This window comes from Hordeum vulgare, chromosome 6H (genome assembly GCF_904849725.1).
Source record: "Hordeum vulgare subsp. vulgare chromosome 6H, MorexV3_pseudomolecules_assembly, whole genome shotgun sequence".
NCBI classification, from domain to species: Eukaryota; Viridiplantae; Streptophyta; class Magnoliopsida; order Poales; family Poaceae; genus Hordeum; species Hordeum vulgare.
The window spans coordinates 163258147-163330235 of NC_058523.1; positions in this window are offsets into that span (position 1 = coordinate 163258147).

Genomic DNA, 72089 nt, shown 5'->3' on the forward strand with positions numbered 1-72089 from the left:
GAGATGCAACACCATGTGCTTACTACTTTTACTTCATTAATTGCTAACGATTAGCTATAGTAGTAGTGATAGTAGTAGTTGGCGTGATGACTTCATGGAGACACGATGATGGAGATCATGATGATGGAGATCATGGTGTCACGCCGGTGAAAATGATGATCATCCGATGCCTGAAGATGGAGATCGAAAGAGCAAAGATGATAATGGCCATATCATGTCACTATATGATTGCATTGTGATGTTTATCATGTTTTGCATCTTAGTGCTTAGAACGACGGTAGCATAATAAGATGATCCCTCTTAAAATTTCGAGAACGTATTCCCCTAAGTGTGCACCGTTGCGAAGGATCGTTGTCTCGAAGCACCACGTGATGATCGGGTGTGATAGATTCTAACGTTCGCATACAACGGGTGTAAGCTAGATTTACACACGCGAAACACCTAGGTTGACTCGACGAGCTTAGCATGTACAGACATGACCTCGAATACAAGAGACCGAAAGGTCGAACATGAGTCATATGGTTGAATACGATCAGCATGAAGTTGATCACCATGGTGACTAGTCCGTCTCATGTGATGATCGGACACGGGTTAGTCAACATGGATCATGTATCACTTAGATGACTAGAGGGATGTCGATTTAAGTGGGAGTTCATATTTAATTTGATTAAATGAACTTAATTGTCATGAACTTAGTCTAAAAGTTGTATTTATAAATATTGTAGATGGCCAACGTCAACCTCAATTTCAACGCACTCCTAGAGAAAACAAGTTGAAAGATGATGATAGAAACTATGCGGACTGGGTTCGCAACTTGAAGCTCATCCTTGAAGCAGCTAAAAAGGCTTATGTTCTTGATGCGCCGCTAGGTGACCCTCCCGCTCCTGCAACAGCCCAGAACATTCTGAACGTCTGGCAAACACGGAGTGATGACTACTCTCTGGTTAGGTGTGGCATGTTATACAGTTTGGAAACGGGGCTCCAAAGGCGTTTTGAGCAACACAATGCATATGAGATGTTCCAAGAGCTTAAACTAGTTTTTCAAGCTCATGCCCGTGTCGAGAGATATGAAGTCTCCGACAAGTTCTTTAGTTGTAAGATGGAGGAGAACAGTTCTGTCAGTGAGCACATACTCAAGATGTCTGGGTTACACGGCCGTCTGACTTCACTTGGAGTCGAACTTCCGGATGATGCTATAATTGACAGAATCCTCCAGTCTCTCCCACCAAGCTACAAAGGTTTTGTGCTGAACTACACCATGCAAGGGATGGAGAAGACCATTCCCGAGTTGTACTTGATGCTCAAGTCTGCAGAAGTAGAAATCAAGAAAGAGCATCAAGTGTTGATGGTCAACAAGACCACTAGTTTCAAGAAGGGCAAGGGTAAGAAGAACTTCAAGAAAGACGGCAAAGCCGTTGCCGCGCCCGGTAAGCCAGATGCCGGGAAGAAGAAAAAGAACGGACCCAAGCCTGAGACTGAGTGCTTTTATTGCAAGGGAAAAGGTCACTGGAAGCGGAACTGCCCCAAATACTTAGCGGACAAGAAGGCCGGCAACGTTAAAGGTATATGTGATATACATGTTATTGATGTGTACCTTACCAGTGCTCGTAGTAGCTCCTGGGTATTTGATACCGGTGTTGTTGCTCACATTTGCAACTCAAAGCAGGAACTACGGAATAAGCGGAGACTGGCCAAGGATGAGGTGACGATGCGCGTCGGGAATGGCTCCAAGGTCGATGTGATCGCCGTTAGCACGCTACCTCTACATCTACCGTTGGGATTAGTTTTAAACCTTAATAATTGTTATTTAGTACCAGCTTTGAGCATGAATATTGTATTAGGGTCTTGCTTAATGCGAGACGGCTACTCATTTAAGTCAGAGAATAATGGTTGTTCTATTTATATGAGTGATATGTTTTATGGTCATGCTCCGCTGGTGAATGGTTTATTCTTGATGAATCTTGATTGTGATGTTACGCATATTCATAATGTGAGTACCAAAAGATGTAAAGTTGATAATGATAGTCCCACATACTTGTGGCACTGCCGCCTTGGTCATATCGGTGTTAAGCGCATGAAGAAGCTCCATACAGATGGACTATTAGAGTCTCTTGACTTTGAATCATTTGACACATGTGAACCGTGCCTCATGGGAAAGATGACTAAGACTCCATTCTCAGGAATAATGGAGAGAGCAACCGACTTATTGGAAATAATACATACTGATGTGTGTGGTCCAATGAACGTTGAAGCTCGCGGTGGCTACCGTTATGTTCTCACTCTCACCGATGATTTGAGTTGGTATGGGTATATCTACTTGATGAAGCACAAATCTGAGACGTTTGAAAAGTTCAAGGAATTTCAGAGTGAGGTTGAGAATCAACGTGACAGGAAAATTAAGTGTCTACGATCTGATCGTGGAGGAGAATATTTGAGTCACGAGTTTGGCACGCACCTAAGGAAGTGTGGAATTGTTTCACAACTGACGCCGCCTAGTACACCGCAACGCAAGGGAGTGTCTGAACGTCGTAATCGCACTTTATTAGATATGGTATGATCTATGATGTCTCTTACCGACTTACCGCTATCATTTTGGCGATACGCATTAGAAACTGCAGCATTCACTTTAAATAGGGCATCGTCTAAATCCGTTGAGACGACACCGTATGAACTATGGTTTGGCAAGAAATCTAAGTTGTTGTTTCTTAAAGTTTGGGGCTGCGATGCTTATGTGAAGAAACTTCAACCAGAAAAGCTCAAACCCAAAGCGGAGAAATGCGTATTCATAGGATACCCTAAGGAAACTATTGGGTATACCTTCTATCTTAGATCCGAAGGTAAAACCTTTGTTGCCAAGAACGGATCCTTTCTAGAGAAAGAGTTTCTCTCGAAAGAAGTAAGTGGGAGGAAGGTAGAACTTGATGAGGTAATTACACCCCCGCTCGAACAGGAAAGTAGCGCAGTGCGGGAAATTGTTCCTGTGGCGCCTGCACCAACAGAAGAGGAAGTTAATGATAATGATCATGAAGCTTCGGATCAAGTTACTACTGAACCGCGAAGGTGCACAAGGGCACGCTCCGCACTAGAGAGGTATGGCAACCCTGTGATGGAAATCATGTTGTTAGACAACGGTGAACCTTCGAACTATGAAGAAGCGATGGCGGGCCCGGATTCCAACAAATGGCTTGAAGCTATGAAATCCGAGATAGGATCCATGTATGAGAACAAAGTATGGACTTTGGTAGACTTGCCCGACGACCGGCGAGCCATAGAAAATAAATGGATCTTCAAGAAGAAGACTGATGCAAACGGTAATGTAACTGTTTATAAGGCTCGACTTGTCGCAAAGGGTTTTCGACAAATTCAAGGAATTGACTACGAAGAGACTTTCTCTCCCGTAGCGAAGCTAAAATCAGTCCGAATCATGTTAGCAATTGCCGCCTTCTATGATTATGAAATTTGGCAAATGGACGTCAAAACAACGTTCCTTAACGGGAACCTTAAGGAAGAGTTGTATATGATGCAACCAGAAGGTTTTGTCGACCCTAAGGGTGCTAACAAAGTGTGCAAGATCCAGCGCTCCATCTATGGGCTGGTGCAAGCATCTCGGAGTTGGAACATTCGCTTTAATGAGGTGATTAAAGCGTTTGGGTTGATACAGGTTTATGGAGAAGCCTGTTTGCACAAGAAAGTGAGTGGGAGCTCTGTAGCTTTCCTCATACTATATGTTTGACGGGGGATAATATAGAGATGTTGGAGAGCATAAAGGCCTATTTGAACAAGAGTTTTTCAATGAAGGACCTTGGAGAAGCTGCATACATATTAGGCATCAAGATCTATAGAGATAGATCGAGACGCCTCATAGGTCTTTCGCAAAGTACATACCTTGACAAGATATTGAAGAAGTTCAATATGGAAAACTCAAAGAAAGGGTTCTCGCTAGTTTTGCAAGGTATGAGATTGAGTAAGACTCAGTCGCCGACCATGGAAGCAGATAGAGAGAAGATGAGTACTATCCCCTACGCTTCAGCCATAGGCTCTCTTATGTATGCCATGCTGTGTACCAGACCTGATATAAACCTTGCCATAAGTTTGGTAGGGAGGTACCAAAGTGATCCCGGTATGGAACACTGGACAGCGGTCAAGAATATCCTTAAGTACCTGAAGAGGACTAAGGAAATGTTTCTGGTTTATGGAGGTGACGTAGAGCTCATCGTAAAGGGTTACGTACATGCTAGCTTCGACACAGATCCGGATGACTCTAAGTCACAGACCAGATACGTATATGTTTTGAATGGTGGGGTAGTGAGCTGGTGCAGCAGCAAGCAAGAAGTCGTGGCAGTGTCTACATGTGAAGTGGAGTACATAGGTGCTTCAGAAGCGGCTCATGAAGGAATTTGGATGAAGGAGCTCATCACCGACCTTGGAGTGGTTCAAGCGCGTCGGGTCCAATGACACTCTTCTGTGATAACACTGGGGCCATTGTCATTGCCAAGGAGCCCAGGTTTCACCGGAAGACCAAGCACATCAAACGCCCCTACAACTTCATCCAGGACCATGTCCAGAGTGGAGTAATAGATATTTGTAAAGTACACACGGATCTGAATATTGCAAACCCGTTGACTAAAACTCTTCCACGAACAATACATGATCAACACCATAATTCTATGGGTGTTCGATACATCACAATGTAACTAGATTATTGACTCTAGTGCAAGTGGGAGACTGTTGGAAATATGCCCTAGAGGCACTAATAAAATGGTTATTATCATATTTCCTTGTTCATGATAATCGTCTATTGTTCATGTTATAATTGTATTAACTGGAAACAGTAATACATGTGTGAATAAATAGATCACAAGGTGTCCCTAGCAAGCCTCTAGTTGGCTAGCTCGTTAGTTAATAGATGATCATGGTTTCCTGGTCATGGGCATTAGATGTCATTGATAACGGGATCACATCATTGGGAGAATGATGTGGTGGACAAGACCCAATCCTAAGCATAGCACTAGATCGTATTGTTCGTATGCTAAAGCTTTTCAAATGTCAAGTGTATTTTCCTTCGACCGTGAGATTGTGCAACTCCCCGATACCATAAGAGTGTTTGGGTGTATCAAACGTCACAACGTAACTGGGTGACTATAAAGGTGCACTACGGGTACCTCTGAATGTGTCTATTGGCTTGGTATGAATCGAGATCGGGATTTGTCACTCCGCGTGACGGAGAGGTATCTCTGGGCCCACTCGGTAGAACATCATCATGAGCTCAATGTGACTAAGAAGTTAGTCACACGATGACGTGCTACGGAACGAGTAAAGAGACTTACCGGTAACGAGATTGAACAAGGTATAGGTATACCGACGATCGAATCTCGGGCAAGTTCTATACCGACAAACAAAGGGAATTGTATATGGGATTGATTGAATCCTTGACATAGTGGTTCATCCGATGAGATCATCGTGGAGCAAGTGGGAGCCACCATGGGTATCCAGACCCCGCTGATGGTTATTGGTCGGAGAGGTGTCTCGGTCATGTCTGCCTGTCTCCCGAACCCGTAGGGTCTACACACTTAAGGTTCGATGACGCTAGGGTAGAGGGAATTGTTATACAAGGTTACCGAAAAAATTTCGGAGTCTCGGATGAGATCCCGGACGTCACGAGGAGCTCCGGAATGGTCCGGACGTAAATATTGATATATATGATGGATGGTTTTGGACATCGGAAATGTTTCGGGCATCACCGATAATGTACCGGGACCACCGGAAATGGTCCCGGGGGTCCACCAGCCCCAAGAGGTAGCATGGGCCAAAAGAGGGAGGGCAATCAGCCCAAAGTGGGCTGGTGCGCCTCCCATGAGGAGGCCCAAGGCGCAGGAGGTGGAGAGGGGGGGGGAAACCCTAGGCGCTGGTGGGCCTAAGGCCCACCTAGGGGTGCGCCACCCCCTCCCCCTGCCCTGGCTGCCGCACCTCCCATCTGGGGGGGCTACCGCGCCACCTAGGGTGCGAACCCTAGGGGTGGCACCCCTCCCCTCATCCTATGTATAGTGGGGGTTTTGGGGCTGTTTTGCACACAGTTTTCCCTCTCCCTCGGCGCAGCCCTGCCCCCCTTCTTCCTCCTCTCCCACAGTGCTTGGTGAAGCCCTCGCGGGAGATCTCGTCTCTCCATCGACACCACGCCATCGTGCTGCCGGAGATCTTCCCCAACCTCTCCCTCCTCCTTGCTGGATCAAGGTGCAGGAGACGTCACCGGGCTGCACGTGTGTTGAACGCGGAGGTGACGTGGTTCAACACTAGATCGGAATCACACCACGATCTGAATTGCCGCGAGTACGACTCCATCAATCGCGTTCTAGCAACGCTTCCGCTTAGCAATCTTAAAAGGTATGAAGATGCACTCACCCCTTTCTCGTTGCTGGTCTCTCCATAGGAAGATCTGAATATGGCGTACGAAAATTTTGAATTTATGCTACGTTACCCAACATGATATACCTTTCGTGTTTGATGAAGATTGTTAGGAAGCCTTCGAAGTTCTTAATAAAGATTTGATAACCGCCCCTATAGTCCAACCACCTGATTGGAATTTGCCTTTTGAAATCATGTGTGATGCTAGTAATTTTGTTGTTGGAGTTGTGTTAGGACAAAGGGTTGATAAAAAATTGAATGTTATACATAAAAACCCTTGATAGTGCTCAAAAGAATTATGCTACTACTGAAAAAGAATTTTTAGCAGTAGTGTTTGCTTGTGATAAGATTGTGCCTTACATTGTTGATTCCAAAGTCATCATTCATACTGATCATGCTGCTATTAAGTATCTTATGGAAAAGAAGGATGTCAAGCCAAGGCTTATCAGATGGGTCCTTCTTATTCAAGAATTTGATTTGCAGATTGTTGATAGAAAGGGAGCAGACAACCTTTCCAGGATGGAGGACATACCACATGATCCTATTCCGGTTAACGATAGCTTTCCTGATGAACAATTAGCTGTGTTGAGGGTACAATCTAATTCTAATCCATGGTTTGCAGATTATGCTAACTTTATTGTTGCAAAGTTTTTGCCTCCAGGTTTAACATTCCAGCAAAGGAATAAATTCTTCCAGGACTTGAGGTATTACTTCTGGGATGACCCACATCTTTTTAGAGAAGGTGCGGATGGGATCGTGAGGAGATGCATACCGGAGCATGAGCAGAAGGATATCTTGAGACAATGTCATGACAGTCCTTATGGAGGACATCATGCCGCTGAGAGGACCAGACACAACGTTCTCCAGTTAGGTTTTTATTGGCCTACTCTCTTTAAAGACGCTAGAAATTTAGTTTTATCTTGTGATAAGTGTCAGAGAGTTGGTAATATTAGTAGGAGAAATGAGATGCCTATAAATTATTCTGTAGCCATTGAGTCTTTTGATTGCTGGGGTTTTGATTTTATAGGTCCTTTTCCTCCTTCACACAAGTACACTCAGATCTTAGTGGCTATTGATTATGTGACCAAGTGGGTTGAAGCAATCCCCACTGAAAGTGCTGATCACAAGACATCTTTGAAAATGCTCAAGGATGTAATCTTCCCTAGGTTTGGTGTACCAAGGTACCTCATGACCGACGGAGGATCATATTTTACACATGGTGCTTTTAGAAAAGCTCTAGCCAAATATGATGCTAATCATAGAATTGCTTCTCCTTACCACCCTCAAACAAGTGGGCAAGTTGAGCTCGCAAATAGAGAGATCAAGTTGATCTTGCGAAAGACAGTGAACAGTTCTAGAAAGGACTGGTCCAAAACGTTAGGAGATGCTGATATGCCCCAAACGTATCTATCATTTCTGCATGTTGTTTTGCTACACTTTTATATCATTTTACACATATTGGACTAACCTACTAACTCAGTGCACCCAGTGCCAGTTTCTATCTGCTGATGTCTATTTTGCAGGGGCTTTTACCCAATTTTCCGAAGCTCGAAAAAATTCAGAAAAAATATAAAAAAATCAGCGAAACAGAAGCTTCGAGGTCACGAAGGAGGGCCAGAGGGGGCCAGGGGCCTCCCAGGCAGCCTACTGGCACGACCAGGCCCTAGGCCGTGTCAGGAGGTCGCCTAGGCAGACTTTCTGGAATCGCGAATTTCTCCATTGTTCCGCCGCCGCAGCGCTTCCGGGATTGGGAGCGTTAGGAGACCTCTTGCGGGCACCCTACCGAAGGGAGGATTGACCTCTGGGAGCTTCTCCACCGCCATGGGCGCTTCCCGAACGTGCCGTGAGTAGTCCTCCTTGGACCATGAGTCCGTGAACATTAGCTATGAGATGTCTTCTCTCCAATCTTGTGCTTCAATGGTTAGTCCTTGTGAGCTGCCCTACATGATCAAGGCATCTACGTAATTCTCTTGCTATTGCTATGCTCGGTTTGTTGGGATCCGATGGATTATGAGATTATGTTCAGATTGTTATGAGTTATATATCAGATTATCCTTTTATATTATGTTACTTAGTGATTCATGCATGTTCTCCGTTGCTATTTATTGCTTTGGCCAAGTACTAGATTGTAACTCCAAGAGGGAGTATTATGCATGATTGTGGGTTCATGCCCCTCGATGTCTAGCTTGAGTGACAGAAACATGAGACTAGGGGATGTGCTTGTTGCCACCAGGGAGAAAACAACGGTGCTTGTGACCACGGTTGCAAGGATTGTTTACCTTACGCATAGTTTGTTAATGCAGTCGTCCGTTGCTTTGAGTTTACACTTTGGGTGGGGCTCGCGATTTAATACCGGAGAGATGTTCTGGATATATATCTTAAGGTGGATGATTAGTAAATAGATGCTGGTGAATAAACGGTCTACTTGTCTTGGCATACTGCCCATTACTATTGAACCTCTAACTATCAAGGAGCATCATTAACATTGTGTTGCGATCATAATTCTGTCAATTGCCCAACTGTGATTTATTTACCCAAGCATAGTTGTTTATCATCTTTTGGGAGAGAGATATCACTAGTGAACATCATGTGACTCCGGTCCATATCCCCATCATTGTTTATACCTCCATCATTTACCGCTTTCATTTACTTTTCCGTTGCAATCACTACTACCTTCCCGCTTGTGTTTTGATCCTTTGCAAACTACAAGGCTGGAGAGATTGACAACCTCTCTGTACTAGCTGGGAGGAAAGTTATTTGTTGTGTGTGCAGGTCCACGTCTTCTGCTAGAGCTTGGGTGGAAGACACCTTGTTGTTGAGCCTAGGAGTCCTTCTGGTTCGATAAACCTTACAATCTCCGTGTAAGGGAAATTTGGTGCTGACTACATCTCCACCTTCCACTTGGGGTAACCAACGAGGAGCGAGAAGTATATCCATCAACTCGTCATCAATCAAAATTTCGGGTGCCGTTGCCGGGGACTCCAGTGTTCAAGATAGGGGAGTTGCACACTATCTTTTACCTTTGCTTTTTAGTCTTGTTAGTTTGCTTTTCAGTTTTTCCTTTAGAGTTTTATAACAAAAACCACAAAAAAATTAGTTACTTTGCTTTGTTTAGTTAGTATGCCTAAATCCTTTGCCTCTAGTGTTGCACCTGAAGGAGAGATTCTCACCTTCAAACTTAGGGTTGGAGAAAGTTTGAAAGATGCTTGGTATAGAATTAAAAATTCTCAAGATAGAGCCACCAAGAAGCAATCCACCACTATTTTGCTTAGAAATTTTTATGTTGGTATTACTTCTTGGCATAGGTTTGTTCTAGACACAACAATAGGATTTTCTTGGCATAGGAATTTCTTGGAAGCTCCCGTTGGGGAGGCTCTTAACGTTATGGAAAATCTTGTTGGAATCCCACCTATTGTTGACATAAAGGATGATATCACCTTATCTCATGTTATGAGTAAACTTTAGAAAATAGAGCTATAGATGCCAAGCATGAGTAAAATTAATGAAGTAGATTATAGGATTCAAGGGAACTTAAATAGACTTGATAGCTCCATGAACAAAATTAAAAAAATGAGACCCTTAAATCCCATGATGTGGATCCTTCTAGGATTGACAAGATCGAGGATATTTTTGAAACTTTAGGAACAACTCTATCCTCCATCAAGACTAAAAAGGTAGGAACCCCCGCAAGGAAGGGACCTAGGTTCGTTAATGTACCCAAGGTTCCTCAACCCAAAACAAGTATACCTATTGCTAAGGGTGTTGAAACTATGAAGACCTTGGAAGAGATACTTCTCTTAAATAGAATTAGAAATGAAATTCCAATTGGTCTCACTACCTTAGCTTTTGCTCCTAGAAGTGTTGCCACTAAGCCTCTCTTTGAAAGTCCTCTTAAGAATAATTGTATTGTTGAAGAGCTCTTTGATGATCTTGATGATGGTTCAATTGATACAACTTGATCTTCTTGCATAACGCCTAGCTCAAAGGCATAAAAGAAAGCACTAGTTGGGAGGCAACCTAATTTTTTACTTTATGTTTTAGTGGTCTTGATGCTTGTTACTACTGTAGCAACATCATTGTATCTTTATTTTTAAGCTTTGTGCCAAGTTATAGCCTCTGATTGCAAGAAAGTTCAAAAATTGTGACATGCTGTCCAGAAGAGATTTTGTCTGCTTGACGGAAAAATTCTCCAAACATCACTGGATCATCTTTTTGATCTGAATGTTTTTGACAGCATGCTATATATAATTACCTTTCTGGCATCTGTTATGAGTTTTTTTATTTGAGTTTTAGAAGTGCCCTGAATAAATTATTTACTACCTGCTATTCTGTTTTTCACAGATTCTGCCATGTTTTGTGTTTTCATTGTTTTGCAAATCCTAATCTAGCTTTTTATTTATAAAAATATTTTGGCAATCATGAGAAGGACTATATTTTCATGAAAATATTTATTTCCAGCAGGTAATGAATTATTTTATCGAGGGAACTAACCACTCTAATCAGCTTATGATGAGTTTCGTATGAAGGGAGTTTTCAAGTATGCGATGGTAGAGATGATGAAAGAAGATACAGGAGTGTCAAGCACTCAAGCTTGGGGATGCCCCCATGCACCCCAAGAAATATTCAAGGAGACTCAAAAATCTAAGCTTGGGTATGTCCCCGTGCATCCCCTTCTCTATCAACAATCATCAGTTCGTCCATCTCCATGCTATATTTTTATCACTTCATATGATATGTGCTATGCTTGGAGTGTCTCGCTCTTTACTTTTTAGTTTGTTTTAGTTTGCTTGTTGTTCAAACAAGTCAGAACCTAGCCTACCTTGTTTGGGAGAGAGACACACTCCATTCAACTCTAGAACACAACATAGGTTTTCATGCTTATTCTTTTTGTGTGTTCTTCATCTTTTCATACCTACTGTCATGCTGAGCTCTTAGTTTTCATGCTTATCTTTTTAAGAGCTTCTATTTAGGTTGATTTTGGAACTCTCTTGAGTTATCATTCTTATCTTCTTTAAGAGTTGGCTTGTTGCACTGTGTTGTGTGTCTTGCATGAGTAGGTAACTGAGGTTGCTATTTAAGTATAGTAGTAACCAGCAATAGTTTTAAGGTATTGATTTGAGTAATGTTTTTACTATTGGTGTCAAGAGCTTGAGCCTGTTAGTGATAGGTGTCAATTTTTCGAAAATCCGTGTTTTTTTTCAAAAACTAAAAATAAGTTGAGAACTTTAGCTACTAAATTGATCGCTAACCTCTGGAGGGGTTGGAATATATAGAGTACCCTCACGTTACCATGAGTCGAGGATGCACAATGATAACCAAACCCCCAAACACTCCTCCTCGGGGTACTTGTCTTTTTGTGAATCTCCTAACTAGATAGATAGTTACCGATAATAAGTGTATGAGTTCTTTGGACTAATGTGAGTATTCGATTGTTGGCACTTCCACCATCCATATTTTGCTAGCCTCCTCGGTACCGTGCATTGCCCTTTATCACATTGAGAGTTGGTGCAAACTTCACCGGTGCATCCAAACCCATGACATGATACGCTCTGTCATACATAAGCCTCATTATATCTTTCCTCAAAACAACCACCATACCTACCTATTAAGGCATTTCCATAGCCTTTCCGAGATACATTGCCATGCAACATCCACCATCTCATGACTTGATCTTCATGTCATACATGCTTTTGCTTGATCGTAGAGACGCATGATAGTTGGGCCTTGCCCAAATTACTGCTACATGACGCGCTAGTATCATTGCATATCATGCTACACTGGCAGAGGCATACATTTGCATACATCATGATAGTTTTCACTTGTATTTATGTTGAGTACTTCTTATAAAGTGTGATTATTTTTATTTTTATTCATGTAAAACATAGAGTGTTGCCCTGAAGAGAGGAAAATATCTCGAAGTGGACAAAACAAAAGATCCCAAAGAGGACAAATCAGAGACAAAAATAAAGAGCCAAAGAGGCCACAAAATAAAAAAAGAAAAAGAAAAAAAAGAAAAAAAGAGATAAGGGGGCAACACTACTATTCCTTTGAAATATCCACACTCATACTCCATTGCTATATTGGTACTACATAGAGATTATCATTCATGCATAACTATGTGGGGACCCTTACACTATAGAACTTGGTTTGCATATTCCAATGATGAGCCTCCTCAAATGAGCTCTAGGTCTTCAAGAGCAAAAAAGTTGGATCCAACCCCACTAGTTCCATTGGAGAGCTTACGTTAACTCATATGTGCATCTGTTACATGGCAATCCCTACTCCTCACATCATATCTATCATTTGGCTTTCTCTCGCCTATGGTTGTCCTCATTGATGTGAGGCATTCACACCTTTTTGTCTTCCTTCACCATCATTATTCTATTTTCCATCCTAAGTGCCAACATATCTTGCTTACGCTGATCCATTGCATGAGTGCTCAATGTGTGAGGTTTAGTAGATTGAGTTCTCAATTAAAAATATATTTTATGATCTCAACCCATCTCCCACTTCTTGCACGCAAACACGATTTGGAGACATTCAAGTCACGGACAATGAGAGATCTTGCACCTTTATGCTCTTACTTTGCTAAACTCAATACTAGATATAGACACTTGCTTGTTATTGTCTTGACTTGAATTGCATATCTCACTTGCTTTACTTTGAAGTTCTTATATGTGTGTTAGCATGTCACCACATAAATCATTGTGTTATCAATTATCTACTCGAGGACGAGCAGAAATTAAGCTTGGGATGTTGATACATCCCAAACGTATCTATAATTTCTGCTTGTTCCATGATCTTTTGGGTGACATTGTTATATGTTTTGATACACTTTTATATCATTTTACACATATTTGGGCTAACCGACTATCTCAGTGCACACAGTGCCAGTTTATGTCTGCTGATGTTTATTTTGCAGGGGATTTTACCCAATTTTCCGAAGCCCGAAAAAATCCAAAAAATATATATAAAAAATCAGCAAAATAGAAGCTTCGGGATCACCGAAGGAGGGCCAGAGGGAGGCGAGGGGCCTCCCAGGCGGCCTGCTGGCGCGACCAGCCCTAGGCCGCGCCAGGAGGTCGCCTGGGTGGGTCCCACCTCCTCCGGTGCCCTCCTTTGGCCTATATTTAGAGTCCCGAGAGGAAACCCTTGCAGACTTTCTAGAATCGCGAATTTCTCCATCGTTCCGCCGCTGCAGCGCTTCCGAGATCGGGAGCGTCAGGAGACCTCTTCCCGGCACCGTGCCGGAGGGAGGATTGACGTCCGGGAGCTTCTCCACCGCCATGGACGCTTCCCGGACGTGCCATGAGTAGTCCTCGTTGGACCATGAGTCCATGACCTGTAGCTATGTGTTGTCTTCTCTCCAATCTTGTGCTTCAATGGTTAGTCCTTGGGAGCTGACCTACATGATCAAGGCATCTATGTAATTCTCTTGCTATTGCTATGCTCGGTTTGTTGGGATCCGATGGATTGTGAGATTATGTTTAGATTGTTATGAGTTATATATTTGATTATCCTTTTATATTATGTTCCTTAGTGATTCATGCATGTTCTCCGTTGCGATTTATTGCTTTGGCCAAGTAGTAGATTGTAACTCCAAGAGGGAGCGTTATGCATGATTGTGGGTTCATGCCCCTCGATTTCTAGCTTGAGTAGCAGAAACATGAGACTAGGGGATGTGTTTGTTGCCACGAGGGAGAAACAACGGTGCTTGTGACCACGATTGCAAGGATTGTTTACCTTACACATAGTTCGTTAATGCAGTTGTCCGTTGCTTTGAGTTTACACTTTGGGTGGGGCTCGGAACTTAGTACCGGAGATATGTTCTGGATAGATATCTCAAGGTGGATGATTAGTAAGTATATGCTGATGAATAAACGGTCTACTTGTCTTGGCGTACTGCCCATTACCACTACTTGGGAAAACCCTAGTAGTAGCGCTGGATATATGCTTATCAGTAGCGCTGGGTCGAGCGCTACTGCTATCGCCTACAGCTAAACCCTAGTAGAAGCGCAGGTATGGGCAGCGCTACTGGTAAGTATTATTAGCAGTAGCGCTTCCCTGCCCAACACTACTGCTAATTATAGTAGTAGTGCTTGCCCATAGTAAGTGTTGCTGCTATGCAACACTACTGGTAAGTATTTACCAACGCTACTGCAAACTTTTACTGTTTTCACAGCTTTGCACCCTCTACATATTTTTGATGTATTTATACAGATTCTATACAATAGTTTCATCACATCATATTAAACATACACCATTCTCACATATCATAGACATACAATAGTCTCGTCATACCATCATCATCATCATCATCATTCAACACGAAATATCATCACATAATCTCGAAAATAGTGATAGATAAGTGCGATCATGTCATGTCTCGAATAAGTGCAACTGCATGGTCATGGCACACCCACAAGTTTCATCATCTCTACCTACAACATGATGTAGAAGAGAAGAGCGATCAGCATGAGGAAGAGCGCGACTATGTAGTACCGACGGTTCCGCCCCTGCTCATGATTTAGTGTCCATCTGAAGTAACTACTTTCTGCTTCGGCTCTGGTGTCAAACCCTCTGTGGGTAGCACCCGAGTACCTGCGCACGTGGGCCTGAGCAGCTGGCCAGTGGTCGCGGACTCCTGGAAGCCTCCCAACGTACGCGACGTAGTAGTCCTTCGCCATCTCCGATCTAGGTACCTGCATCGTGAGTTGTTGATTTGACCGATAATATGCAACATAATGTACTTACGAAAACAAAGAGGCATGATTAGCAAAATAAAAGCAACCAATAGTAAACATAAATGACGAAGTTCCTCATACCCAAACTAATTAACTAGAACGATGTACGCTAGTTGAGGACCACGATTTAGTTATATCACATAGTTTCGCCGTGCATAATTTCAAAGTTTTGCCATAGAAAGACAGTAGTGATAAGGCACGCTCGTTCAGGACCACGGTTTAGTTACATCACATTGTCATTGACAATCAGCCGTTCAGGTCCTCGTCCCAATCTTCATAATCAGGGAGGACGCACCCGAGATTCGTGAAAGCTACTGAGATGTTGTATCATCCATGCACCTCGTGCATCTGCAGTATCCATGGCACACCTATCGTCAGGTGTACCCGTAACCGAGATAGTCGTGCAGCACCGTCATCAGCATGACTCTCATATGGAAATACTGTCCTTTGCTGGCGTCCCATGTCCATGCCGGTGATTTCAATAACGTGTCTAGCTCCTCTTGCAGAAGCCCCATATACAGGTTAATACTATTTCCCGGTTGTTTCGGCCCTTGAATGAGCATGCACATGTGTATGTAGTTTGTCTTCATGCACTTCTATTGGGGGAGGTTGTACATCCATACAAACACGAGCCATGTGTTGTGGTTGGTGTTCTGGTTTCCAAACAGATTCATGCCATCGGTAGTCGCACCAAGCACAATGTTCCTTGGATCTTCTTTAGCAAATCCATATACGGTGTTGAATGCTCTCCACTAGCTACCATCTATGAGGTGTCTCAGCCTCGGATCACCTCCATCGTCGGGCTTCTTCCTTTCCGCGTGCCAGCGCATGAGCTTTGTTTCCTTAGGATATACGAAATACCGTTGCAGATGGAGAGTTATCAGAAAGTACCATACAACTTTCTGAGGAGCTTCCTTTCCTGCCTTCTTGTATCGAGAAGCATTGCACACTGGACAGTTGGTTTTTTCCGCGTGCTCCCCCCGATAAATGATGCAACCATTGATGCATGTGTGGTACCTAATGTGCGGCAAATCAAAAGGGCAAACGATTTTCTTGGCCTCCTCGACACTACTAGGACACAGGTTCCCCGCGGGAAGAACTTTATTATGTAGATACTTCAAATGCTCATCAATGCTTTTATCTGTCCATTTGTTTTTGGCCTCCGTCTTTAGAAGTTCGAGCATGAAACTCAAGCGGGTCACCTCGGGATGGCAACCATCATACAATGGAGTCCTCGAGTCCACTTCAAGTTGAGCCAGCTTTGCCTCCTCTCTAGAAGCAGCTCTCTCGCTAGTCGTAGTCTTGCGAAGGAGGTCTTGAATATGAGGGTCTTGCACGACTGACTTAGTAGTAAAAAGTGCCACGACCAAAAGGGTCAAAAAGGACTCCTTCCTTGCATCTTGCACACGGACATCTAATCCTAGTCTGATTATTTGCATGCATGTCCATCACCGCCGATTGCATGTACCGCTCCAGCTTCCATCCACTCACCTTCATGACCGACTGCACGGTACAACAAGCAAAAGGGATATAAAATAAATAATGCATGCATGCTTCAAAATCATATAAAATTTTGGACATATTGAGTTTGCTCGAAATTCACCGAAACGGAAATAAATCGACATTTCGGCAAAACATAAGCAACTCGATCGGAGGGCATGTCACACTCGCACAAATCTCTCCATATATATATATCACAAACACACATATTCTCATTCACACACATATTCCCATTCTGTAAGTGAACAACTTTTTACTCACCTATATATATATCTCCTGAGAGAGACCGGTCGAGTGAGATCATGAGAGAGACCGATCGAAAGAGCATGCGTGGATGGCTAAATAGCTAGCTACATCTAGTTGTTGGGGAGGAGAGGTGAATCTAGCTATCTAACTAATGGAGAGGGAGTTATGGTGGAGGGGGAATTAATATAATGTGGAGAGGAAGAGAGGTAGGACTAAGAGAGATGTGAGAGGAGTCATTTATGAAGGAGAGTTATGGTGGAGGGGGCATTAATGAGGAGATAAGAGAGGTAGGAGGAAGAGAGAAGAACATCAACAATGGTGTGGAGAGTGTGGAGAGGAGAGAGGAGGGGGATAGAGGTGAAAGTGGGGAGGGGAGGGGGTAAAAAGGTGGTAGTCGCAACTAGCAGTAGCGTTGGATAACAGAGAGCGCTGCTGCTATTCTAGTAGTAGTAGCGTTGCATACCAGCGAGCGCTACTACTAAGTGGGGCCAACTAGCAGCTTAGCACTAGCGCTGGATTTTGGGCAACGCTACTACTACAACCACCGTCGATGGCATCATCTGGTTCCACATAGTAGTAGCGCCTTTTTAATTCGCAGCGCTACTGCTAATGTATTAGTAGTAGAGCTTTACTGGATCAGCGCTGCTGCTAATTAGCAGCAACGTTTTCTTTTTTCCAGCGCTACTACTGAGGTCTTGCCTATAAGATTTTTCCTAGTAGTGTACTATTGAAGCTCTAACTATCAAGCAGCATAATTAGCATTGCGGTGCGATCATAATTCTGTCAATTGCCCAACTGTGATTTGTTTACCCAAGAATAGTTTTTTATCGTCTTTTGGGAGAGAGACATCACTAGTCAACATCATGTGACTGGTGTCCATATCACCATCATTGTTTACACCTCCCTCATTTACCGCTTTCATTTACTTTTCCATTGCAATCACTATTACCTTCCCACTTGTGTTTTGATCCTTTGCAAACTACTAGGCCGGAGAGATTGACAACCTCTCTATAATCGTTGGGAGCAAAGTTATTTGTTGTGTGTGAAGGTCCACGTCTTCTGCTAGCGGAGGGTGGAAGACACCTACTTGTTGAGCCTAGGAGTCCTTCTGGTTCGATAAACCTTACAGTCTCCGTGTCAGGGAAATCTGCTGCTGACTACATCTCCACCTTCCACTTGGGGTAACCAACGAGGGGCGAGATGTATATCCATCAACTCGTCATCAGATGCCTTGTGGGCATATAGAACTGCTTACAAAATTCCCATGGGAATGTCTCTGTATAATATGGTCTATGGCAAGGCATGCCATCTACCTTTGAGTTAGAGCACAAAGCTTTCTCGGCTATTAGAGAGCTTAATGCTGACCCAAAGCTTGCTCGTGAAAAGTGTGTCATGAACTTGACTTCTCTAGATGAGTGGAGAAGTGAAGCTTACGAGAGCGCAAAAATGTTCAAAAAAGGTAAATAAGTGGCATGAAAAAAGAATTTTGAAACGTGAATTTAATGTTGGTGATAAAGTTTTGTTGTATAGATCTCATTTCAAGTTTTCTCTAGGTAAATTACTTTCCAAGTGGGAAGGACCGTACCATATCGAAGAAGTCTACCGCTCCGGTGCAACCAAGATTAACAATTTTGAAGGCAGCAAACCACAAGTTGTGAATGGGCAAAGACTCAACCATTACATGGCAGGAGACCCCATCAATGTAAAGGTGGATGTGATACACATAGCTACTCATGAAGAACATATTGCAATACCGTGTCAGTCAGCAGAAGAAGCAGAATAAGAATAGGTATGTAATACGGTAAGGAAACTTCACGAACATCAATAAAAGTTCCATATTATGTGTTTTGCAAAATTAGGAAAATTCCGAGCCGAAGTGGAGCTAGAGGGGAGCTCCCGGGGCTCCAGACGCCTGGGCTACCACGAGTCCGTCTTTGACCCCACTTTTCTTGTTACTTTCCTTTCGATGCAGAAATGTTTTCTATATATTTTCCCGGATCGTCCCGGTTCTGTATCTTGTGATTTCGTGCGTTTTCTTTTGTCCTTTTTCTCCCATGCTAAGAACCTAGTGTTCGAGATCTCTTCTTGCGACTCAAGCGGGGAAGACTACACGAGTCGTCGTCTCCGTCGTGTCCAGCAAGATATCAACCAAGGGAAGGTCACCGGATGGGCTACTAATGAAGAAATTGTCGCAAGACAACCAGAGATGGAGCGCTCCGTGAGAGAGGGAGTTAAGATGGTCACCATCCAGCAAGAAGGAGATCCTTCATCACGAGGATCCAGCTCCAACCACCCGGTCTTCCTGGGGTTTATTAACCCTCAACATCTTTCTCAGAACCTTTCAGGAACTGTCCCTCCACTGGAAGCTCGACATTGTCATCTGCTATATCCGAAGCTCACAGAATCATTAACCAGTTATGTGAAGACTTTCGTGTGCTTAAGGTAAAGGTGGCCATATTGGAAGCTGAAAACCAAACACTTCGGTGCATAATAGCGGACTTGAAGAACAACAAGTAGGATGAAGAGTGAAACCTTCATGGGTAATGGCATCCCTTTAGCTTGTTCCAAGCTTGGGGGAGTGTCCGATATCTTTATCTTTAACTTTTATCTTTTATGGTCAAGTCTAGTGTGGTATCATGTCTAGGGAAGTTATCTTATGAAATAGGTGTTTGCATTGAGGTCTATCATTCCTTTGTGGAGAGTCTTGTATCCGTGAGTGTGCACTTGGTATTCTCTTCATGCAATCGACCTTATACGATGATTCTTATGTCACACCCTGTTTTAGCTATCATTTGTCTTTATTGTAAAATTCTGAGCTTGTTAAATTTTTTTCCAACCTAATGTTGTGAGTGCCATGATTGACATTGTATGCTTGTATGCTTGATCATGTGAGGTTTTAAAAACCCTAAATTCCTTTTTGGTATTTTACCGATTTCCAAAAACCTTTGATAACCATAGTAAAACCACCTTGAGTTGCACTGCATGTCCTTGATAGCAAGCAGTGCTACTACTCATATTTGGTAATCTGATTTTTACCTATCTTTATATTTCAAAACCACAAAAACAATTATTTTTGTGAGTATTTTCCTAATTAAATAACCTGTCCATTTCTAAGGTCAGAATTGGTATTCCAACATGGAAAAATACTTTTCTACTTTGAAAAAATATGATTTAATTTAGAGGTGATCAGAAGGACATATATTTTCCATACATAGGATTTTAAACCCCATTTTATATTATATTTATTGATTAAAACTATAAAGGCTATTTCTCTCTGATTTGGCATTTTGAGATATTTCCAAAGGAAATATTCTCAATAAATTCCTAGAAAATTCCAGTGATGTCCCAAAGCCTTGTTTGGTGTCCACATAAAGTTTCACCTTGATCAAAGGTGGATAAGGACCCCAAGTAACCCAAAAACCGTGTCTGTCCAGAATCAAGTTAGAGCAACTCTACATAGCAAAGTTTGTCCAATGAGGCTAAAACTTTGCAGGAGTGCCTAATACCTCAAATGAGGGTTCTAGACCAAAAATGGGATTTGTGGGACTTAGTTTGCCCACACTCCCTTTGGAAGGAACAGATCTGGTCATATTGGAGCGATTTCAAGTTTACAAAGCTAAACCTGTCCATTGGAGCTCAACTTTGGTGGAACTCTATGGTTTATCCCCAAAACCAAACCTGTTAAGTCTGAGCACCAGTGGTGGGGTGCAACCCCGTGTGACCACTGTCGAACACCTTCTGACAGATAGGAAAAAGCCACCTTAGCCACAGCTAAACGAAACTCCTCTGCTTCAAACTCTTAGATTAAGTACTCAGCACCTGTATCTAACCCCAGTCAACTGGCCCCTCACTGGTTCAGAGAGGAAAGGCCAAAACCCCCAATTTAGACCTCAGTTCATCACTGACAGCACCAGTATTTCTTGCCTCCTTTGACCAGCCGAAGCTCCCACTAAAACCAAATGGCTAGCCACACCCTCAGCAAGTGCCAGGACATGCTAGACACGTCCAAAGTGCCTCAGAGCGCACTAGCATGCCGTGGCATGCCAAAACTGCACTCTGGGCGCGCTACAAGGAGTCACCAAGGTGGGGGCGACGCCCTCGGCCAGTTCCAGCCTCCCCCGAGATGTCCAACCTCCCCCCGACAGCCCCTCTGCATCGGGAAAGCCTCAGGGCCCCTCCTCTCTCGCGCTAGAGCTCGCGTGACGCGTGCCCGCGCGCTCCAGATTCGGCCAAGCTTGCGCGGCCCCGAATGCATGGCTCTCCTCTCTCTCTCTCTTTGCAGCAGACGGTTCGGGCAGTCCAATACCACATCCCGAGACTGTGTTTTCAACCCCAACGTCTCTCGGCACCCCCATGCACGCCACGGTGAGTCACCGGCGCTCCCGAGTCTGCTCATCGTCGCGGGCCTATAAATAGCCCTCCCCCTCGCTCCAGCACCCCTCAGATAGCTTCGCCGCATCCACTAGCACCCCCTAGCCACCCCAGCAACCCAGCAGAGCCCCGGTGCTCGAGATCGACCGAGGCCCCTCCGCCTCGGAGCTCCGGTCGATCTCCGGCTACATGACGGCTCCTGCGCCCCTCGACCCACCAAACTGACCCCCTTGACCCCAGGGAGCTTGCCCCTAACTCGCCCGAGCTTTTCCGTGTCTCTAGCCACCCCCTCGACCACTTCCCGAAACCCCTACGGCACGGCCTCCTCGTCGCCGGCGAACCCCTGCCTCCCCGTCGTTGTTTCGACCACCAGCAGGTAGGCGACAGTCAGGCGGACCCATTCCCGTGTTCATTGGAGCTTGAGCACGTCAGCAGCCTCGTTGGTCTCCTCCTCCTCCTCTCTGGCTGGAGGTAGGAGACGACCCCGATAGGTGTGCCCCACCTGTCGGTGGCCCATCCTCCTCCCCCGCGCTGGCCTCGGTCGCTGACCGTAGGGCCCCACGCGCGAGGTTCAAACGTGACGGCGCGCGTGCCTGGGCATGCCGTCGGCTCGCCATGGGCCAGCCCAGCTCTGGTCCGAGCCAGGCCAGGAGCTGGCATGTTTTCTTTTTATTTTTAAAACCTGGATTTCTAAGATTTTTATAAAAACATTTAACCAGTGTAAAAATATAATTCTTCCACTGTTATTCTTCTAAAAATGTGTAGTATTTAATGATATGCTTAGATGAATTTTTCCAACAACTAATCTATTTTACAATATTAAAAAGGGCTAAAATGGAATAGTTTTGCTTCTCCTTGGTTGTTTTCAAAAATATTCCCTCAAGGAAAATTAAGACAAGTATTTTTAAAATGATATCTTAGACTTATCAGTAATAGGGAAATTTTTTAAAATGACTTTGTGGACTGTTTCTGTGTGAGCTATTGCTTATTTATTGTTTTATCGACGATACAAAACCCGTGTGACGAGGGAATCGGAGCGGAAGACCTCGAAGACCCCAGATACTTAGCTGACCAAGGCAAGCAGCCCTTTGACCATGACTGAGCATATGTTACTTTGCCTATTAAAATAGCAAGTATTCCCGTTGCATATGATCATAAGTGTCGGTAATCATTCGATATGATTTCACCGAAGGCTCCTCCGGAGCATTTGCATTGAGCTTGACTCTACCCCTTAGGGTCATGCTAATGCCATGTTGACAAGTAAAGATAGAAGAAGTATTATTCATGAGCATGATGTTGTCATAAAGCAAGAGTTTATGAAAATCCCGTCGGGTGCCACTAATGCCCGAGGGTGATGATGAGTTAGGTGGTCACTTTTGGTGAAGTGATGCACCCGGTATTTGTGTGAGTAAGGTTTCGGAAATGGGATTAGATTTATGATGTGTCGACCATCCCAACCTTACCAGTACGACCACGTTACCCCTTATGGGACGGGGCTATGTTAATTACTCTGGTCAGTGCTAGCAAAGAGCCACATTACTAGTGGCGGGAGTGATATGTGGTCACTCTTGTGATGGGGTCGTACCGGGTAGGATGACTATGCCATTATTATGAGTTCGAGTCACACCGTTGGTCCCCGCATGGTCGGTACTGTCCAGAGTTGGTGCTCGTAAGACATACGACATGTGGGCTGGGTACCAATCGAGTGGGCCTCTTTGTCTAGTATCGTGAGGGGAAAGGCATCGATCGGGTACTTACGTCGGGTATGTGATATACCGCGAGTCGTGGATGACACGGAAGTTTCCCGAATCTCGTGGGTCCAGCATACTACCTCTGCAGAGTGTAAACTATTCGAATAGTCGTGTCCACGGTCAAGAACAGTTGGGTAATCCTGCTTAAACTACGTCCTGATATTTCCGCATAAACCAAGTGTGCGTAAGTGTGACTATGTGTATGGCGATAAGAAAAGTGTTGCTATGATTGCAATGTTATGACCAAGTTTGGTGACTTGGCATACAGGGTGAACCCGGATGGTTCAGCCCTCAACAGATATATTGGTATCCGTAACCTGTTCTTTAAGAGTAATTCTTTAACTTGATGCATATTCATGATCATTCCACCCCGATGAGTTATATTAGAAATGCATGATATTGTTATCCTTCACTTTCATTGTTCATATCATGGGCTGTTTGCGAGTACATTCAAAGTACTCATTGGCTTGCCACTGGTTATATTATTGACCAGACATGGAAGGACCGGAGTTTGGAGATGAGTACGTCTTCGGCGACACCCGTGCCAGAATGCCAGTCGCTGTAGGCTTGTTGGCATGGGCACCCGCTTAGCCCCTTTGTTTTCCGCTATTAGTGTACTCGCGTGATTTGGCCTTAGGCCCTGTCTGGTGAACTTGACCCTTCGGTCACGTGTTGTAATAATCGGTACTCGGATGTAAGACTCTTTATTCAATATGTGTGTTCGGTGAGCATTGATCTCTGGGATCACTGAGCACGGCGATTCTCGACTAGTAGGTCGGGGTCCCCACATCTTATGGGAGTATTGATCTTATATATCAGGTATGGCTTTGAAAATTTATTCAATCTTGGCAAACATAGCATTGGTCATAACAACAAGCATGAGTTTTTCTAGTAGCGACATAGCCAAAACCTTTATGCCCTTATGCTTGAAGTGTCATGCTCACAAGGAAGACAACTTGATGTTTCATGCCAATTATTTATGTTAAACTTTATATTCTTTTGCATCCGAGTCAACATCATTTTTCTGCATTCAAAAGCCTTTGCTAGCCAACCCTTGTACTAAGCGGGAATACTGCTTGTGCACCCATACCTTGAAACCTCAACCTTCCCAAGAGTCCACCATACCATCGCTATATGTGGCATTTCACCGCCACTCCTAAAGTATATTACTCATGTGCTATCTTTAAACCTTCAAAATATTATTCCCTGTTTTGTGCCTCTATTTTAGCTCATGAGGAAGTAGTAGACAATTCATGATCTTCTCATACTGGACAAGCTTTATCTTGGGTTTGCATGTGTAACCTGCGAACCCCTAATACGAGGAGGGACTGGCATGAGTGCGCCCAGCTCGTAAAAGATAATAGCAACAAACAAAACCTCCTTCACGTTTTGTTCATGAGAAATCAGAAAACTTTGGTAGTGATAAACAAAGGAGACTAAGGGGATGTGATCATCCCCACTTTGGGAGACGTTCCTCGAAACTTGTCCAGCATGAAAAGTATTGGGCTATCTGCTAGCATTCGTTGACGAATTATGCACCTCCCAAAAGCTTGTTTTACAATCTTATTGATTTCAAAATCTCTAAAAAGCTCTAGCACATGAGTTTTCCCTACTTCCCTCTGCGAAGGGCTAAGCCTTTACTTTTATGTTGAGTCAGTAAACCTATTTCTTTCTATCCTATAAAAGAGCAGACACCTTATGTTGACAGAGATGCATGCACTTATATTGTTTCATTGAGAATTGCCATATGACAACTTTGTTGACATTATCATTAAGATAAGTAAGTTGTTTGTTAAGCCTAGATAAAGCAAACATCTTCCTTTGTGTTAGCATTTTCACTTCTTGACTAACAACATGTTCTTTCAAAAGCTTCAAGTGATCTCATCAAAATATAAAAAGAAGAGAAAAAGTTTAAAGTTATTAGTTGTTCTTTGACCAAGGACATGTTTGCCATGGTTTGATCTGCTTCCTTAGCCCTACTTTTGATTGTAATCGATATCACTCTTTCATATCTTCCTTATGAGTTGAGATTGCTGTTGAGGATGGTTGAATTTAGTAGATAAATTATGATGCTTCTTGTTCGTATTCTTATTTATCAAAACTTCACTCTCTAAACTTGTGGACAGGTTTACCGAGCTCAATATTCGCTTGGGGACATTGATACGTCCAAAATGCCTCACTATTTTGTATCATAGTTTGTCTCTATTCATTGACATATTTCACAATATGATGCTGTTCTTATAGTGTTTTGGCTTATTTTATACAGTTTACAACTTTCCGGTGCCGAAACAGCAAACGTAGGATTCAGCGGAGAAAAGAGCATGAGGAGTTTCCATATCAGAACATCTCCAAATAATCTGAAATTTACGGGGAATAAGTTTCCGAAGAAATCACGAAGACACGCTGAAGAAGTGCCGGAGGGGGGCCACCAGGCACCCAGGCGCCCTGGTGGCACAGGCCCTCCTAGGCCGCGCCAGGTGGCCGCCTGGGCAGTGGGTCCCACCTTCGGTGCCCCCCCTTGGCCTATATGACCCTCATGACCTAAAAACCCCGAGAAAAGAAGAGTTTCCGGAGTTCTGCCGCCGCTCCGTGGTGGAAACCTACATAGAAGAAAAGACCTTTCTGGCGGGCAGATCCTGCCTGGGAAAACTCCTCTCGGAGGGGGAGATCGTCCTCATCGTCATCACCATCATCACGGGCATCATCGAGATCATCATCACCATCATCCAAATCATCAGCACCATCTCCATCTTCACCCCATCTCTCTTTACCATTGCAATTTTAGTTGTACCTTGCACTATTCATCCCCTTTACTCTACCGTGTTGATTACTCTTTTGTGGTGAATGCTATTGAGTTTTGTTGGAGAATTATTGTTATGACCAGATTGTTCATCATATTTTCAAACCCTCTTATCATGATCTCTTTTATGTCTTGTGAGTATTTCATTTAGTTCTCGAGGACATGGGAGAAGTCTAGTCGATGGTAGTCATATGATGTTGAAGTAATATGTGTTGATTGATATTTAATTTGTGGTGTTATTCTTCTAGTGGTGTTATGTGAACGTCGACTACATAACACTTCGCCTTTGTAAGGACCTAGGGGAATGCATCGTGTATAAAGAATGCTTATGGTGGTTTGCCAGAGTGACACAAACTTGAACCCCAGTTCGCATACTTTTGCACAAGGGAGTGTTGGATCCTAAAGTTTATTGCTATGGTTAGGCTTTGCCTTAATTTCTCTCTTGTATTTGCGAATTCTTGCAAGGGGTTTAACCATAAGAGTGTGCTTGTCTTAGCCTAGACAGTGCACTAGCAAAGATCCGCCCACATAACACTTATCAACACAGAACATAGTACTAGAAGGAATATGGAGAAAGCACTTGACTATCTCTCCGTGTGTCCTCAGGAACGCCTTAGTCTCTATATGTTTAGTCCCCCGGCTTATCCTTTGTGTTCAAAAGGATTGGGCCACTTGCTGCACCTCAGCACCCTTTACTTTCCCTGCATTTATTTCCTTGTTGCTTATACCAGAAAACCCATAAAAAAGTTACCTTTCAATGCTTGTAGTCATTCCTTGCTCAAGATCGCTTGTGAGTACCTTCTGCTCCTCATTGGGTTGGACACTCTTACTTATCGAAAAGGCTATGATAGATCCCCTACACTTGTGGGTCATCACATCCCTCTTCTCCAAAGGCGGATGATGACTTCATTCCTCTTTTCTGTGTGTATTCAAAGCTTACACCTTAGATTCCTTCCCCTAAAGCCAATAAATCCACGCCATATTTTAGAGACAAGGAGGAACGCCCGATCTACAAATATATCCAAGAAAAACCCAAGTTCATTGCTTCCCTGTAAGATCCAAGAAAATATATGTATTCTTGGGTTCGTTAGAAACCCTATAGAATTGGTGTTACCTGAGAGCTTCCAAGTTGCATGGTAATGCCCCGGGCTAGTTTGTGATTATTTGAAAGTCACCCAAGAGCTACCCATAGTGGAAGAGAACCTAAGCATTCATTGCTTGTGGTTCTTGGAGAAGAAGTTTAGACATTTGTTATCGTAGGAGCATTTGTTGTTCCCCCTCTCCAGCTCAGGTCCTGATACACACTATTCACACTTCTCTCTTTTCTTATTAGCAAGTGACTACTCACTGGTTTGACTTGTGTGCTGCATGCAATGGAGATTGTTCTCTCCTTTTTTTATTGAGAATGTTCTCTTTCTCTCCTCCATTTCACTATTTCTCCTATACACAAGGTGTGACATGTCGGGTTCGCACAAAAACCAAAGGTCTGACATGTCTGTAATCATCTGCATCTTCTGCATGTGACCTTGTGTTACTAGACGCAAATCTCAAGGTACATGAGGCCAATGCACGACATAGATAGAAGTAAACCCGGCCATACGTTGGGCCTGGCCGGGTTTTTACAAGCCCGACGTTCTTTTCTCAAGCCCGAGCCCGGCACAAAACCCGAAATACACTCTTCTCTCCAGCCCAAGCCTGCCCCAAAGGCCGGAACGAAGCCCGAAATCCCGGCCTGAATGCTGACTTTTTATTGTTTGCATGTGTAAGCCCGACTTGAAGACAGAAATCGTGGCCCGAAGCCTAAAATCCCGACCCAAAATTCTTAAAAAGAGAAGCCCGAGCCCGTCCCGAACTATCTTTCGGGCTGGAAAATGAAGCCCGAGCCCAGCCTGAATGCCAATCTTGAAGCCCGAAGCCCGATTTTTTCGGGACCGGTCATCAGGCCGGGCTGTCCACCCGTGGGTTTAGATAGAAGGTGCCATGTAGCCCCAGCTACGATAAACCACTCCCTTTTTCTTTGGGGCGATGCTGCCACAAACGAAGCACGCGAGCGCTAGAAGAAAATCCGATTAATGTGGCAAGTCGGGTCGTAATGATGCAAGATGCCGCTGCTGGAAGCATTGCAGCAATGCCAATTGTTGCGAGTGTGACGACAGCACGAACAACTCAGAGATGTTGTGACAATGGCACAACTTCCTTGGTGATAGTGCGAAGGCGTCCTTGTTGCGACGACGATGTTGCCTCGATGGTGGCAAGCCGGCTCCTACTATGATGGTGGTGCGACGTCTCCAACGATGTTGTGACGACTAGGGCGAGTCGGTAGCATCAACATCGACTGTTGTAGGCGCGAGGCTGGCTGCTTGGTAATGTTGTGAGGTGGCTTGGCTTCTTCGCACATGTTGTGTCGGTTGTTGCAACAGTGTGTTTTCGACTGTGATGGTGATGCGGCTTCTCCGATGGTGTTGCGACAGTTGCCACGACGACGTGTTGTCGACTACCATCATAGCGGTGATATTGCTCCAACGGCCATGCCGCGAGCCGATGCTAGGAGGGTGTCCATGCTACGAGCTAGTACTCCAATGACCATGCTGTGAGCTGGTGCTGCTCCGGCCGTGCTACGAGTCGGTGCGTTGATGGCGTAGTCATGCCGCGAGTCGGTGTTTCGACGACCGTCCTACTATCCGGTGCTCCGGCGGGTTGTCATGCTACCATCCGATGCTTCGATGATCGTGCTGCGAGTCGATGCTCCAATGGTGCCATCATGCTCTGAGCCGATGTTTCGAGGGTGCCGCGTGCTGCCAGCTAGGTTAGCGAGCTCTTGTTACATACAAGAACGTCGTCACACTACAAGTTGTTGACGAGGAGTTCCTTTTTTGCGTCGATACATCTAACGGTTGGGAACACATGGATTATAACTAATTGAATGGTGAGGAAAGTGGCCGCTATTTACCCCTCAACATCCGGATGTCGCCTAGCATGTGCCTTTTTTATCGCAAATTCGTCGTCTGTGTAGAGCCGGTGCACAACATTGCAAGTCCTACCACGTCTATTGTGAGTGGATCATATGACACTACAAGCTGAAGCACATCGATGCTACAAGCAGCCACATACTTCCTTTTTGCTGGAAAGCTAGTCGTCGCTACTACAGATGAATGCGCGACACGCAAGCGAGAAGCATGTCGATGCTACAAGATTTCCACTATATTCTTTCTTTTTTGTTGTTGCAATCTCCTGAGCACAACATATGTTATCTCGCAAATAGAGAGTCACAGATGACTAATGTTCTCAATGCAAGCACAACATGGATCATGTTGCAAATAGTGGGCCGCAACTGTTAGTTGTTTGCAAGACAAGCGCATCATGAGTCACGCTGCAAATGATGGGTGGCAACCGAGAAGTGTTTGCAATGCAAGCGCAACATGGGTCGTTTTGTAATTGATGGGCCGCAATTGAAAGTCCGAGGAGTGTTTGCACAAGCAAGCGCAAGTCATGTTACAAGCAATGGATCGCATGTGATGAGTGTTTGCAACGCGAGCGCAACATGGGCCATGTAGCAAATGACGGGTCACAACTGAATGGTTGAAGCATGTTTGCAACATGAATGAGCACAACATGAGTCGCAGCCGAGTAGTGTTTGCAACACGAGCGCAACATGTGTCATGTTGCAATCAATGGATCGCAGCTAAATGGCGAATGATTGTTTACAATGTGAGTGATCGCAACATGGATCATGTTGCAAACCCCTGAATGTAACCCGGGTTATGTTGCAAATGATGGGTTGCAGTCAACGCGAGTGTAACATGGATCATGTTGTAAACAATTGCTCGCAGCTAAAAGATTGATGAGTGTTTGCAAAACAAGAACGACGTGTATCATGTTACAACCCTCTAAGGACAACATGGGTCATCGTGCCAACGATGTTTCACAGCTAAAAGACAGACGCAGATCGAACGGCTGTTGCACAAGATTTAATTACTATGGAGGAAGAGGTTGGTCAGCATGTTATACTCGCACCATATACATGGTTCTGACTGCGTGTTTGTTTTTAATTCATGCCAGTCTATGTATAAGAGCATCTCCAACCGTTTGCCCCCTACTGCACCCGACGAAGGGATTTGGGCATCTGCGTCGGCGCTTTTTTCGGCCTCGGGGAATCAAGTTTCCAGCCGTTCCCCTGGGTTTCGTCCCACAACGCACAAAATGATCAAAGTTGTCTTTCCCGCTACCAAAAAAACCACACAAGTTCGGGGATCATCATGCCACAGGTCAGAGATCATCATGCCATAAGGTCAGCGATCGAACATAGGCAAAGTACGACGATCAAAAGGGTAGGAACCATAGTCGCAGAACTCAAATGATAGGCTCCTCTATCATAGGCCTGGGAGAGGTTTCCGTTGTCGTCGGTGTTGTGGGCACAACTTCAGTGCTCGGTGTCATGGGCACAACTTCAGTGCTCGGCGTTGTGGGCACAACTTTAGTGCTCGGTGGAGGGGTAGTGGTTGCCGTCGGTCCCGACATCTGGTTCAAGATGAGGCCACACTCTGCCAGGTACCATGCCTTCACCTTCTTGTTCATCGTTGGCACGTCTGCTCCCATTAGGAACGCCAGGTCGGTGTTCCTCTTCTTTGCAGTGATGTTAGTCCTGAGAAGGTCGAGCTTGGCCTCCTGCTTCATCTTCAACGCCGACCACCTCGCCTCCGATTTCGCCTCTATCTTGACGGCGTTGATCTTGGCATTGATGATGCACTGTTCTATCGACGATTATAGCCGTTCGGCACTGGGTGCCATGCCCCTTGTAGTCTTGGCTATTTTTTGCCGTCGGGGGGCCCTTATATTGCCTCTGAGGTAGGCGCGTCTGGGTTGTCGACACCATCCTTGGCCTTGGCGAGAGCGAGCTGGTAGTCTGTTCGTTTCTCGCATGACTCGATCCTCGTGAACACATGAAGGAACTTGAATGCTTGGTTGTTGTTGTCATGGCGAAACATGTCGAACATCGGAACCATTTGCACAGTCAAAAAACAAGTGTTAGTGAAGTACACATTAAAGAGATGGGCCGGTGAGTTATGGACATACTTGACGCTCGAAGTTGGCACCGCTTTCCAGGCGAGACATGACCTGTTGGAAATATGCCCTAGAGGTAATAACAAATAACTTATTATTATATTTCCTTGTTCATGATAATCTCCTATTATCCATGCTAGAATTGTATTGATTGGAAACTCAAGTACATGTGTGGGTACATGGAGAACGCACCATCCCTAGTGAGATTCTAAGGACTAGCTCGTTGATCAAATATGGTCAAGGTTTCCTGGCCATAGACATGAGTTGTCATTTTATAACGGGATCACATAATTCGGAGACTGATATGATGGACAAGACCCAAACTATGAACGTAGCATATGATCGTGTTAGTTTATTGCTACTGTTTTCTCCATGTCAAGTATGTGTTCCTATGACCATGAGATCATGCAACTCCCGGACATCGGAAGAATGCCTTGTGTGTATCAAACGTCACAACGTAACTGGGTTACAATAAAGGTGCTCTACAGGTATCTCCGAAGGTGCCTGTTGGGTTGGCATGGATCAAGACTGGGATTTGTCACTCTATATGACGGAGAGGTATCTCAGGGCCCACTCGGTAATACAAGATCACAACAAGCCTTGCAAGCAATGTGACTAAATAGTTAGTCATGTGATCTTGTATTATGGAACAAGTAAAGAGACTTGCACGTAACGAGATTGAACTAGGTATAGAGATACCGAAGATTGAATCTCGAGCAAGTAACATAACGATGGACAATGGGAATAGTATACGGGATTAACGAAATCCTTGACATAGAGGTTCAACCGATAAAGATCTTCATAGAAAATGTAGGAGCCAATGTGAGTATCCAGGTCCCTCTATTGGTTATTAACCATAGAGTGTCTCAATCATGTCTACATAGTTCTCGAACCCGCAGGGTCTACACACTTAAGGTTCGTTGACACTTTGATATTATTGAGTTATGTATGTTGGTGATGAAAGTTGTTCGGAGTCCCTGATGAGATCTCGGGCATCACGAGGAGCTCCGGAATGGTCCGAAGGTAAATATTGACATATAGGAAAGCTGCAATAGTCTTCCGGAAAGATTCCAGGCATTACCGATAAAGTAGTGGGAGTGACGAATGGGTTCCAGGTTTCACCGGGAGGGGCCGCCCACCCGGGAGGGGACCTAGTCGGCTTAAAGGTGGCGCACGAGCCCCTAGTGGGCTGGTGCGGCCAGACCAATAAGACCTATTTCATCCAAGTGTTAAAAGAAAAGGAAAAAGAAAAAAAGTGAAGATGACCAACTAGGAAGGGAGTCCTCCACCAAACCGAATTGGAGGAGGACTGTCCTCCCTAGCTCGACCGAACCTCTCCTCCTTGGAGGAGGAGGCAAGGCAGCCCTCCCACCTCTTCCTCCTATATATAGTGGAGGTTTTGAGGGAAACACACACGTGAAAAGCCATGTGCTGCCCTCTCCTCCATAGATAGTCTCCTCCATCTACATTAGTCCGGCATAGCTTGGTGAAGCCCTGCTGGATTAGTTCACCACCCCCACCATGTCATCGTCCTGCCGGAGAACTCTTCTACCTCTCCGCCCCTCTTGCTGGATCAAAAAGGCAGAGATCGTCATCGAGCTATACGTGTGCTGAACGCGGAGGTTGTCCATTCAACACTAGATCGTAATGGGATTGCGGGACGGATCGTGATGAGATCGCGGGACGAACTGCGATTTGGATCACGAAGATGTTCGACTACATCAACCGTGTTATATACGCTTCCGCTTAGTGATCTACAAGGGTATGTAGATCCGAACTCTCCTCTCATAGATGGTCATCACCATGGATGGATCTTATGTGTGCGTAGGAAAATTTTTGTTTCCCATGCAACGTTCCCCAACAGTGGCATCATGAGCTAGGTCTGTGCATAGATGAAATCTCGAGTAGAACACAAAGGAGTTTGTGGGCGTTGATACTCAGATTGCTTCCCTCCTTAGTCTTTTATTGATTCGGTAGTATTGTTGAATGAAGCAACCCGGACGAACCTTACTCGTACGCTCACGAGAGACCAGTTCCATCGACTCACATGCAACTTGTTGCATAAAATGCTTGGCGGGTGTCTGTTTCTCCTACTTTAGTTGAATTGGATTTGACAAAGGCGGTCCTTGGAGAAGGTTAAATAGCAACTTGTGTATCACCTTGTGATTTTGCGTAGGTAAGAATTGTTCTTTCTAGATACCCATAGCAGGCATGTAAAACATGCAACAACAAATTAGAGGATGTCTAACTTGTTTTTGCAGGGTATGCATGTGATATGGTATGGCCAACGACATGATGTGATATATTTGATGTATGAGATGATCATGTTGTAATAGTTAAATATCGACTTGCATGTCAATGCTACGACAACCGGGAGGAGCCATAAGGTTGTCTTTAATTTATTTTGGCGCTTGGTGATGGTTTACTTTATCGCTAAATCAGTAGCTATAGTAGTACAAGCATAGTTGGCGCGACAACATTGATGGTAGCACAATGATGGTGATCATGATGTTGTGCCGGTGACAATGAAGATCATGTTGGTGCTTTGGAGATTGACGTCAAAAGCACAAGATCATGGCCATATCATGTCACTTATGATTTGCATGTGGTGTTAATCCTTTTATCCACCTTGTTTTGCGTAGGACGACAGTAGCATTATAAGGTGATCCCTCAATAAAATTTCAAGATAAAATTTTGTTCTCCCGGAGTATTCACCATTGAGAAAGTTCGTCGTTTCGAGACACCACGTGATGATCGGGTGTGATAGACTCTACGTTCACATACAACGGGTGGACAGTTTTGCACACGCGGAACACTCGGGTTAAACTTGACGAGCCTAGCATGTACAAACATGGCCTCGGAACACAAGAGACCAAAAGGTTGAACATGAGTCATATAGTAGATAGGATCAACATAGAGATATTCACCATTGAAGCTAACTCAACTCACGTGATGATCGGACTTGAGTTAGTGAATTTGGATCATGTGACACTCGAATGACTAGAGGGATGTCAATTTGAGTGGGAATTCTTAAGTAATATGGTTAATTGAACTCATTATCATGAACATAATCAGAATGTATTTGCAAATTATGTTGTAGATGATTAGCTTGCGTTGTAGCTCCCGTGTATTTGATATGTTCCTAGAGGAAAATAAGTTGAAAGATGATAGTAGCAATTATGCGGTCTGGGTCCGTAAATTGAGGACTGTCCTCATTGCTGCGTAGAAGTCCTATGTCCTTAATGAACCGCTCGGTGTGCTACCCCCCCCCCCCCCGAGCGTCGTGTTTAGATGTTGCGAACATCTAACATACACAATTTTGATGACTACGTGATAGTTCACGGCGTCATGCTTTATGGCTTAGAATTGTGGCGCCCAAGACGTTTGGAACGTCATGGAACATATGAGATGTTCCAAGAGCTGAAATTAGGATTTCAAGCTTGTGCCCGTGTTAAGAGGTATGAGATCCAACAAGATTCTTTTCCTGCAAAGTAAGCGACAAAAGCTCAATGGTTGAGCATGTGCTCAGATTGTCTGGGTGATACAATCGCTTGAATCGAGTGGGAGTTGATCTTCCAGATAAGATAGTGATTGACATAGTTCTCCAAAGTCACTGCCACCAAGCTACTGAGCTTCGTGATGAACTATAACATATAGGGATAGAAATGACGATCCTTGAGCTATTTGCGATGATTTGACACCACGAAGGTAGAAATCAAGTAGGAGCATCAAATGTTGATGGTTAGTAAAACCACTAGTTTCAAGAAGGGCAAAGGGAATGAAGGGAAACTTCGAGAATGACAAGTCAGTTTTCACTCAATGAATAAACCCAAGGTTGAACCCAAACCCGAGACTAAGTGCTTCTATGATGAGGGGAATGATCACTAAGGCATAACTGCCCTAGACACTTGGTAGATAAGAAGGCTGGCAACATTAACAAAAGTATATTGGATATACGTGTTATTGATGTGTACTTTAGTAGTACTCCTAGTAGCACATGGGTCTTAGTTACCGGTTTAGTTGCTAAATGTTAGTAACTCGAAATAAAAGATACGGAATAAATGGAGACTGGCTAAAGGCGAGGTGACGATGTGTGTTGGAAGTGAATACAAGGTTTATATGATCACCATCGTACGCTCTCTCTACCTTCGAGATTAGTGTTAAACCTAAATATTGATTGGTGTTTCCATTGAGCATGAACATTATCGGATCGTGTTTATTGCAATACGGTTATTCATTTAAAGAGAATAATGGTTACTCTGTTTACTTGAATAAAACCTTCAATGGTCATGCACCTAATATGAATGGTTTATTGAATCTCGGTCGTAGTGGTACACATGTTCATAATATTGATACCAAAAGATACAAAGTCGTAATGATAGTACCACTTACCTGTGGCACTGATGCTTGAGTCATATTGGTATAAAACACATGAAGAAGCTCCATGCTGATGGATCTTTGGAATCACTTGGTTTTGAATCGTTTGAGACATGTGAACCATAGATATTGGTGTAAACGCATGAAGAAACTCCATGCATATGGATCTTTTGGACACACTTGATTTTTAATCACTTGAGAGATGCAAATCATGCCACATGGGCAAGATGACTGAAGGCCTCGTTTTCAAGTGAGATGGAACGAGAAAGTGACCTATTGGAAACAATAAATTTTGATGTGTGTAGTCCAATGAGTGCTCAGGCACGTAGTGGATATCGTTATGTTCCTACTTCACAGATGATTTGAGTAGATACAAGTGTATTTACTTGATGAATCACGAGTTTGAATTATAGAAAAGTTCAAGCAATTTCAGAGTGAAGTTGAAGACCGTCGTGACAAGAGGATGGAATGTCTACGATGTGATCATAGAGATGAATATGTGAGTTGTGAGTTTGGTATACATTTAGGACAATGTGGAAATTGTTTCACTAATCATGCCACCTGGAACACCATAATGTGATGGTGTGTCCGTACATCGTAGTCGCGCCCTATTGGATATGGTGCATACTATGATGTCTCTTATCGAATTACCACTACAGTTTTGGGGTTAGGCATTAGAGACAACCACATTCACTTTAATAGGGCACCACATACTTCCGTTGAGATGACACCATATGAACTATGGTTTGGAGAAACCTAAGTTGTCGTTTCTTAAAGTTTGGGGCTACGATGCTTATGTCGAAAGTCTTTAGCCTGATAAGCTCAAACCCAAAGTGGATAAATGCATCTTCATAGGATACCCAAAACAGTTGGGTACATCTCCTAACTCAGATCCAAAAGCAAAGTGTTTGTTGCTGAAAACGGGTCCTTTCTCGAGAAAGAGTTTCTCTTGAAAGAATTGAGTGGGAGGATGGTGGAACTTGATGTGGTTGTTGAACCGTCACTTCAAACAGAGTGTAGCAGGGCACATGAAGTTGTTCCTGTGGCGCCTACACCAAATTGAAGAGGAAGCCAATGATGATGATCATGAAGCTTCAGATCAAGTTACTTCCAAACCTCGTAGGTCGACAAGGACACGCACTACTCCGGTGGTACGGTAATCCTGTCTTAGAGGTCATGTTGTTGGACAGCAATGAACCTATGAGCTATGGAGAAGCGATGGTGGGCCTAGATTCCAACGAATGGCTGGACGCTGATGTCCGTTATGCTACTGCACAAAAAACCTTCCGCTGGCGCCAGAAATGGGCACATTGACGGCACCAGGAATCCTTCTGTGTTGGTATTCCCTCGAAGAGGAGAGGATGATGTAGCACAGTGGAGGTAAGTATTTCCCTCAGTTTGAGAACCAAGGTATCAATCCGGCGGAGGAGTATCTCAAGATCCTGCACAAACACAAAAACTTGCACCCAATGCTATGAAGGGGTTGTCAATCCCTTATAGATTGTTTGCGAAGTGAGAAGTGAAAGCAACAAAGTAACAAAGCAAAGTAAAAGCGGAGTTGTAAACGATGGATGCGAATAGACCCGGGGTCCGTAGTGTTTACTAGTGGCTTCTCTCATGAAAGAAAGTAGACGGTGGGTGAAAAAATTACTGTCGAGCAATTGATAGAACTATGCAGAGTCATGACAATATCTATGCAATGATTATTTCTATAGGCATCACGTCCGAAACAATTAGGCCGATACTTTCTGCATCTACTACTATTACTCCACACGTCGACCGCTATCCAGCATGCATCTAGTGTATTAAATCCATAAGAACAGAGTAACGCCTTAAGCAAGATGACATGATGTAGAGGGATAATCTCAAACCAATGATAAAAACCCCATCTTTTTACCCTTGATGGCAACTGCTTGATGTGTGCCTTGCTGCCCCTACTGTCACTGGGAAAGGTCACCACATGGCAGAACCCAAAACCAAGCACTTCTCCCATTGCAAGAATCATAGATCTAGTTGGCCAAACAAAACCCAAGACTCGTAGAGACTTACAAGGATATCAAATCATGCATATAATAAATAAGCAAAGACTCAAATATATATCATAGATAATCTGATCACAAGTCCACAATTCATCGGATCTCGACAAACACAAAGCCAAAGAAGATTACATCGGATAGATCTCCATGAAGATCATGGAGAACTTTGTATTGAAGATCCAAGAGAGAGAAGAAGCCATCTAGCTACTAACTACGGACCCGTAGGTACGAAGTGAACTACTCATGAGTCATTGGAGGGGCGATGATGATGATGAAGAAGCCCTCCAACTCCAAAGTCCTCTCCGGCAGGGCGCCGGGAAGGGTCTCCAGATGAGATCTCACGGAAACGGAAGCTTGCGGCGGCGGAAAATTATTTTCGAGGCTCCCCTGATTTTTTGCAGGATATTTAGGAATTTATAGGCCAAAGATCTAGGTCAGGGGCGGCCAAGGAGGCCACAAGCCTACCCATCGTCGCCTCCCCCCTGGTGGCAGAGTGGGGGCTTATGGGCTCCCTGGAGCCCACCTGGCTTGGCCCAAAAGCCCCCTGGACTTCTTTCGTTTCGGAAAAAATCATTTCGGGTTTTTTCTTCCGTTTGGACTCCGTTCCAAAATCAAATCTGAAAAGAGTCAAAAACACGGAAAAAACAGGAACTGGCACTTGGCACTGAATTAATAAGTTAGTCCCAAAAAGATATAAAAATGTACATAAAACATAGAAAGAAGGCAAGATAACAGTGTGAAAACATCAAAAATTATAGATACGTTTGAGAAGTATCAAGCATCCCCAATCTTAACTCCTGCTCGTCCTCGAGTAGGGAAGTGCTAAGAATGAATTTTTGTTGCTTTCATGCTACCTAGCATAGGTGTCCTTTGTAATTCCTCTTATGTGACGTGAATGTTCAGATCCATTAGATTCAAAACAGTAGTTTGCTATTGACATGGAAACAATAATAATTCAAGCAAACTAGCAAAGTAATCATGAACTTTCAAAATAACAAGGCCAAATGAAAGTTATCCCTACAAAAGCATATAGTCTGACTATGCTCTATCATCATTGCACAACGAATTTAAATCACGAACAACCCCGATATTGGCCAAGTAATTGTTTCACACCTTTACTTTCTCAAACATTTTCAACTCTCACGCAATACATCAGCGTGAGCCATGGTTATAGCACTATAGATGGTGTGGAATGTGGTGAAGGTTGCAAGACAAAAAGGAGAAGATAGTCACATTAACTAGGCATATTAATGAGCTGTGGAGATGCTCCTCAATAGATATCAATGTGCATGAGTAGGGATTGCCATACAAATGATGCACTAGAGCTACAAGTATGTGAAAGCTCTTAAAGTAAACTAGTGGGTGTGCATCCAACTTGCTTGCTCACGAAGACCTAAGGCAATTTTGAGGAAGCTTATCATTGGAATATACAAGCCAAGTTATATAATGAAAATTTCCCACTAGCTATATGGTGGTGACAAAATGAGAGACGCTCAATCATGAAGATCATGGTTCTTAATATGCACAAGTGTGGAAAAAGTGGTAGCATTGTCCCTTCTCTTTTTTTCTCTCATTTTTTTTATTTTGGTGGGCTCTTTGGCCTCTTTTTTTGGGGCTTCTTTGGCCTCTTTTATTTCCTCACATGGGACCATGCTCCAATAATGATGATCATCACACTTTCAACTCAAAACTTAGAGCAACTATGACTCTATATGGAATGCCTTCGGTAGTGTACCGTGGCAATGATCTATCATGGCATAGACATCAAGAAACATCATGCTAGCTATCTTACAATCATGCAAAGGCAAAGTATACGTGGTGACACATGTCATGGTGGTAGTTGCATGGCAATATATCTCGGAATGACTTTTGAAAAAGCCATAGTAGGTAGGTATGGTGGCTGTTTTGAGGGAGGCTAATGGTGGGTTTTGTGCACAGGCGAAAGTTGCACGACACTAAGAAGATAGTGATGGTGAAAGGTGAAAGTGCATCTAAACCATGGACTCAATATTAGTCATGAAGAACTCATATAATTGTTGCAAAAGTTTTATTAGTAATCGAAACAAAGCATTCAACGCATACTCCTAGGGGAAGGGTTGGTAGGTATAAACCATCGCGCGATCCCGACCGCCACGCAAAGGATGACAATCAATATACTAATCATGCTTAGATTTCATCACATAGCGGTTCACTATACGTGCATGCTACGGGAATCACTAACTTCAACAAAGGTATTTCTAGATCCACAACACCTTACTAGCATGACTTCAATATTACCATAACCACAACTCAAATCTAATTGAAATGAATCAAACTTCTCTAACTATTCAATGCACATGAAGGTGGAAGTTTTCGTATCCCTTTGGATAACTACCCCTTTTGAGACTACTTTCAAAGCATAGATCAACTACCAAGCCACGCACCGCTGTGCTCTAAAATATATAAGTGAAGCACATAGAGCAAAAGTATCTAGCTCAAAAGATATAAGTGAAGCACATGTGAGCTGAATTGTCTACCAAAAGATATAAATGAAGCTCGACAAAATCACGGTGTGTGCATGTATCTCTATCTAGGTGTGCAGCAAGGATGATTGTGTCACAACAAAAATAAAAGACTCCTACGATACAATACGCTCCAAGCAAAAACACATAACATGTGGTGAATAAAAATATAGCCCCAAGTAACGTTACCGATGGATCGAAGACGAGAGAGGGGATGCCTTCCCGGGGCATCCCCAAGCTTAGGCTTTTACGTCATCCTTTAATATCTTGGGGTACCTTGGGAATCCCCAAGCTTGATATCTAGCCACTCTTTATCTCTTTGTCCATAAGAACTTCTCCCAAAACTTGAAAACTTCACAACACGAAACTTAAACAGAAACTCGTGATAACATTAGTACAAGAAAGCAAACCACCACTTCCTTAGGTACTGTAGCAAACTTAAATTATACTTGTGATGATGTTGGGTTACTGTAATTTCAATCTTCCATGGCTAATACCAATGATATTATCCGTAGTTTCATCGAAATAAGCAACCAACACAACAAAAACAGAATCTGTTAACAGCATACGAGTGTGTAGCAATCTGTATGTTTCGTATACCTCTGGTACTTCAAAAATTCTAAAAAATTACGACAGTCTGACGAATTTGTGTAGAAATCAGCAGAAAAAAGAATCAACTCAAAATCTCTTACATAACAAAATTGAATATTCTTTTCGTGAGCAGAAAGTTTCTGTCTTTTCCAGCATGACCAAACGATCATCCTCAAGACTAATCATAATGGTTTTGCTTGGCACAAACGCAAAAAGAAACACAAAAAACACAATCATAACAGAATTATGAAAGTGTGGAAAACATAAAACAGAAATAAAAAGGATAAATTCGTTGGGTTGCCTCCCAACAAGCGCTTTTGTTTAACGCCCTTAGCTAGGCGAAAGTGATGGAATCACGTATAGTCATCTTTGGTGCTCAAACCATAAGTAGCCCTCATCATAGATTCATAAGGCAATCTTATTTTCTTTCTAGGAAAGTGCTCCATGCCCTTCTTCAAAGGAAATTCAAATCTAATATTCCCTTCCTTCATATCGATGATAGCACCAATAGTCCTCAGGAAAGGTCTACCAAGAATAATGGGACATGAAGGATTGCAATCTATGTCAAGTACAATGAAATCCACGGGTACATAGTTCTTATTTGCAACAATAAGAACATCAACGATCCTCCCCATGGGCTTCTTGAGAGTAGAATCCGCAAGATGCAAATTAAGAGAACACTCTTCAATCTCATGAAAACCAAGAATATCATATAAAGACTTTGGAATCGCGGAAACACTAGCACCCAAATCACGCAAAGCATTGTACTCATAGTTTTTGATCTTGATTTTGATAGTAGGTTCCCACTCATCATGAAGTTTTCTAGGTATAGAGACTTCTAGTTTGAGCTTCTCTTCAAGAGATTTCATCATAGCATCTACGATATGCGCGGTGAAGGCTTTGCTTTGGCTATAAGCATGTGGAGAGTTTGCAATGGATTGCATTAAAGAAATGCATTCAAACAAGGAGCAAGTATCATAATTGAGTTCCTTGAAATCCAAAGTGGGAGTTTCATTACTACCCAAAATTTTGACTTCTTCTACTCCACTCTCCACACCTTTATCATCAAGATAGGTGGACTCCGAATCATTGGGGCGTTTTTCAACCAAAGTGGATTCATATCCAGCCCCTCCATAAGTAGGTTTGTCACGCAAAAACAAAGATTCAAGTGGAGTCACACCAAGCACTTTAAGATTTTCGTCATTTGCATCACTAGAACGCACCCTTTTAAACCATTCATGTCTAGCGCGAATTTGGGCGGTTCTTTCTTTGCTCTCATTCATGGAGATACGCATAGCTTTCAAAGTTTCATCCAAGTTGATCTTGGGAGGAGCGCATCTAACTTTCAAAGCATCAATATCACAAGACATCCTATCAACGCTCTTAGCCAAATCGTCTATTTTGAGTAGTTTTTCCTCTATGGACGCATTGAAAATCTTTTGAGAGTTGATGAACTCTTTGATATTACTCTCTAGATCAGAGGGTAATTTGTTGTGATTTCCATAAGTGTTGCCGTAGGAATTGCCATAATTGTTAGAGGAGTTACTAGGAAAAGGCCTAGGAACATAGTTTCCTCTAAAAGCATTGTTGTTGCCAAACTTGTTCCTACCAACAAAATTCACGTCCAAACTAGCGTTGCTACTCTCAATCAAAGAAGATAGTGGCATGTCATTAGGATCTATGGTAGTGTTTCTTCAAATTCATCAACTCGTCCATCTTAGCATTAAGCGAGTTAATCTCTTCTATAGCGTGCACCTTTTTGCTAGCAGGCGACCTTTCAGTGTGCCACTGAGAGTAGTTGGTCATGATATTGTCTAGGAGTTTTGTAGCGTCTCCTAACGTGATTTCCATGAACGTTCCACCTGAGGCGGAGTCCAAGATATTGCGAGAAGCGAAATTCAAGCCAATGTAAAAGATTTGTATAATCATCCACAAACTCAAGCCATGAGCAGGACAATTTCTAATCATAAGCTTCATCCTCTCCCAAGATTGTGCAACGTGTTCATGATCAAGTTGCTTGAAATTCATGATATCGTTACGTAAGGAGATGATCTTAGCCGGCGGAAACTACTTGGATATGTAAGCATCTTTGCACCTATCCCAAGAATCGATACTATTTTTAGGCAAAGAAGAAAACCAAGTTTTTGCGCGATCTCGCAACGAGAAAGGAAAAAAGTTTCAACTTAATCACGTCATTATCCACATCTCTTTTCTTTTGCATATCGCAAAGCTCAATGAAGGTATTGAGATGGGATGCGCATCTTCACTAGGAAGGCCAGAGAATTGCTCTTTCATAACAAGATTCAACAAAGCTGCGTTGATTTCATACGATTCCACACTAGTGGCGGGAGCAATCGGAGTACTAATAAAATCATTATTATTAGTGCTCGAGAAGTCGCAAAGTTTGGTGTTTTCAGACATGGTGTCTTCAACAAACAAACAAGCTGACAAGCAAGCAAGAAACCGGCAAAGGAAAACGGCAAGGGCAAGGTAAAACGGCGAAAGAGAAAGGCGAATGAAAACGGCAAATGTGAAGTGAGGGAGAGGAAAATGAGAGGCAACTGGCAACAAAAGTAAATGCAAGAGAACATTTTGTGAGACCTACTTGGATAAATCTTGATTTCTCCTCCCCGGCAACAGCGCCAGAAATGCTTCTGATGTCAGTTATGCTACTGCACAAAAGACCTTCCGGTGGTGCCAGAAATGGGCACGTTTACGACACCAGGAATCCTTCTGCGTTGGTATTCCCTCGAAGCGGAGAGGATGATGTAGCACAGCGGAGGTAAGTATTTCCCTTAGTTTGAGAACCAAGGTATCAATCCGGCGGAGGAGTATCTCAAGATCCTGTACAAACACAAAAACTTGCACCCAACGCTATGAAGGGGTTGTCAATCCCTTATAGATTGTTTGCGAAGTGAGAACTGAAAGCAACAAAGTAACAAAGCAAAGTAAAAGCGGAGTTGTAAACGATGGATGTGAATAGACCCGGGGGCCGTAGTGTTTACTAGTGGCTTCTCTCATGAAAGAAAGTAGACGGTGGGTGAAAAAATTACTGTCGAGCAATTGATAAAACTATGTAGAGTCGTGATGATATCTATGCAATGATTATTTCTATAGGCATCACGTCTGAAACAAGTAGACCGATACTTTCCCCATCTACTACTATTACTCCACACGTCGACCGCTATCCAGCATGCATCTACTGTATAAGTCCATAAGAACAGAGTAACGCCTTAAGCAAGATGACATGATGTAGAGGGATAATCTCAAACCAATGATAAAAACCCCCATCTTTTTACCCTTGATGGCAACTGCTTGATGTGTGCCTTGGTGCCCCTACTGTCACTGGGAATGGTCACCACATGACAGAACCCAAAACCAAGCACTTCTCCCATTGCAAGAATCATAGATCTAGTTGGCCAAACAAAACCCAAGACTCGGAGAGACTTACAAGGATATCAAATCATGCATATAAGAAATCAGCAAACTGTCAAATATATATCATAGATAATCTGATAACAAGTCCACAATTCATCAGATCTCGACAAACACACCGCCAAAGAAGATTACATCGGATAGATCTCCCTGAAGATCATGGAGAACTTTGTATTGAAGATCCAAGAGAGAGAAGAAGCCATCTAGGTACTAACTACGGACCCGTAGGTCTGAAGTGAACTACTCACGAGTCATTGGAAGGGCGATGATGATGATGAAGAAGCCCTCCAACTCCAAAGTCCCCTCCGGCAGGGCGCCAGGAAGGGTCTCCAGATGAGATCTCGCGGAAACGGAAGCTTGTGGCGGCGGAAAAGTATTTTTGAGGCTCCCCTGATTTTTCACAGAATATTTGGGAATTTTTAGGCCAAAGATCTAGGTCAGGGGGCGGCTAGGGAGGCCACAAGCCAGCCCACCGCCACCTCCCCCTGGTGGTGGAGTGGGGGCTTGTGGGCTCCCTGGAGCCCACCTGGCTTGGCCCAAAAGCCCCCTGGACTTCTTTCGTTCGGGAAAAAATCATTTCGGGCTTTTTCTTCTGTTGGACTCCGTTCCAAAATCAGATCTGAAAAGAGTCAAAAACACGGAAAAAACAGCAACTGGCACCTGGCACTGAATTAATAAGTTAGTCCCAAGAAGATATAAAAAGGTACATAAAACATACAAAGAAGGCAAGATAACAGCGTGAAAACATCAAAAATTATAGATACGTTTGAGACGTATCAGATGCCAGGAAATCCGAGATAGGATCCATGTATGAAAACAAAGTGTACACTTTGGAAGAACTACTTGATGGTTGTAAGGCTATTAAGTAGAAGTGGATCTTTAAAAGGAAGACAGGCGATGATGGTAAATGTCACCATTTAGAATGCTCGACTCGTCGCAAAGAGGTTTCCGACAAGTTCAAGGAGTTTACTACGATGAGTCTTTCTCACCCATAGTGATGCTAAAGTCTGTTGGAATTATGTTAGCAGTTGCTGCATTTTTTAATTATGAAATCTTGCAGATGGATGTCAAAACATTGTTTCCTTGATGGTTTCCTTGAGGAAAGGTTGTATGTGATACAACCAGAAGGTTTTGTCAATCCTAAGGATGTTGACAAGTATGCAAGCTCCAGCAATCCTTCTATGCACTGGAGCAAGCATCTCGGAGTTGGAATATACGCTTCGATGAAATGATCAAAGTTTTTGGGTTTATACAAAGTTTATGAGAAACTTGCATTTACAAGAAAGCGAGTGGGAGCATTATAGAATTTCTGATAAGTATATGTAGTTGAGATATTATTAATCGGAAATGACGTAGAAATTCTGGAAAGCATATAGGGTTGTTTCAAAGGTGTTTTTCGAAGGAAAACCTGGAGGAAGCTACTTGAACATTGAGAATCAAGACCTATGGAGATAGATCAATATGCTTGAGAAAGCTTTCAATAAAGACATGCCTTGACAAAAATTTGAAGGAGTTCAAAATGGAACAGTCAAAGAAGGAGTTCTTAACTACGTTGTAAGGTGTGAATTTCAGTAAGACTCAAAGCCCGACCAAGACAAAAGAAAGAGGAAGGACGAAGATCGTCCCCTATGCCTTAGCCATAGGCTCTATAGTATGCCATGTTAGGTACCTCACCTCATGTGTGCCTTGCCATGAGTCTGTCAAGGGGTAAAAAGAGGGATCCAAGAATGAATCACTGAACGACGGTCAAAATTATCCTCAGTAACTAGAGGACTAAGGAATTTTTCTCGATTATGGAGGTGATAAAAGAGTTCGTCGTAAAGGGTTACGATGATGCAAGCTTTGACAATAATCCGGATGACTCTGAGTAGCAAACCAGATTTGTATAGTGGAGCAGTCGTTTGGAAGAGTTCCAAATGGCGCGTGATACGTCCATTTTGCATCATGATTTCTTGTAACTTTTTTACTTTGTTCTTGTCCATTATACCAAATTGTTATGCAATTGTTATGCCTTTTTCTCTCTGAGTATGCAAGGAATATCACAATGAGGGAAATATCTGGAAACTGGGATTCTGGACCGGAAAACAGTAGAATAGGCACAGAAATCACGAGACTTCAAATGACGTGAAATTTCACAACGAATATTTTTGGAATATTTAAGAATTTCTAGAACAAAAAAACACCAGAGGAGGGCTGCCAGCTGGGCACAAGCCAACAGGTGCGTCCCAACCCCTCGTCACGCCCTGATGGCTTGTGGGCCCCCTGCTAGCCCTCTGACGTCCATCTTCTCCTATATTGTTTGTTTTACCCTAGAAAAAATTAGGAGATTACTTATGGGATGAAGCGCCGCCGCCTCGAGGTGGAAAGCTGGGTAGAGACCCTTTTTCTCTCCGGCAGTGCGATTCTTCTAGGGGAATTTCCCGCCGAGAGGTGGAGATCGAAGCCACCGTCATCACCAATGCTTCCTCCTTCGTGGTAGAACCAATCTTCATCAACATCAACACCAGCACCATCTCATCTCCAACCCTAGTTCATCTCCTGTATTTGATCTTTGTCTCAAAACCTCAGATTGGTACCTGTGGGTTGCTAGTAGTGTTGATTACATCTTGTAGTTGATGCTTGTTGGATTAATTGGTGAAAGATATTATGTTCAGATCCTTTGTCACCATCATTATACCTCTGATCTTGAACATGTTGATGAGGTGTGAGTAGTTACTATTGTACCTGAGGATATGGGATAAGTCTTGTCACGAGTAATCATGTGAAATTGGCATTCGTTCGATATTTTGATGATATGTATGTTGTTGCTTCTCTTAGTGGTGTCGTGTGAATGTCGACTACACGACACTTCACCATGTTATGGGCCTAAGGGAAGGCATTGTGGAGTGACAAGTAGATGATGGGTTGCGAGAGTGACAGAAGCTTAAACCCTAGTTTACGCGTTACTTCATAAGGGGCTGATTTGGATCCACACGTTTTATGCTATGGTTAGAATTAAGATCCAAATCAGCCCCTTATGAAGTAATGTGTAAACTGGGGTTTAAGCTTCTGTCACTCTCGCAACCCATCATCTACTTGCTACTCCACAATGCCTTCCCTTAGGCCCATAACATGGTCAAGTGTCGTGTTGTCGACGTTGACACGACACCACTAAGAGAAGCAACAACATACATATCATCAAAATACCGAACGAATGCCAATTTCACATGATTATTTGTGACAAGAGTTATCCCTTGTCCTCAGGAACAATAGTAACTACTCACACCTCATCAGCATGTTGAAGATCAGAGGTATAATGATGGTGACAAAGGATCTGAACATAATATCTTTCACCAATTAATCAAACAAGCATCAACTAGAAGATGTAACAACACTACTAGCAACCCACAGGTACCAATGTGAGGTTTTTAGACAACGATCGAATACAAGATATGAACTAGGGTTGGAGATGAGATGGTGCTGGTGTTGATGTTGATGAAGATTGGTTCTCCCACGAAGGAGCAAGCGTTGGTGATGACGATGGCTTCGATCTCCCCATCCCGAAGGGAAATTTCCCAAGCAGAATCGCACTACGGGAGAGAAAAAGGGCATGTGTCCAGGTTTCTGCCTCAAGATGGCGGTGCTTCATCCCGAAAGTAATATCCTGATTTTTTTCTAGGGTAAAACACACCATATAGGAGAAGATGGACATCGGAGGGCCAATAGGGGCCCCACAAGCCATCAGGCCGCGACTAGGGGCTGGGCCGCACCATGTTGGCTTTTGCCCAGCTGGCAGCCCTCCTCTGGTGTATTTTTGTTCTAGAAATTCTTAAATACTCCAAAAATATTCTCCGTGAAATTTCAGGTCATTTGGAGTCTGGTGATTTTTGTGCCTATTCTACCGTTTTCCGGTCGAGAATCCCAGTTTCCAGATATTTCCCTCATTGTGATGTTCCTTGCATATTCAGAGAGAAAAGGGCATAAGAATTGCATAACAATTTGGAATAATGGACAAGAACAAAGTAAAAAAGGTACAAGAATCATGATTCAAAATGGACGTATCAACTCAGAAATCCTTCCTGATGACTGTGATCTGTGTTGCGTTTTCCGTGAAGAGGAACGGGTTATCGCGGCATAATGCGGGTAAGTATTTCCCTTGATTATGAAACCAAGGTTTGTCGAACCCATAGGAATACCAATCCTCAATCGTCTTCAGCGACTGCAGATAAACAAACAAACAACTTGCACCCAACGCGGGCAATTGTGTTGTCAATCCCCATGACCTTGTTATTTGCAAGCAAATGAGGTGTGTAGATAATTCTTGCTAATTGTAAATTGCAAAATAAAATAACACAAATAATGGCAGCAAGGTAGTAGTAGTGTTGGTAAATATATAAGTGAATAGACCCGGGGCCGTAGTGTTCCCTAGTGGCATCTCTCATGGCTAATGCATATGGTAGGTAAACAAATTAATGTTGGGCAATTGATAGAACCGTGAATAATTATGCCATTTTCACGGCAATAATCATGTGTATATAGGCATCACGCCATAAGAAAATAGGCCGACTCTTGTCTGCACCTATTACTATTACTCCACTTCAAGAGAGCTTCTATGCTTCTCTCTCTATGTATTAAGTAAAAACAAAGTAATGCTTGGAGAACCATGACATGATGTAGACAAAGTAAACTCAATTAATATGAGTAAACCCCATCATTTTATCCTTAGTAGCAGCAACACAAAGACGCATCTTGTCCCCTTCTGTCACTCGGATATAGAAATGCGCCAGGTTGAACCTACTACAACGCACCACTCCCACTAAAGAAATATTAATCTAGTTGGTCAAACTATCTCAATAGATCGGAGAGCATTATGAAGCTATGATGATCATGCAATTAAGAATCATAATAATCAAAGGTGACTCAAATACTTTTCATGAATAATCTGAACATAAACCCACAATTCATCGGATCCCAACAAACACACCATAAATAGTGATTACATCAGATAGATCAAAGCGAAGGTGCGATGAACATGGTATTGAAGATCATAACACTACTGGAATCATAGATTTGCCATCTGCTGCTTCTTTGCCGACTACGGGGTGATGGCAAAGACCCTCTTTGCCATCAGATACCAAAAACCAGACGGCAAAGAGCTGGCTGATAGCAAAGATACTATTTGCCATTGATGACCCACAAGTATAGGGGATCAATCGTAGTCCTTTCGATAAGTTAGAGTGTCGAACCCAACGAGGAGCAGAAGGATCTAACAAGTGGTTTTCAGCAAGGTAATATCTGCAAGCACTGAAATTATCGGCAACAAGTGATTGTATGGTGAGATGATTCGTAGCAAGTAACAAGTAACAAAAGTAGCAACGGTGCAGCAAAGTGGCCCAATCCCTTTTGTAGGAAGGGACAAGCCTGGACAAAGTCTTATAGGAGGAAAAACGCTCCCGAGGACACACGGGAATTTCTGTCATGCTAGTTTTCATCATGTTCTTATGATTCGTGTTCGTTACTTTGATAGTTTGATATGTGGGTGGACAAGCGCTTGGGGTACTGCCCTTACATGGACAAGCATCCCACTTATGATTAACCCCTCTCGCAAGCATCGGCAACTACGAAAGAAGATATAAGACAAAGTCTAACCATAGCATTAAACTAGTGGATCCAAATCAGCCCCTTACGAAGCAACGCATAAACTAGGGTTTAAGCTTCTGTCATTCTAGCAACCCATCATCTACTTACTACTTCCCAATGCCTTCCTCTAGGCCCAAATAATGGTGAAGTGTTATGTAGTCGACGTTCACATAACACCACTAGAGGAAAAACAACATACAACATATCAAAATATCGAACGAATACCAAATTCACATGACTACTATTAGCATGACTTATCCCATGTCCTCAGGAACAAAAGTAATTACTCACAAAGCATAATCATATTCATGAAGAGAGAGGTAATGAGTAGCATCAAGGATCTGAACATAAACTCTTCCACCAAATAATCCAACTAGCATCAACCACAAAGAGTAATTAACACTACTAGCAACCTTACAAGTACCAATCGGAGTCGTGAGAGGGAGATTGGTTACAAGTGATGAACTAGGGTTTGGAGATGAGATGGTGCTGATGAAGATATTGATGGTGATGAGTCCCCTCCGATGAGAGGAGTGTTGGTGATGACGATGGCGACGATTTCCCCCTCCGAGAGGGAAGTTTTCCCCGGCAGGATCGTCCTGCCGGAGCTCTAGATTGGTTCTGCTCAAGTTCCGCCTCGTGGCGGCGGCGAATCCTCCGAAAAGCTCCCTTCTTATTTTTTCCGGAAGAAACCCTTCATATAGCGAAAGATGAGCGTCGGAGGGGCAACAGGGGGCCCACAAGCCCTCCAGCCCCGGCCAGGGGGGTAGGCCGGGCCTGGTAGGCTTGTGGCCTCTAGGTGGCGCCCCTCTGGTACCTCTTTCGCCCAGTATTTTTTATATATTCCCAAAAAATTCCACGTTGATTTTCACGGCTTTTGGAGTTGCGCAGAATAGGCATCTCAAACTTGCTCCTTTTTTTGGCCAGAATTCCAGCTGCCGGCATTGTCCCTCTTCATGTAAACCTTGCAAAATAAGAGAGAAAAGGCATAAGTATTGTACCTCGAAGTGTAATAATAGCCCAAAAAGCAATAAATATCAACATGAAAACATGATGCAAAATGGACGTATCAACTCCCCCAAGCTTAGACCTCGATTGTCCTCAAGCGAAAGCCTAGCTCAATAAATATGTCCACATGTTTAGGGAGAGAGGTGTCGACAAAACAAGATATGAACATGCAGGCATCATGATCATGATCAGAACAGCAATACCAACATATAATCTCTCATGCTAAAGTGACAAATTCTTCACAATGTAAAGCATGAATCAAGAACCTTACCGAGAATCAACAACCGATAGCCTTTAGTCATTGAAGCAATTGTAATTTATCACAACATCAGAGAGAGTCAAATAAGAGCTTGTAAAGCAAATCCGTATACTCAATCATCTTTTTGTTCTCTACAATTGCTATTACTCACGTGGTACACATGAGATCAAAGTTTCAGCTGGATACACAGAAACATAGGGGCTTATAGTTTTGCCTCCCAAGTGCTTACCTCAAGGGTAATGTCAACAATAATAATTCATGAATACTTACCTCCAAGTTGACATATGAATATAGATCCGTCCCTAGCATATGACGTTAGCCAAGATAAAGGCGAAACAAGGAATTGGTGAATGTCACCATGACTCTTTCAAGGGCAAAAAGTAAAGGTACAATATAGGCCCTTCGTAGAGGGAAGCAGAGGTTGTCATGCGCTTTTGAGGTTTGGATGTGTGTCCTCTTAGTGCGTAGGAACGTCACTTTATATTGCCTCCTATGGTAAAGAACTTTATTATGCAGTCTTTCGCTTTTATGTCTTCCTCATCACAGGTTCGTACAAAGCTTATTTTCCACACACTAATAGATCATACATATTAGGGAGCAATTTTTATTGCTTGCACCGATGACAACTTAGTTGAGGGATCTTATTCAATCCATAGGCAGGTATGGTGGACACTCATGGCAAAACTGGGTTGAAGGTTTATGGATGCACAAGTAGTATCTCTACTTGGTGCGGGAGTTTTGGCTAATATGAGGTGGAAGCAATCGTCACATTCTAAGGGATCTCTAATCATATAACATTGTTCGGAACCAAGCAAACACAATTCATTATGTTGTCTTCCTTGTCCAACATCTACTCCTAGGCATGCAATAGTTTAGTGAGTATTCACAATCATAGGTGATGTCAAATATGATATATCTATATGTGAACCTCTCCTTCCTTATCACTTCCTATTAATTGCAACAATGACCAAGGTCTACGTTTGTCTACCCTCAACAAGTTCCAATCAACATTCTTTTTATATGTGAAGCCATCACTTCCCATAAGATCATTATATGATCTCTCATGCTTTTGTTCTTTTCTCATTCTCTTGATCATGGCAAGAGGCAAAGCCCTTTAACTAAGATACTCTTTATTACATGGCTCACGAGCTCGAATACATCGGGGGTGACACAAAGCAAAACTCAAGCCTAAAACACTAAGACTTTTGTTCTACTAGAGAAAGAGAAAACTGAAAAGAAACAAACTAAAACGAAGGTAAAGGCAAAAGATATGATGGTGATATGATACCGGGGCAACTCCCCCAAGCTTGGCACAAGCCAAGGAGATTTCCCATACCCATGCTCAGTTGTCTTCCTTTGGAGGTGATGGTGGTGGAGTTGTTGAAACATGGGCTTGATCCTCTGTCTTCCAAGGCATAGGTGATCCATCATGGAAAGATGAACGAGTCTCCAGAATCCTCAAATCTGCAGCCAACCGTATCGATTTAAATCTATACTCACACTCACAGTTTTGGTTCTGCAGGTCATAGATCTGGGCTTGGAGGTGATCAATCCTGTCATAGAGCCTGGAGAGGTGCTTCCCAATGTCATTAGCATCAATCATGTGCTTGTTGGTGAACTCCGTGATCATCATGTGGTTGGCGTTGAGTCCACGCTCCACCATCCCTTGGTACTTGAAGACTTGTTGCTTCATTGCTTCGAGCCTCGTCTCCATGCTTCCGGTCTTCTTGGGCCCCTCAACATCACAGATGTCCAACATCCCCTCACGCATCTCGATAGATTGAGGGTGTTGCAGCACTCCCGCTAGGTAAGGATTGATGACCTTCTCGAAGATCTTGTCCTTCGGAGCTTTTGGGGACGTCATAACGATCTCGATCTGCAACAGAAACAAGCTCGAAACGAAAACAGAGGGAATTTGCGTGATACAGAGGTCAGACGTTTCGGGAGAATATATAATGATTTTTTCCAGACCATAAGGAGTACTCCGCACGAAAATAGAGTCCGGGAGGCGCATGAGGTGGCCACAAGCCCTCCAGCCCCGGTCAGGGGGGTAGGCCGGGCCTAGGAGGCTTGTCACCTCCTCGGGCACTTTCTGGACTGCTTTAAATTTTTCTATTTTCAAAAATTCCAAAACGGAGAAAAATTGCTACGAGAAAAGTTTTGGAGTCGGTTTACTTACCAAATCACTTACGTCCTCGTTTTCGGAGTCTGAAACAGGCTGATAAATATCCCTTATGTACTCCTCCGGAGTTATGGTTATGATAATGTTGCTCTCAACATTTATGGGAGTACGTGAGATGTAATGCTTGATTCTCTGCCCGTTTACCACTCTCGGACAATTACCTTCCGTGTTGTTGATTTTGATAGCACCGGAACGATATACTTCCTCAACAATATAGGGACCTTCCCATTTAGAGAGAAGCTTGCGTGCAAAAAATCTTAAACGAGAATTGTATAGAAATACATAATCACCTACATTGAACTCACGCTTTTGTATCCTCTTATCATGCCACCTCTTAACCTTTTATTTGAACAACTTGGCATTTTCATATGCCTGAGTTATCCATTCATCAAGCGAGCTAATGTCAAATAACCTCTTCTCACCAGCAAGTTTGAAATCAAAGTTGAGCTCTTTGATTGCCCAATAAGCTTTATGCTCTAGCTCAAGAGGTAGATGACATGCTTTACCGTACACCATTTTGTACAGAGACATGCCCATGGGATTCTTATAGGCGGTTCTATAATCCCACAGTGCATCATCGAGCTTCTTAGACCAATTCTTTCTAGACCTATTGACAGTCTTTTGCAGAATCAGTTTAATCTCTCTATTGCTTAGCTCTACTTGACCACTGGACTGAGGGTGATAGGGAGACGCAATTCTATGGTTGACATCGTACTTAGTAGGCGTTTTATGGAAAGCACCATGAATGAAATGTGAACCATCGTCGGTCATTAGATATCTAGGGACTCCAAATCTAGGGAAGATAACTTCCTTAAGCATCGTGATAGAGGTGTTGTGATCAGCACTACTAGTGGGGATAGCTTCTACCCACTTAGTGACATAATCAACAGCAACTAGGATATGAGTATACCCATTTGATTTTGGAAAAGGTCCCATATAATCAAAGCCCCAAACATCAAATGGTTCAATGACAATTGAATAGTTCATAGGCATTTCCTGACGTTTACTAATATTACCTATTCTTTGACATTCATCACAAGACAAGACAAACTTACGGGCATCCTTGAAGAGAGTGGGCCAATAGAAACCTGATTGCAATACCTTGTGTGTAGTTCTATCTCCCGCATGGTGTCCTCCGTAGGCCTCGGAGTGACACTTCTGTAGGATCGGTCCCTGTTCATGTTCAGGTACACAACGTCTAATAACACCATCTACTCCTTCCTTATAAAGGTGAGGATCATCCCAAAAGTAATGTCTCAAGTCAAAGAAGAATTTCTTCTTTTGCTGATACGTGAAACTAGGTGGTATATATTTGGCAACGATATAGTTTGCATAATCAGCATACCACGATGCACTACGTGAAGCATTGACGACATTCAATTTCTCATCGGAAAGCTGTCATCAATAGGTTGTGGGTCATCAAGAACGTTATCCAACCTAGACAAGTTATCTGCTACAGGGTTATCAGCATCCTTCCTGTCGACAATGTGCAAATCAAATTCTTGTAGCAAGAGAACCCATCTGATAAGTCTAGGTTTAGCGTCCTTCTTCTCCATGAGGTACTTAATAGCAGCGTGATCAATGTGAATAGTGACTTTGGAATCAACTATGTAAGACCTGAACTTTTGACATGCAAACACGACTGCTAAAAATTCCTTTTCCGTAGTAGCATAGTTTCTTTGGGCACTGTCTAGAGTTTTACTAGCGTAGTGAATAACATTCAACTTCTTATCAACTCTTTGCCCTAGGACAACACCAACAGCGTAATCACTAGCATCACACATGATTTCAAAAGGGAAGTTCCAATCAGGTGGTTGAACAATAGGTGCAGGTATCAAAGCCCTCTTAAATATTTCGAAGGCTTCCTCACAATCATCGTCAAAAACAAAAGGAATATCCTTTTGCAAGAGATTGGTAAGAGGCCTAGAAATCTTAGAGAAGTCTTTAACGAACCTCCTATAGAAACCAGCATGACCAAGGAAACTTCTTATACCTTTGATATCTGTGGGGTATGTCATTTTCTCTATTGCATCAACCTTAGCCTTATCGGCTTCAATACCTCTTTCAGAAATTTTATGACCTAAGCCGATGCCTTAATTGACCATAAAGTGGCACTTATCCCAAGTCAAGACAAGATTGGTGTCTTTACATCTCTGCAAGACTCGATCAAGGTTGCTGAGGCAATCATCAAAAGAAGACCCGTAAACGGAAAAGTCATCCATGAAAACCTCAACAATCTTTTCACAAAAGTCAGAGAATATAGCCATCATACATCTTTGAAAGGTGGCAGGTGCATTACATAAGCCAAAAGGCATACGTCTATAAGCAAAGGTACCGAAAGGGCAGGTGAAAGTGGTTTTCTCCTGATCATATTGTCCAACTGGTATTTGGGAGAAACCAGAATAACCATCTAGAAAGCAGAAGTATGCGTGTTTAGACAGTCTTTCTAGCATTTGGTCGATAAAAGGTAAAGGGTAATGATCTTTCCTAGTGGCTTTATTCAATTTCCTAAAATCGGTCACCATCCTATAGCTAGTAATAATCCTCTGTGGGATCAATTCATCCTTATCATTAGGGACAACGGTAATGCCTCCCTTCTTTGGAACGCAATGCACCAGACTCGCCCAATCGCTATGAGAAACAGGATAAATAATACCGGCCTCGAGGAGCTTTAGTATTTCTTTTCTTACTACTTCTTTCATCTTAGGATTTAATCTCCTTAGATGACCAACAACTGGTTTGGAATCAGGATCAGTTTTAATCTTGTGCTGGCATAGAGTGGGACTACTGCCCTTAAGATCATCAGAGTATATCCAATAGCAGCACGGTGCTTCCTCAGAGTTTTTAGTAATTTATTTTCTTCATGCTCTGAGAGGCTAGCACTAATTATGACATGATATATCTCTTTTTCATCAAGATAAGCATACTTAAGAGTATCAGGCAACTGTTTAAGCTCGAACACAGGATCACCCTTTGGTGGGGGTGGATCCCCAAGCAGTTCAAGAGGCAGATTATTCTTAAGGATAGGATATTGTTCTAACACAACTCTATCTATCTCATCCCTTTCATCCATATGCATATCATTTTCATGCTCAAGCAAGTATTGCTCTAAGAGATCAGTAGGAGGCATGACAATAGATGTTAAGGCAATAGTTTCATCCTTACTAGGCAAATCCTTTTCATGAGGTTATCTACCAAACTTGGAGAAATTGAACTCATGTGACACACCTTCAAAACCAACAGTGATAGTTTGCTTCTCACAATCAATATGAGCATTGACAGTATTGAGAAAAGGTCTGCCAAATATGATGGGACAAAAGCTATCTTGGGTGGTAGCAAGAACGAGGAAATCAGCAGGATACTTTGTTTTACAACACAAGACTTCAACATCCCTAACAATTCCCACATGGCAGATAGTATCTCTATTGGCAAGCTGAATAGTGACATCAATATGATCTATCTCAATAGGTGCAATCTCATCTTTGATTTCATCATATAAGGATTGAGGTATTCCACTAACACTAGCACCCACGTCACATAAACCTTGATACCAGTGATCTCCTATCTTAATAGAAACAACAGGCGTGCCAACAACAGGCCTATGTTTGTCTCTAGCGTGAGGTTTAGCAATTCTAGAAGCATCTTCATAGAAGTGAATATCATGTCCCTCAACATCGTCGGATAGAAGATCTTTGATAATAGCAATGCTAGGTTCAACTCTAATTTTCTCACGGGGTGTAGGTGTTCAAATGTAGCCTCTACGTATCACAGTTGAAGCTTTAGAATGATCCTTTATCCAACAGGGAAAGGTGGTTTCTCAATGTAAGCACTGGGAACAACAGGATCATTATAGGCAATGACTCTTTCTTCAACTGGATTGGGTTTAACTACATTGACTTCTAAAGGAGGATGATATTTAAACCACTTCTATTTGGGGAGATCAACATGAGCAGCAAATGATTCACACAATGAAGCTACTATCTCAGAGTCAAGTCCATACTTAGCGCTAAAGTCACAAAGGTATTTGTTTCAACAAAGGATTTAACGCAATCAAACTGGAAATTCATACCTGACTCCTTACCTTCTTCAAGCTCCCAATCTTCAAAGTTGCGTTTAATTCTCTCCAATAAATTCCATTTGAAGTCAATATCTCTCTTCATAAAAGAACCTGTACAAGAAGTATCAAGCATGGTGCGATCATCATGAGAAAGCCGAGCATAAAAGTTTTGAATGTAAATTTCTCTCGAGAGCTCATGATTGGGGCATGAATATAACATTGATTTAAGCCTCCCCCAAGCTTGAGCGATGCTTTCTCTGTCACGAGGCCAAAAATTATAAATATAATTCCGATCACGATGTAGTTCCATGATCCGGTATCATTACATAGCCTATACCATGTCAACGCCTTATCCTTCAAATACAAAGGAAAGACCTTCTTCTTGACCTCATCCTCGAGCAAACCTGCAATCTTAAATAAACCACAAACTTCATCTACCTAGATTAGATGCAAGTCTGGATGTGATGTTCCATCTCCTATAAAAGGATTAGCCAGCAGTTTCTCAAGCACACCCGAAGGAAATTCAAAGCAAATATTTTCAGTAGGTGCAGCAGGTTGAGGAGCAACTATTTTTGCTTCCGTTCGAGGTGAAGATACCCCCCAAAAGCCCCTCAAAGGATTAGTATCCATAGTGACAAGTGACAATGAATTTCAGCACACTATATGAATGTTTCCTTACCAAGTTCCACTTACCAAAGGCGCTTCACTCCCCGGCAACGGCGCCAGAAAAGAGTCTTGATGACCCACAAGTATAGGGTATCAATCATAGTCCTTTCGATAAGTAAGAGGGTCGAACCCAACGAGGAGCAGAAGGATCTCACAAGTGGTTTTCAGCAAGGTAATATCTGCAAGCACTGAAATTATCGGTAAACAAGTGATTGTATGGTGAGATGATTCGTAGCAAGTAACAAGTAACAAAAGTAGCAACGGTGCAGCAAAGTGGGCCAATCCCTTTTGTAGCAAGGGACAAGCCTGGAGAAAGTCTTATAGGAGGAAAAACGCTCCCGAGGACACACGGGAATTTCTGTGATGCTAGTTTTCATCATGTTCATATCATTCGCGTTCGTTACTTTGATAGTTTGATATGTGGGTGGACCAGCGCTTGGGTACTACCCTGACTTGGACAAGCATCCCACTTATGATTAACCCCTCTCGCAAGCATCCGCAACTACGAAAGAGGAATTAAGACAAAGTATAACCATAGCATTAAACTAGTGGATCCAAATCAGCCCCTTACGAAGCAACGCATAAACTAGAGTTTAAGCTTCTGTCACTCTAGCAACCCATCATCTACTTACTACTTCCCAATGCCTTCCTCTAGGCCCAAAGAATGGTGAAGTGTTATGTGGTTGACGTTCACATAACACCACTAGAGGAAAAACAACATACAACACATCAAAATATCGAACGAATGCCAAATTCACATGACTACTATTAGCATGACTTATACCATGTCCTCAGGAACAAAAGTAACTACTCACAAAGCATAATCATATTCATGACCAGAGAGGGAATGAGTAGCATCAAGGATCTGAACATAAACTCTTCCACCAAATAATCCAACTAGCATCAACTACAAAGAGTAATTAACACTACTAGCAACCTTACAAGTACCAATCGGAGTCGTGAGATGGAGATTGGTTACAAGTGATGAACTAGGGTTTGGAGATGAGATGGTGCTGAAGAAGATGTTGATGGTGATGAGTCCCCTCCAACGAGAGGAGTGTTGGTGATGACGATGGCGATGATTTCCCCCTCCAGGAGGGAAGTTTTCCCCATCAGGATCGTCCTACCGGAGCTCTAGATTGGTTCTGCTCAAGTTCCGCCTTGTGGCGGCGGCGAAACCTCCAAAAAGCTCCCTTCTGATTTTTTTCCAGATGAAACCCTTCATATAGAAAAAGATGAACGCCGGATGGGCAACAGGGGGCCCACAAGCCCTCCAGCCCCTGCGAGGGGGGTAGGCCGGGCCTGGCAGGCTTGTGGCCTCCAGGTGGCGCCCCTGTGGTACCTCTTTCGCCCAGTATTTTATATATATTCCCAAAAAATTCCACGTTGATTTTCACGGCTTTTGGAGTTGCGCAGAATAGGCATCTCAAACTTGCTCCTTTTTCAAGCCAGAATACCAGCTGTCGGCATTCTCCCTCTTCATGTAAACCTTGCAAAATAAGAGAGAAAAGGCATAAGTATTGTACGTCGAAGTGTAATAACAGCCCAAAAAGCAATAAATATCAACATGAAAACATGATACAAAATGGACGTATCAGCCATCACCCAGCTCTTTGCCGTCCGCCAGCTGACGGCGAAGATCATTTAGGCCGACGACAAAGAGCACGGGCGGTCCACCCCGCAGCCCCTCTCTCCCCCCTAACGGCCTCTCTCTTTGTCGTCTGCTTTTCTCCTCTGTGTCGTCGGGGGGCAGACGGCAAAGAGTATGCGCCCTAAGAGCATCTCTAGTAGAACCCTCAAACCCCCAAACCCTAAAAAATAACCACTTTTTTTACAGTTTTCGTCCAAAAAACGGCGTAGACTAGAACCCTTAAACCCTTAAACCCGTAAATATTTTTAGAGGTCCAAACCTCAAACTAGTTTTGAGCCCTCCCAACCAGCACTCCACTTCAGCTCCAGCGCGGGATCGATCCCGTCTCCCAACCGTCGCCTTCCTCGCGCCCGCCTCGCCCCCGCCGCCACCATGGAGCCCCCCGCCGTCGCCGCGCCCGCCCCGGCCCCGGCCGCGCCCGCCCCTGCCAGCCCCGTCCCCGCACCGGCCGCGGCTGCAGCGCCCTCCCCGGCCTCGGCCGTCCCCGCCCCGGCCCCGGCCGCGCCCGCTCCGGCCAAGCGGCGGCCCTCGCCCGCCGCCGCGCCCGCGCCGGCCGCCCTCGGCCCCGCCCCTGCCGGCCCCGTCCCCGCCACGGCCGCCGCAGCGCCAGCCCCGGCCGCCCCCACCACCGTCGGGGCCAAGCGGCAGCGGGCAGGCCTGCCACCGCCTTCGTCCGCGCCAGCCCCGGCCGCCGCTCCCGCCCCTGCCACCGCCCCGGCTTACGCCCCCGACGACGCTCCGGCGCTCAAGAAGAGTCGGCCGAAGGCGGCCTCTCGTGGGCCGCGAGGGGCTGCCTCCAAGGCCGCCAGCGAGTCCTCCGCCGTGGCCAAGCCGCAGAAGAAGCTCGCGACGCGGAAGAAGCCTGCTGCGACGCCCGCCGAAGCTCCTCCCGTCGCGCACGAGGTGTTCGAGGAAATGGCAACCCCATCCTCGTTCATGAACCTCCTCCAAGACGCGGAGGTGGACCTCGGGGCTCCGCCTCTAGAACCCTTTAGGGTTGGTGATGACTTGGAGGAAGATGAGGAGGATGAAGGGGATGACGAGGAGGAGGTGGCCGAGATAGGGGAGGAGGCATTCACCGCCGCTTCCCGCCCACGCGCGCGGTCGACAAACTACACCGAGGCAGAAGATATCCTCTTGGTTCGTGCTTGGGCAGCTATGGGGATGGATGCAACCACCGGCACCGACCAAACCGGTAAACTGTATTGGCAAAGGATCGAGGACAACTATTGTAGGATCAAGCCGAAGAATAGTGGGTTCATCTCTCGCACTTACCGGTCGCTTCAAGGCCGGTGGGGGTTGATGAAGCCCGCTTGTGCTCGTTGGAGTGTGGCCATGGACCAAGTGAGGGATGCACCACCTAGTGGAACCGTGGAGAGTGACTATGTGAGTACATATCTCTTCACTATTTTGATTATGTGATTATGTGTGGCTATTGTTGTGTTCTTATGTGATTATGTGTGGTTGATAGGAGACAATTGCCGGCATGAGGTACAAGGAGATGGCCGCTTCCAAGGGCAAGCCATTCCCATTTAAACATGCTTGGGCAATTCTTCAAACCTTTGACAAGTGGAAGTTGAGGTATCAAGAGACCGCACCCAAGAAGTCGGCAATGCTTAGGATGGATGATAGTGAAGATGAGGAGGGGGAGAGGAACTTGGGCAAGCCCGAGGGAACCAAGAAGGGCAAGGTAAGGGTGAAGATGGAAGGAGAGGCGTCAAGCCTAAGGGAGAAGATGGAGCAAATGATGAAGGCAAGAGAGGAATTGACAACGAAGACATTGGAGACGAAGCTTCTTATCACCGAGAAGAAGAAAGAGGTCAAGCTTGCACAAGTGGAAGGAAAGCGTGAAGAAGCAAAGCGCAAGGCCGACTTGGAGGAGAGGATGATCAAGGTGAAAGAGGCAAAGGTATGGAAAGAACTCATGGTGGAAGAGAAGGAGCACATGATGATGTCCAAGAAGGACATGGATCAAGAACAATTGCAATGGTGGAAGGACTACAAGGAGGACATCGCGGAGAGGAAGAGGATATTCCGTGGTGCGTCCTCTACTCTTCGAGGTGACATTCCGATGAGTTGTGGTGGCGATGGCGGTGTGGAAGACTCCACCACCGGCGACAATGGAGGTGCTTGATGGACGTGGAAGTGGTCTAGGAAATGGCGCCAAGTGTAATTTTTTTGTGATGGTGCCAAGTAGAGGGGGAAGATGATGATTGTGTGATGTAAAAACTATTAAACCATGCATCAATGATCTTTATTTCCGTGTTTGTTTGGAGGTTTATTATGTTTTTCTAGTGAAAATTATGCAATGCCAAATGACAGTTTTAAGGGTTGGGGTTGGGGCAAAGAGTAGAACCCTCAAACCCAACCCTTATAACGGAATATTCCGTTATAAGGGTTGGGTTTGAGGGTTCTACTCTTTGCCCCTGTTTTTCAACCCTTAAAAGTGTCAAAATTGGGCAATTCTCAACCCTTAAAACTGGTTTTACATTTAAGGATTTGAGGGTTCTACTAGAGATGCTCTAACGTCCGTCGCCCCCCACCCCCACGCGCCTCTTTCCCCTAACAATCATCGCGCCCCACCCACCCCTCTCTCCCAAACCCAAAACCACCACCGCGCCGCGCCCTCCTCCTCCCTGCACCGCCGCGACCTCCTCCCTGCGTCGCCGCGCCCTCCTCCTCCCTGCGCCCCTCCTCCTCCCTGGTACCTCCTCCTCTACCACCGCCGCCGGAGCTCGTCCCTTCTCCATCACTGCCCCTCCGCCACCACCGCCCTCTCCTCCACCGCCGCGCCCTCCTCCTCCCCACGACACCCTCCTTCAGAACCACGCCGCCCCTCCTCCACCATGCCGACCCCTTCCTCCCAGCGCACCACCTCCTCCCTCTGCCCCCTCCTCCTCTTAGTGCCGCCCACTCCTCGCGGCTCCCCTCCCCGCGGCTTCCCCCCTCCTTCGGTCGCCCCGGCCGTCCCCAACTCCGGTAAGTACCCCCACCCCTTTTTTCTATTTTTTATTTTATATTACATAGTTAATTTAGATAGTTAGTTTATTTACTATTTTTCTGTTAAATTAGATAGTTAGTTTATTTTCAGTTTTTTCTTTTGAATTAAATAGTTAGTTTTTTCTGTTTTTTTGTTAAATTGGATAGTTGGTTTATTAGGTAGAAAAAAGTAGGTATAAAAGAAAAAATAGATAGAAAATAAAAAAATTAGAAGAAAATAAGAGAAGGAAAAAACTAGAAGAAAAAAGAAGAAGAAGAAGAAGAAGAAGAAGAAGAAGAAGAAGAAGAAGAAGAAAGAGGAGAGGAGGAGAAAGAGAAAAGAAAGAAAGAAGAAGAAGATGAAGAAGAAGAAAAAGAGGAGAGAGGAGACGAACAAAGAAGAGGAAAAAGGAAAAGAAGGAAGAAGAAGAAGAATAAGAAGAGGAAAAAGGAAGAAGGAAGAAGAAGAGGAAGAAGAAGAAGAAGAAGAAGAAGAAGAAGAAGAAAAGGAAGAAGAAGAAAAGGAAAATGAGGAAAAAAAGAAGAGGAAGAAGAAGAAAATGACACCCTCACACCACGACACGATGCCCCGACACCCGACACGACGCCCCGACACCCCGACACGATGCCCCGACAAGACATCACGACACCCCGGCACGAATTCCGCGCATCTATTAATATGCCGCCCCCGACAATGCTAACCCCAACCCCGACCCCCGACACCTCTTCGTCCTCTTGTTGACCGAAAAGGTGATCTTCGGCCTCGAGAGGCCGCCGACCGTGGACCTCACTAGGAGAATGCTCGGAGAGGAGAGGAGAGGCAGAGAAGAGAGGTCTCCGGAACCGGAAGAGTTGTCGTGCTGACCCTTCGACCGTGCGTCGCCATACCTAAGGGCGCCAGGGACGAGCGAGTTAGGGGGTTCCTCGACGTTGATGGAATCCTAAATGACATATATATATATATATATATATATGTCATATATTTGTGTTAGGTCATATATTTTTTGATTTTATTGGTGAACACAAAATATTTGTGTTGATCGGGTGGATTTACATGCGCAGTTGTCTCGTCGCTTTGAGGTCTGCTGTGCGAAGACCTCCCCGTGCGTTCTACGAGCTCCGCCCCTGCATTCGTGGGTGAGTACAAATGTCATCTCCTCCTTGCCCATTCATTTGCTCTGTGTCGGTGTTCGGATGAAACTTGCTAGATATAGGTAAATTAATTTATCAGTATGAGTGACCAGTATGCGTCTCCCGTTTGAAAGGGTTACAGTTATAAATATGCATGCATTTGCATATATTTATAACCATGATTCTCCCGAATTATCCAACATTATCCATGGATAGCCCGAGTATGTGTAGATTGGGTTCATTTTCCCATATGCTTTGTTCCGGATCCGATGCATAATTTCGTCAGTGCCTCCCTGTTGTTCTCTGGATACACATCCTCTATGTTTATTGCGGAGACGTGTATCAAGAGAACAGCGGGGAGGTACTGCTGAAATTTTGCGTTGGATCCGGAGCACAGCACGGGAAAACGAACCCAATCTACACATACTCAGGTGGGATTAGGACCTATCCTTACCTATTAGCTTGTAGGTTGCATGGACGTAATAAAACTGGCGAACTTGATTAACTAATGAATATATATGCTGAATTATATATAAATATATTTCTTCTGTGTTTAGTAACTAGGCAAGATGAGTGATCGTGCATGGATGTACACTGGTCACCCTATTCAGAAAGAGATGACGAAAGAATGGTTTCTAAAAACAAGGAGTTTGTGAAAGCCGCATTTGCAAATGGCCAGGAAACAAACTGGTGCCCTTGTCTGTAAAAAGAGGATAGAGGCTGTAATGATTAAACACCTACAGAGGAGGGGTTTTAAGCCCAATTATATGGTTTGGACAATTCATGGTGATTCTATACAACGCACCAGAACTGACGTGGTTCGTCGTCGCACCGACGAGCATGGTACCGGAATAGAAGACATGGTGCAAGACTTTGATGATGCTCGGGATCGGAAGATGAGACGGAGGAATTTGCAAAGGCCTTCTATGAAATGTTGGAGTCTTCAAAACATCCTCTCCACGAGCACACTGAGCGTTGTCAGCTGGATGCCATTGCACAAGTAATGGCTCTCAAGGCTCAGTTCAACTTGGGAAGAGAATGCGACAACGCAATGATGACACTATTTGGACGCTTTCTACCCAAAGGGCATGTCATGCATGCAAACCTGTACCAGTCGGACAAAATATTTCATGTCCTTAAGATGCCCTATGGGAAGATACATGCATGTGAGCAAGGATGTGTCTTATTTAGGAAGGAGTATGCACAATTGGACTATTGTCCCAATTGCGAGTCTTGCAGGTATCTTGTGGTAGACAATGGTATGGGTGAGAAAAGGCACACCAAAATCGCAGCTAGTGTCCTTCGGTATATGCGGATCATACCAAGGCTTCAACATCTTTTCATGGTCGAAGAGACAGCCAGATAGATGACATGGCTGTCACGCCCAAGATGCGACCCTATCCTCAATTTGGCACGAAGGCCTCGTCAGGGATAGAAGCGCATCTCGTCGTGTCGCAAGAATGGATATCGTTACAAGTACATGTACTGAAAAGATGAGATATATAAAGAATTGGCTTACACTCGCCACAAGCTACATCAGAGTCACATCAGTACATAACATAATCATCAAGAGTAAGAGCAGGGTCCGACTATGGACGAAAACAAACGACAAAAGAAGAACGACGTCCATCCTTGCTATCCCAGGCTGCTGGCCTGGAACCCATCCTAGATCGATGAAGAAGAAGAAGAAGAAGCAACTCCAAATGAACAATCAACGTGCTCGCATCACGTAACCTTTACCTGTACCTGCAACTGGTGTTGTAGTAATCTGTGAGCCACAGGGGACTCAGCAATCTCATTTCCAAAGGTATCAAGACTAGCAAAGCTTAATGGGTGAGGTATGGTTAAGTGGTGAGGTTGCAGCAGCGGCTAAGCATATATGTATGGTGGCTAGCTTACGAGTACAAGAAATAAGAGGGGGAAGATCTACGCATAACGGACGTGAACTACTGATGATCAAATGAATGATCCTGAACACCTACCTACGTCAGACATAACCCCACCGTGTCCTCGATCGGAGAAAGAACTCACGAAAGAGATAGTCACGGTTACGCACACAGTTGGCATGTTTTAATTAAGTTAACTTCAAGTTATCTAGATCCAGTGTTAAACAAAGTATCCACGTTGCCACATAACCGCGGGCACGGCTCTCGGAAAGATTTAACCCTGCAGGGGTGCTCCAACTAGTCCATCACAAATTACCACAAGCCGCATAGAAATCCTCAATCACGAAGCTCGCGATCTCGTCGGATTCCCTAGTGGAAAACCTCAACTCTGAGATTACCCAAAGCATCACCGGAATCCCGATGCACAAGATATCTCGTCAAAGGTAAAACTAATCCAGCAAGGCCGCCCGATGTGTCGACGATCCCGATAGGAGTCGCGTACCTCGTTCTCAGGACACGGCGGATGAGCTAGACTTTGGGATCGCTAAACCTCCGGGTGACCAGAGGGGCGCCGGACATCGCTCAGGTGGGGCCAACACTCATGAGGAGCACTGGCCCGGGGGTTGATTAAATTATCCTCGGGGTCCGGAAAGTCCCTATGCAATTTTATTATGTGTTTAGGCAAATGCAGTACCAAAGTTGGGCCTTGCCAGACCAGCTTTAATCTAAAACGAATTATCAAGGGGGTCCCCATAACAACCCCGATCGTGTTAGGAGCGCTCATTTATGGAACATAACACCGGTAGCCGAAACTAAGGGGGCAAAGGTGGAACAAAACACCAGGCTAGAAAGGCCGAGCCTTCCACCTTTTACCAAGTATATAGGTGCATTAAATTAAATAGCATTTAATATGGTGATATAACAAGGAACCCATGCTTTTGCATGGAAGCATCTGCACCTGCAACTAGCAACGCTATCAACAGGGTTAAGCAAGCAGTAACATAGCCAATCAGTGGTTTGCTAGGTTGAACAGGTTGAAGGTAATCGTGGCATTGTTGAGAGGCTAATATTTAACAGGTGGTAGGCAACGAGACATAACCGATAGAAGCGGTAAAACTAGCATGACAATGATAGTAATGGTATCTGGGGAAATGATCATCTTGCCTGAGATCCCGCTTGGAAGAAGAATGTCTCCGTGAAGCAGACGAACCGACGTAGTCGAACGGGTCCCCAGATCCGACACGCTTGCGGAACTCTATCGAGACGGAGCAAACCGGAAACACAAGTCAACGCATGGAATTCACCACACGATGCCCAACACAAGTGATGCATGAACAACTGAATACATGCAAGTCACGGCATGACAACTCACACAATCAAACACTACACATTAAGTGAAGTTCAATATGCACGAGTTGCATATTGACGAAACTCCACGTTACTTATTTAGTTTACTCCCGTTTATCTACACGGCAATATTAATGTTGTCAAACATGCAAGAGGTGAAGCGGAAATTAAACTACCTATCTAGGCATTTTAAATGAGGTCGGAAATGACATATAGCACCTCCGACACGACCTCACATGTTAATTTACAATTGTGTCCCGATCTGAATTAACACCTTTAATTAGTTGTTAAACAGCAAAACCAATAGGTTCACGTGATTCTACGCGTCAAGGCAAGCAACCTACACGTAAAGAACATCTCCAACGGAGCTACGGACCAAAAGTTACAAGCATCGCAAGATATGATGGCATGAATGCAAAATGTGTGCAACGGCGGTTACGAGCACTTCAACACATGCAACCAGCAAGAGAAAATGAAACTACACAAGATTCTAAGCAAGTTTTATGTAGGACACAATCTAATTGGAGCTACGGTTCAAAGACAAATGACAGCTCTAAAATGCATGGAAAAATGGTCCCTAACACATGGGAATTTCTAATGCGGCATACGGGCAATCCGGTCACGCGCGAAAAATAAAGTACGGGTAAAACAAATTAGGACAGCAAGTAAAACTATGCATTCGGCACGCTAAACGGCGTCAAACAATTATGCATGTTCCAAAATCATATTCTACGCGCGAATCTACCACAAAACCATATGCTACACGTCTCAAACCGAATCACGGTTAATAAGTTACAGGCGTTTTAAATTCTAATATAATTCTGAAACGTATATTAGCAGATAATAAGAAAATCCTAATCGGGCTGAAACTAGTAGCGCAAGATAATATCAGACGCCCAGGGCGACATATGAAAGGGTTTGGGAGATTGGCTCACCTCGGCCCGGAGGCCGGCTGGGGCAGAGATGGGCCACGGCTTGGCGCTGGGGTGGAGCTGGGAGGCGGACTGGGCCGCGGGGACCTGGCCTGGAGCTGCGGCGCTGGTCAGGGGGAGCTGGGCCACGGGCGAGGCCCAGGGCAGCGAGGCCCAGGGGCGTCAGGCCAGTGGCGCTGGCGGCGCGCAGGCGCACGCAGCGAGGCGCTCGCTCGATCTGGATCGACCAGATCCCACACGAGGGGAGGCGACCTCGGCGCGATCTGCCCTGTTCCCGACGGTGGTTGCAGGCGGTACTCCGGCGGAGGAGCACCGGCGGATAGGGGAGGACCCAGCAAGGTCCAGGCGGCGCAGAGGGAGGCCGAGGCGGCGGTGGGATGCTCGGGTAGCGCCGGCTCCTAGCGGCGGCTCGCTGCGGTGCACAGCGACGGGAACAGAGGCCGGCGGCGCGACGCAGGCACCGAGACGGCGGCGGCGAGAGGCTCCTAGCGGGGATCTCCGGCGAGAGGCTCGCAGCTCGGGCTGCTGGACGGATAGGGGCGCCATGGGAAGGGAGCTCGGGTCTCGGGCGGCGGCTGCGGGCGATCCGGAGCACGGGAGGCGGCGGCGGCTCGGGTCGGGGCGGCGGCGCGCAGATGGGCCCGGCGGGCCCCGGATGGGCTTCGCGGGCCCGGCGGCTGGAGGGAGGAGGAGGGAGCTGGTGGGAGGCGGCTAGGGTTTTGAGCGCGGAAAACGAGGCAGGATTAGAGGGAGGCTGTCTAATTAAGGCATGGGGGCTATATATAGACAAACGGGGGGGGCTCGGTTAACCGGAATCGCGCTCCGGATCCAACCGCGGGGTCGGATTCGGACGATTCCAAACGCGGGTATGGGTACGCGACCGTGGAGGGGATAACCGGAGACGAGAGGTAGAACGGGCGGCGCGGCGACACAGTTTTAAACACTGGAACACGTCCGACGGTAAACCGAATACGGTGCCGCTACGGTCGACCGTTCGGGTACCAGACGGTCTCCGATCGCGACGAAATTCGACAGGCGGCCTAGCTATATCTAATCGCGACCGCGTGCCAAGTTTGACCTCGATCAGTGAAAGTTTTAAACGCACTTTAAAAACAGGGTTTCGACGGTGCCGCGGGCGCGTGCGAGTGCGGTCGAGCTCAGAACGGATGACGACGCGAACCGACAACTAACAACGAATGCAAGTTTGAAAACTGACGGCAACGGAGATGCCGATGCAATGCTGATGATACGCATGATGCGATGATGATGCGGCAACTGAAAATACCCACACGACGAAAACGGAAAGAAAAGGGGAAGCTTCTGGAACGTCGGCATCGGGCTGTCACAATGGCACAAAATGGGCAAAAGAACCAAACTAGATGCGGATGGGAATAAGATAGCGGTACACACATCGGATGGGGAAGCGTGGAAACATTTCGATGGATTGCATCAGGATAAAGTAGCAGATCCAAGGAATCCTCGAGTCTACATCACCACGGTTGGTTTTAATCCCTTCGGCATGACGATAACCCAATACAGTAGTTGCCCTGTATTTGTCATTCCACTCAATCTCCCCCCCCCGGGCGGATTATGCAAGGAAAGAACATATTTCTGACGTCCAGGGCCCAATTATCCGGGGAAGAATATGACTATGTACATGCAGCCGCTGAAGGATGAATTGCAATAAGCTTGGGATAATGGGGTCAAGACATACAATGCCGCTAGAAAAGAAAACTTCAAAATGCATGTGTGGTAGATGTACTATATGCATGACTTGTTGGCGTATGGGCTATTCTCTAGACGGTGTGTGCATGGAAGGTTCCCGTGCCCCACATGCATGGCAGCTCTTCAGTTTCATTGGTTGCAGGAGGGTCGGAAGTATTCTTGCTTTGACTTGCATAGACAGTTCCTTAATCCTAACCATTAGTTCCCAAAAGACAAGAAGAACTTTACCAAAGGTAAAGTTGTCAAAAACATGGCACCACGTGCGTAGATAGGCCAACAGATCTTGGATCAGTTAAACGCCCTCGAGCCTGATCCAGAGCATCCAGGGTATTTCAAGGGGTATAATTCAAAACACGCCTGGACTCACAAGCCATGCTTGTGGGATCTGCCTTACTTCAAAGACCTCCTTCTTCCACACAATATCGACATGATGCACACTGAAGAGAATATCAGAGAGGCTATTTTTGGTACATTGTTCGACATAGATGGGAAGACAAAGGATAATACTAAGGCTAGAGTCGATCAAGAAACACTATGTCACAGACCGTTACAAAACATGCGAGAAGGCAAAGGAAAGCAGAAGTGGTCGAAGCCAAAGGCCTAGTTCAATCTTGGAAGGCCAGCTATGAGGGAAATTAGCTTATGGGTAAAAATGCACTTGATTTGCCCTGATGAGTATGCAGCGAATCTAAAGAGGGGAGCGAGTCTTGAAAAATTGATAATCTTTGGTCTCAAGAGTCATGATTGGCACACATGGCTTGAGCGGGTAATGCCGGTGATGTTACGTGGCTTTATTCCTGAGGATGAATGGCTAGTACTGGCGGAGCTGAGCTATTTCTTCCGTGTTCTTTGTGCGAAAGAATTGTCGTCTGGCATGGTAGATGACATGGAGGAGTTTGCATCGGATTTGATGTGCAAGTTAGAGAAGATCTTTCCGCCGGGCTTCTTTAATCCAATGCAGCATTTGATTTTACATCTATCGAGCGAGGTAAGATTGGGTGGGCCCGTGCAAAATCTTTGGTGTTATGCAACTGAGAGGATGTAGAAGACGCTTCGAGATAAATGTAAAAATAAGTGTAGAATTGAAGCATCGATGGCTGACGCATTCATTACCGAGGAGGTGGCAAACTTTGTGACAGCACACTACGAAGCCAAAAATCATCATTTGCATAATCCGAAGCCTCAGCACAATGATGCACACCCTAAAAAAGGTGGATCCAACCTCTGCCTATTCAAAGGGAAGCTCGCACCAACCGGTGCTTCGAAGTCAATAACGTTGGATGTCGAAGAATGGCGAAACATTTCGTTGTATATGTTCAACAACCTAACAGAAGTGCGGCCATACATCGAGTAATTTCTCTGCACATTTTTCCGTAACTTCTAATTCCTTTGAACTGCTCTTATTCCCGGATATTTCATGCAGCCGATATGTCGCCAAATTCTTGGATGGAGCGGTGATCCAAAATAATTCCGTCGAAGAGTATGAGCTTCTGGCAAAGCATGGAGGCGGCTATCCCGGTTTCATATCTTGGTTCAAACAAACGGTAATTATCAATAATGGACCATTTCATTTCTTGGTCTAACTTTTGGCTAATGCAACAATTGTTTTGTATTAAACTTGTATGCTAATTCAGAATCTATGGACGCCGAATTGAGGCAAGCCGCTAATGGTTTTGACTATAAGATCCGTTCATTGAGAAATACAACATCAACGGGTATCTCTTTCGTACCTTTGGCAAAGAGCTATCTATGCCCGACCAGAAATCTACAAATTGTTGTGTCTCTGCTATCGGCGAAGGTGGTATCGAGTATTATGGAAGAGTTGAAGCAATTTATGAACTTCAATTCTATGGTGAAAACCCACTGAACGTCGTAGTCTTCAAATGTTATTGGTTCCAGCCGAAGGAGACTAGAAGGACTCATGAACATGTAGGACTAGTCGAAATCAATCCAAACACTCATTTAAATGTTCCAGATGTCTATATTATGGCTCAACAGGCAACCCAAGTTTTCTATCTACCGTGGGCATGCCAAACTGATAACAAGCTGGAAGGTTGGTATGTTGTTTATGAAGTGTCGCCACGTGTTAGACCACCTCCCCCAAATGAATAGGATTATGAACCTCACATTAACCCAGACACATATGATGGAGAATTCTTCCAAGAAACACGTCTTTCCAAGAAACGTTTCAAGAACCGCCGTGCTTCACCCCAGAACATGGAAGTAGACAGCGACAATGAATTTGACTTCACCCCTGAGCCGGAACCAGCAGAGCTGGAACTAGAAGAGGTTACTGATGCGGATGACCTGTCAATGCTTGACCGATTACAGAAAGGCCTTCCACAACTTCATGCCGTTGAACCCGATGAGCATGTCATTCATGAAGACATGCGTGATAGTGATGATGATGATGCATTTATTGATGATGATCATTAGTTTGTAAGATTCCCAACTTCAGTTATATATGTACATATTATTATTCATGTTAGTTAATCAATTTTTTTATGTTGTACTAATTTCTTTTAATCTTTATCATGGCAGGTCAACAGGTGTTGAAAGATGGTGGGCGCTGGTCCAGATCGCTTGACGGGTTCTTCTTTGGCGGCCCGCACGAGGGGTGGTACTTCCGTTCCACCCTATCTCTCCGTAGAGCCTTGGCAGAAAGTCTGATGACACCACCCGCGGGTGCTTCTTCGTCGGCGGCATTGCCACTTGTAGAGGTGCTGGTCGGGTAGGGAAGAAGGGGAAGGGTACAAGGAGAGGTGGTGGCCGCAGAAGAGGTAGGCGAATTGTTGCGCCGTCCTCACCACCACCACGAGCTCATTCACCCGA